We start from the raw sequence: 60,948 nt of genomic DNA, 5'->3' as shown, positions 1-60,948 counted from the left end.
CATTATGGCTTTACACAGACTTACATAGAGAAACTGTGAACCATAAATGCTTCAAACAATCCGTGCAGAATCCTATGTTTTTCTCTGCTTTTTCACCATGTCGGCAGGGGAGATAAAGCAGAATTGAAGGCATGGACTACATCTAAAACTTAGGTTGACCCAGCTACAATGCTCAAGGCTGTGAGAAATTTTATGCCCTGTGTGATGTAGTTAGGCTGACCTAACCCACAATGCAGATGCAGCTAGGCTAACAAAGTCTTCCATCAACCTAGCTACCACCCCTCAAGAGGGTGGGTATACTAGAGTGACAGAAACTCTTCTATAGCTGTAGTAAGCATCTACACCAGGGTTCTCAAACCTTTTCTTTCTAAGGCCCCCGCAACATGCTATAAAAATGTCATGGTCCATCTGTGCTACAACAACTATTTTTCAAAACCAGGGCTAGCATTAAGGAGTAGCAAGCAGGGCAATTGCCTGGGCTCATGCCACAGGGGGCCTCACAAAGCTAAGTTGCTCAGGCTTCAGCTTCAGCACCGTGTGGCAGGGCATCGGGCCCTGCGCTTCAACCCCATGCAGTGGGGCTTTGGCTTTCTGCCCTGGGCCCCAGCAAGTCTAATGCCAGCCCTGCTTGGCAGTCCCCCTGAAACTTGCTTTTGGCCCCCTGGAGGGCCCCAGACCCCTGGTTGAGAACCACTGGTATACATTACAGCGCTGAACTTGTGCCACTGTAGTGCTTGTAGTGTAGACATACCTGAGGCTGAGAAATTGCTAGATTATTATTATTATTATTATTTTTTTTTTGTTCCAGCCATTATGTGGGATAACGGCATAGTCATTCCCCCTACGCCCAATATAGCTCACAATTCCCTTCCACTCCTACAGCACTTCTAGGGGACTGTCTTGGTGAATAACTTCAGTGTATCTCACTACCCTTTGCCTCCTTGAATAAGGACATTCTATGCTTCCTAGTCACCTGCCTCAGTGTAATGTCACTGAGGACAGCCTAAAGGGGAGGTAGAAGGGATTACTATTCAGCTTGCCCCCAGCTGTCCCCTGCTAACTCCTCCAACACTCTCTATAAGTACCTCCAAGGCACAGCAAAACTGTAAAGCCAAACTGGGAATATAATTCCCTGCGTCCCCAGCCTCCAAAGCACAATGGCAACCCTAAACAGCATGAACTGCACAGACAAAAGTCCCAATCTAGCCCTCCTCATGTACAGACCATCTGTGATGTTCCCCCAAGACTGGGATGAATCTCATGGAGAAATCCGAAATACACAAGTGCATCATAACCTCTCTGGAATATGAACAATAACTTTTTCCCCTCCCTCCCAGTCCCCCAGCCATGGTACCTGCAGCAGCCAGACCCTCAAGGACAGGGCCTCTATCAAAAGCTAAGCAGTTGGTTAACCTGAGGGGGAAGAAACAGAAAACTCAGGATAACATGTTTGCAGACCTCATTGTAGCCTCCTCCTCATACAACTCCAAAGACAATGGAGAGGTGTAGGTTGTATCTGAGGTTGGAGAGGGGAAAAGAAATGGAGCTCTCCAGAGGCAGCACTACAATTGCAAAACACATTGTGGAGAGAGACCAGGATATGCAGAGGCAACTCCTGGAGGCAATATAGAAGCAGAACGTTCTGCTGCCGAGCATGCTGCTACTGGGCCCACAGATAATCCTGTGCCCTAAACCAAGACGGAGCCATGTTCTGCAGCCCCTGACAGTACAGGGTACTGGGAACACCAGCATCTGCTCCCTGCTGTACCCCTGCAGCTGTGCTCCCAGAGGCCATTCTCTTCCCAGGCTGAAGCTGAGGGCAGCGAGAACAATTGCACCTGGAAGCCCAGTTCTTTTGAGCCATCCAATGACCCTGATAAGTTTGAGTCCCACCACTCAACACCAGAAGGCCCAAGAACAAGAAGAGGCAGAGGCAAGGCATATGCTGGTCTGTGACTTGGAGTCCCCACATTGTTGTGCTCTGTCATCCATTGCACTGTCGCTTTAAAGCTGTTTTGTTATCGACCTAATCAAATGTTTATTTCTGGTAGTTACATTGTTTAATAATACAAACACTTAAATGAATTTATAAAAAGCTGTCCATGCATTCTGAACAGAATATCCATACATTTTGCATAGGGCACAGGCTTTTACAAAGTTATCAAGACACTCACAGAAGCTAAAATAAGGAGAGCCATGACATGCTACTTCTACCATCTATCGAAGACCACACTACTCAAAATCCCACCAGCATCCCCTCCCTGAGAGAACAGCTGGATGTACAGGAGCACATTTTCAGGTATAAGACTCAGTCAGAGCCAGAGCAGCCCTGAAAGTATTGCTGTGCCTGTTTCCATTTTCTAGTAGACACCTGCTGGCTCCTCAAACTACTGAACAAGTCTCTGCATCTCAGCTTCCCACCCATGTCCATCTCCCCTTCTCTCATAAATATTGTGCAAAATACACTGAGATAGCTGCATGTGACAGAATATACCCCTATGTTCACACCCTACATACTACTGTAATTTTGTTCAAGGCATGTCTTGTGAGGTATCATTTAAAAACTCATAATTTGCTGACCTATAATATGGCAAAATGCAAGTAGCGGTGTTATATGTGAAGTTATAAACATAAGCTGAAATCATGACTAAAAGCATGGTTTCCAGAGAAGTCCAGGGAGTGGCCAAACCAGTTCCTCAGAGACAAAGGTAATCTGACACCTCAGCCAAGTGTAAACCAGAGGGATGGACCATTACCTGCTAAGTGGCCATTCTTTGGCAGATAAGGGGCCGGGGCAAAAAAACCCTACATCTTAGCAAAGAAACAGCATGGAGTGCCCTTCCACCCAACCTGCCTGTCACTTTTCTCCCAGGTGGAAATGCTTGTCAAAGGGGGGACAGGACTATAAAAAGGGGAAGACGCACCCCCCCCCTTTCAATTCACTATACCTGAAGGGACAAAGGAAGCAGCCAATGGACTGGGGGAGAGACCCTGACCTAAGAAGTTTGGTCAGTAAGACTGCTGAAAGCATGGGGTAAGAATTTTGCTTTGAATTTAACATAGTTTATTAAAAGCAACCGAGAGTCCTGTGGCACCTTTAAGACTAACAGATAGATGTATTGGAGCATAAGCTTTCGTGGGTGAACGCCCACTTCGTCGGATGCATCTGACGAAGTGGGCGTTCACCCACGAAAGCTTATGCTCCAATACATCTATCTGTTAGTCTTAAAGGTGCCACAGGACTCTCGGTTGCTTTTTACAGATCTAGACTAACACAGCTACCCCTCTGATAGTTTAAGTTAGGCACCAGAAGCGTTTTATTTTTAATTTTTCTTGTAACCATTTCTGACTTTTATGCCACATTACTTGTAGTCACTTAAAAACTTTGTAGTTAATAAACTTGTTTACTGTTTTATCTAATCCAGTGTGTTTAGTATCTGAATAACTCTTTTTGAAATAATCAGATGTCATATTATTCTTTTAAAAAAATAATAGACTTAATATAACTTGTATTGTCCAGGAGAGGGCTGGGTAGTACAGGACATATATTACTGGGGGGAAATCTAAGACTGGGAGTGTGTTGGGGTCACCCTGCAGTATAACCAAGGCTGATGAGGACCAGAGTGTAATCCGAGTGAAGCTTCCAGGCTGCAGTTGCACACAGACTCATGGCTAGCATGCTGGAAGGCTGTTTGTGAGCAGCTCAGGTGGAAGCCGCTTCAGCAAGGCATTGTAAGGCACCCAAGGCTGCAGGGCAGGGGTGACACAGCTGCTCTTTAGTCTGGATTGTGTGTGGTCAGAGGCTAGTTGATGCCCATTGGCCATGCTTCAACGAGGCCAATTCCAACAAGGCTAGGGAACCCTGGAACATCTTTTCATAGAGCCCACACTGCATGGCCCAAGATAAGAGGATATAAACATATTTCCCATCTGCCCTTTATAGGAGTGCCAGGACAGTGGGAGGCCATGGGGATGCACCCAGACCTGGGGTGACTCGGAGAACAGGGGATCATAGAATCATAGAATATCAGGGTTGGAAGGGACCTTAGGAAGTCATCTAGTCCAACCCCCTGCTCAAAGCAGGACCAATTCCTAACTAAATCATCCCAGCCAGGGCTTTGTCAAGCCAGGCCTTAAAAACCTCCACGGAAGGAGATTCCACCACCTCCCTACGTAATGCATTCCAGTGCTTCACCACCCTCCTAGTGAAATAGTGTTTCCTAATATCCAACCTAAACCTCCCCCACTGCAACTTGAGACCATTGCTCCTTGTTCTGTTATCTGCCACCACTGAGAACAGCCGAGCTCCATCCTCTTTGGAACCCCCCTTCAGGTAGTTGAAAGCAGCTATCAAATACCCCCTCATTCTTCTCTTCTGCAGACTAAACAATCCCAGTTCCCTCAGCCTCTCCTCATAAATCATGTGCTCCAGCCCCCTAATCTGGTCCTGCCATGCGGGCAGGGGACTGGACTCGATGACCTCTCGAGGTCCCTTCCAGTCCTAGAATCTATGAATCATTTTTGTTGCCCTCCGCTGGACTCTTTCCAATTTTTCCACATCCTTCTTGTAGTGTGGGGCCTAAAACTGGACACAGTACTCCAGATGAGGCCTCACCAATGTCGAATAAAGGGGAACGATCACATTCCTCAATCTGCTGGCAATGCCCCCACTTATACAGCCCAAAATGCCGCTAGCCTTCTTGGCAACAAGAGCACACTGTTGACTCATATCCAGCTTCTCATCCACTGTGACCCCTAGGTCCTTATCTGCAGAACTGCTACCTAGCCATTCAGTCCCTAGTCTGTAGCAGGGCATAGGATTCTTCCGTCCTAAGTGCAGGACTCTGCACTTGTCCTTGTTGAACCTCATCAGTTTTTTTTTGGCCCAATCCTCTAATTTGTCTAGGTCCCTCTGTATCCTATCCCTACCCTCCAGCGTATCTACCACATCTCCCAGTTTAGTGTCATCTGCAATCTTGCTGAGAGTGCAGTCCACACCATCCTCCAGATCATTAATAATGATATTAAACAAAACCGGCCCCACGGATGGAGGTGCTGGAACTAGCTTGAAACCGTTTCCATGATATGCAGGGTTTACAGTTTGGGTCAATGGCTCTCAGCACCCCCGCTATACAAATGGTTCCAGCGCCCTGGTTCCCTGTTAGGCAGGAGGAAGAACACGACCCAGAAGCAGCCCGACACCAGGAGACCTGACTGTCGGTCTGGGCTCAAAGTTATTGTCACCGCCCGCGCGGCACCCAGCATCCCCTGGCGCGGGGAGCCCTGCGGATCGGGTGGGGCTCGGCGCTGCCGGTCTGACCCAGCCTGGCCGCTCAGAGGCGCAGGGAGCGGTGTGCACAGGCAGGGCTTCGGGGCGAGCGGGAGGCGCTGCGCAGCCCCCAGCGCAGCCGGCCCGACGAGCTGAGCACGCTGCGCTGCTCTGACAGGGCGAGGCAGGGCGCCAGACACGCCCTTGAGCCGGAGCCGTCTGCCCGCGCGCGACACGGGCCCGTCGCCGCAGCTCGGCCCTACGTGAGAGGCGAGGGGAGGTGCCGGCTCTGGCGCGGCTGGGGCTCCGCCCCCGTTTCAGTCAGAGCGCCCCGCCGGCTCCTCCCTCCCGGTTGCTGAGTCGCTTCTGTGGCAGCAGCAGCATGGCGGCCGTGGAGACCCGGGTGTGTGAAACGGCTGGGTGCAGCCACGAGGCCAAGCTGCAGTGCCCAACCTGCATCAAGCTGGGCATCCAGGGCTCCTACTTCTGCTCCCAGGTAAGCCCCTGCCGCGGCCCTCTGCCCCGGGGTGCTCCCTGCCTAGGCTCACGCGGCTGCAGGCAGAGCTCTGCTTCCTGTCCGGACACCCCCGCCAGGCTCCCATTGCTGCTGCTGCTCTCCCAATTGGGGTGCGGGGAGCCTGCTCTGGGCGGGAACCCCGGCATCTCCCTGCATTGCTCTGGCGCTTGCCGTAGTTTCGGTTTGTCTGCGAAGTCTTGTGATTTTTGGTTGCTGTGAGCAGGCGCTTTCAGGTGGAGAGCGGGGGCAGGTGTGTTACTCGGAGAGTGAGGAGTAGATGGGCCTGTGATCCTTGCAGCGAGGCTTCCAACTTTGCCCCCTTTCACTCTTTCCCCCGAGATCCGCGTTTACAATGGACAGGCAGAAACACACACTTGGTTTTTATAGGCGTAGGCTGGATGGTGTGTCCCTTTTGCAGAGGCGAAGTGGGGGAAAGATTGTACTTGGACCCTAGAGGAAAGTTCACACCAGAAAATTAGACCCTGTAGGAAGGTCCTTGACTGGGGACCATGTTTCTGTCTGGATGCAAGCATGTGGAAATGCTGAAACAGTTCTCCTTTTGTATCTTTCGCTACTACAGTTTAGTACCCTACATCTCTTTTCAGCTCTGTCATTTATTTCCTTCTCCCCCAACCCTCTTTTGCTGGACTTAATTAACTGCAAGTTAATTTGCAGTTCAGCTTGCTCTGCCAGATTCACAGTGCATTTCAGAAAGAATGGGGGTGGGGGTCAGTGTTTGCTTTTATTTTCACAGAAATCACATTGTTATTGTGTAGGAAGTTAGATGCTGTGGACTAGATTTTGTGTGTGTAAATCATTGCCTCTGTTATCCCATATATGTTTGTAATATTCCAATCTTGTGTAGACAGAGTATTGTAGCATGAAAGAGTTTTTCTCAATGTCTCACATTTGTTGTGTCCTCTTTTAAAGTATGTGCTTAATACTTTAAAATGGAACCTGATAATCAAATTGCTTTTAAAATGTTCCTGTGCCTAGGGTAACACGGACTTATTGCTTTGAAAATATGGCTTTTCTGTTTTTCTGGGTACATTAATTAAACAAGCTCTTGGGAAAAAATGTTATAGGCTCTGCAGATTTAAGGTAAAATAACTATAATTCAGGCATGGTTAAATAAATAAATAGTAAAACAAACAGTTGAATCCTTGCCCATTGGCCTCAGTGAATAAATAGTAATATTTTGGTGCATAATTAACTGGTGCAATTAATTGTCAAAAGTATCATTGATAAGAGAAATAGGATTATGAAACATTTATTTATAAGGCACATGAATCCTCCTGCTTCAGGGTATAAGCCAACTATTAACTGCTTGGGGTTGGGAAGAAACTTCCCAAATGGGTAGGTTATTCCATATTTATCCACTACCCGGAATCGTATTTCTGATTCTCTTGTTCCTAGGAGTGTTTTGTGTATAGAGGATTTGTGGGATTGGCTCCATCATCACTACCCATTGTAACCTGCTGCCCTATGCAAAACAGGCAATACAGATTCATCTTCAGTATGTACTGTATATAGATATTACTTGGTGAATATAGCGTGTTGTAAGTTAATAGCCAAATCAATAAAAGTCTGTGCAGAAATTCTAGCAGTATCTGTAGGGTTTTTTTTCCTCTCTCAAGTCTGCAGAATGTAGAAAGGATTCTTATTTTCTACCCTTCTACCTGAATACCAAGTACTGTTGTAAGATACAAGGAAAGTTACTCAAAATTATAGTGCAGCAGCTTATTTTCTAAAGCTCAATCATGTGACACAGATAAGCAATGTGACCTAATGATAGAGCACTGGACTGGGACTTGGGAGACCTGGCTTCTGTTCTTGACTCTGTCCCTGAATGGCTGGATAACCCTTAGGCAAGTCGCTTCACTGCTCCGTGCCTCAGTTTCCCCATTGGTAAAATGTGGATAATAACACTCACCTCCTTTGAACAGTGCTTTGAGAGCTGTGGATGAAAAACAGTATAGAAAGCCTAGATATTATTAAAAGCCACGAAACCTTGCAAGGAGCCACAGCGGCACAGGTATTGCACTACAGTTGTAGTTCTGTAATGTAGATGCTGCCTACAGCAACAAAAGGGATTTTCCTATTGCTGTAGTTAATCCATCTCCCTGAGTGGATGTAGTTAGGTCAACAGAAGAGTTCTTCCATTGCACCAAGGGTTAGGTTGGCTTAAGTAAATCACTTGGGTGTGAAAAATTCACAGGCCTAAGGTTCCAGAGAAAATAATAAATTCCTTAGGAAGATCCTGTATCCATTCATATTCAATACATATTTCCACACTCAAAAATTGTTCCTAATTAGTAGTTTGTTTGCTCTTGGCATAGGCTGGAGAGGATATTCCGTGTGTCTTGATATAGAAATCCATGTACTGATTTATAGAACTACCCAATACGGAAAATGTCTAAAAATATAAGTAGTAATATATAATTCAATACAAACAGTTAAATTTATGCAATATTAAAGCTGAGTATTTAAATGCAGAGCAGTGAGGAAATTAAACATTTTATCTCTTTAGGGTTTTCTATAGCCCCCATAGTCATAGTATTTAAGTGTACTTTCCAGGTAAATTATATCTGGATGGCGAGGTCCCTAGTGGTCTATAGTCATCTTCATTTCTCCTTTCCCTGGTAAAGGTCACTTTTCTTGTAAATGAAGTTTTTCTCCTCTTTCTCAGAGAGAGGAGGTTTTAGAAATTTGCCCTAAACATGGTTACTCTGAATTTGTCTGACCCTCTCTTGAATTTTGTTTCATGGTCTTAGGCCCCTTTAGTCTATCTAAAATTAATCTTCCAGTTTCAATTGAATACGGTATTCCTCTTCCCTTCTTGTCCTAAGCTGTTGGGTAATATCCATCTGTTTTGTTACCCAGCTATTCTGTTCTACCCCAAAAATTGCTTCATTTTAATGGTGGGTAAAGTCAAGGTACATTATCATTACTTTTTCAAAAGGTTATTGTGAGGGTTAACTTACAGTTATAAAGCATTTTGAGATCTTCGAATGAAAGATGCTAGAAAAGTACAAAGCATTTTTACTCTTCATTGTGTCTAAAAGAATGATTATCTTTATTTGTGATTAATCCTTTCCAGAAGCAAATTGAAACAGGTGTCTCGGATCCCAGATCAGGAGGTCGATACATGGAGCTGAAGCAGGATCTGTTTTTTCGGGTAGTAGTAGTAGCAAAGGCCTCTTTAAGGCAGGGGTTCTCGCAACAAATTTTTTGGTGGTCACAGAGTACGGCCATCAACTTGCTGGTGGCCGCTACGGCAATTTTTCCTAAAATACTTAATACTTTAGGAAAAAGAAATAAATAGGCACATATGTGTCCAAATCATAATAATTTATTTATGTACGGTTGGGATTTTTTTTTTTGACTTAATAATAACGAACAGTTGTCTCTATTCTTTACTGGACCTAACCAGAATAGAAACACAAGGTTGCATGTTCTTGTCTTTATTGTTGTTTTCTTTTGCTTTCTTGGTTGCCTATTTTTTTTAGACTTGCTAGCTAGAAAGTCTGCTTCTGTGCAAAATGATATTTGTATGTTTGTTAATATCACTTTTCACAGCACCAGACTTGTTAGCTAGCTGGGGGGGGGGGGGGCAGTGAAAAGTGATATTTACAAACATACAAATATTACTTTTCACAGCAGACTTACTCAGCTGGGAGACAAATTAAGCCTTGGATGGGGATGTAGGTAGGGAGGCAGCGAGAGCCAGGGGTGATGGGGTTAATGGGTGAGGGGCAGGGGGTGGCAGCAGGGGCCAGGGATGATGGGGTGGTGAGCCTGAAGCCCAGCAGCCAGGGGACGGAGCCCCTGGCTGCGCAGCCACAGCCTGGAGCCTGAAGCCACACGGTTGAAGCCCATGGCCGGGGCCAGCTGCCGCGTGGCCTGAGCCTGCTGCCCGCCACCCCAGGGTTGAAGCCGGAAGCCTGAGCCCCACAACCTCCAGGAAGGTGGGGGACTCACACCGGCTGTCTGTTCCTGTGGTGTTTGTGGCTCCAGAGAGGGGCAGGGCCCAATCCCTCCTTGCGGCCCCAGGGGAGGAGCCGCTGCTTTGCTACCCGCCCCTGTCACCACCCAGGAAGCTGTGGCCGCAAGAAAAAACCCTGGTGGCTAGCCATGGTAGCCATATTTGAGAAACACAGCTTTAAGGTATGTGAATAATAGGTGCACAAAGAGTACTGTACACACATTCCATAGCCTTCTTATTCCTGTGGAGATCTTCCTTCTAAGTAATGGTCAGGCTCAGCACAACTTAGATTTAAAAACCATATGAAATTCAGTTGCTACATATTCAGCTAAGTTCCCTGTGATTTTCCTAATTCATTTATCACATTTTATTTCAAAACCAAAAGTTTTCAAACTTTTAAAAGCTCACACTCCTCATGAATTGTCTAGGGAGGTTGTTGAATTCTCATCATTGGAGGCTTTTAAGAACAGGTTAGACAAAATCTACCAGGGATGGTCTAGGTATACTTAATCCTGCTTCAGGGTGGGGTCGGACTAGATGACCTCTTGAGGTCTCTTTCAGCCCTACATTTCTATAATTCTGTGACCATATGAGGACTATGTATTTAAGAGTATGAAATTTTAAGGCTAAACTGTTTTATGTTTTTTTAAAAAAGTTCATTCTCACATTTGTGCCTTTAAAAAAGTTGGTTTCATAGTCAATAATTAAAAGCTGTCTTAAATGCCCTCAACCCTCTCCAGTTTTGCAGTGAGTCCCGTAGGCAATTTTTGAATATTGTGAGCAGCTTAAATATCCAGTTTTAAAATGGAATGTGCAGCTTAACTGTTGGACTATTGTACTGGTATAGTATAGTATAACATATAACTCCACAATAGGAAAAAATGGATAATACATTTCGGGGCCAGTTCCTTAACTTGTGCAACAGGGAGGTTGCACAAGTCACCTCAAGCAGAGTTGGGACTAGAACCTAAGGCCTGGTCCACACTAACCCCCACTTCGGACTAAGGTACGCAAATTCAGCTACGTTAATAACGTAGCTGAATTCGAAGTACCTTAGTCCGAACTTACCGCGGGTCCAGACGCTGCAGGCAGGCTCCCCTGTCGATGCCGCGTACTCCTCTCGCTGAGCTGGAGTACCGGCGTCGACGGCAAGCACTTCTGGGATCGATTTATCGCGTCTAGACAAGACGCGATAAATCGATCCCAGAAGATCGAGTGCTTACATCCGGACCAGGAAGTAAGTATAGACATACCCTAAGACTCTTATATGGCAGATCCAAGTCTTCGCTACTAGCCGCAATGCCTTTCAGATTGAATTGATGTGCTAAATATATGTGCTTAGATTATTTAGCGATAGCCACTACAAGACACTTGCACGTGCCTCTCCGAGGCTGGGTTAGATCCTAGGATTCCTGATCTTCAATATTTAAGTAGTTGCAGGGTGGATCTGATTTAAATCAAATTGATTTAAATCACTAGTCGATTTAATCATGGATTTCTACATAAAAGTGCATTCTTGTTGGTTGTTATAACCTTAATACATATTCTTCACAACTCCAAGATAGATGTAGGTTTCATTTTTAGAAGGTACACACTATACATTTTTAAAGTGATTTATTTTGAAAACTTTTCGGATTAGTTTTACAGCTATATCAGAAAATGAATGAATGACTGGTTATTTCATCTACCAAAAGAAATTGAAGCAGATATTTCTGAAGTCATTGGGAGGTGAACGATCTCCAATTCAACAGGTTAATCGTTAATATTTGGAGGATTTTCTTGCCATGCTATATTAGGAGGAGAACATCACCAGATAGTTAAATAAAACAATTTAAATGTCTAAAACAACATCATTATATATTCTGGACTTTTTTTTTCCAATAGCAAATATATAATATTTTAACAAAACAAGCATACGAATTTTTGAATTTAGTTAAACATTCAAGTTTTTTAAAATCAGGTTTGTTTTTTGTTAAAATTGTTTTTAACTAAAATAGTTAAATGAAATATTTTGTAAAAAAAAAAAATATTAAATCAACTATGTCAGCCAGGTCAACATGAGAAACTTAAAATATTGGCTTCTGCAGCTAACTCAGTTGTCTTCACCTTCATTTTCCTATTTGTTCATAATCTGGAAAGGGAAAACAAGCTTTCCTGCTTTTTCAGGTCCCAAACAATTTCTCAATTTGGAATTAATTAGTCCAAAGGAAGAAGATATTATTTCTACATAGGCAGAAGAAGCTACTGCTGTTAAAAGTGAGATTATCACTTCAACTGTCTCTGAATCCAAGTGCTTAAGTGACTTCCACCAATTCACTGATGTGATTTCCTTTAAAACATCATCAGCAAACATATATTTCTTGAATGGTTTACCTTTAGCTCTGAAGTTTTATTATAGTTGCATTCTGGAGGGATGATTGCTGGATGTCCATGTCATAGCCAACTCCTCTTCTTCAGCAGTTAAGGTTTGACCCTGGTACCGAGTATTGAGAATATTTGCAAGAAAATGAGCTGGAGATAGTACTTGTCCCATTCTCTTTTTTAATGCTTGTAATTTAACTCTGTCAATGCAGTGAGAGGCAAAAAGGCATCCTTTAAAAAGTAGAAGTTAAATCCTAGTGAGGAAAATAGAAAGGAGCATAAACTCTGGCAAGTGAAGTGTAAAAATATAATTAGGACGGCCAAAAAAGAATTTGAAGAACAGTTAGCCAAAGACTCAAAAAGTAATAGCAAAAACAATTTTAAGTATATCAGAAGCAGGATACCTGCTAAACAACCAGTGAGGCCACCGGACGATCGAGATGCTAAAGGAGCACTCAAGGACGATAAGGCCATTGCGGAGAAACTAAATGAATTCTTTGCATTGAGCTTCATGGCTGAGGATGTGAGGGAAATTCCCAAACCTGAGCCGTTCTTTTTAGGTAACAAATCTGAGGAACTGTTGCAGATTGAGGTGTCATTAGAGGAGGTTTTGGAACAAATTGATAAACTAAACAGTAATAAGTCACCAGGACCAGATGGTATTCACCCAAGAGTTCTGAAGGAACTCAAAATGTGAAATTGCAGAACTACTAATTGTAGTTTGTAACCTATCATTTAAATCAGCTTCTGTACCAAATGACTGAAGGATAGCTAATGTGACGCCAATTTTTAAAAAGGGCTCCAGAGGTGATCTCAGCAATTACAGGCCGGTAAGCCTGACTTCAATACCGGGCAAACTGTATAGTAAAGAACTATAGTAAAGAACAGAATTGTCAGATACATAGATGAACATAATTTGTTGGGGGAAGAGTCAACATGGTTTTTGTAAAGGGAAATCATGCCTCACCAATCTACTAGAATTCTTGGAGGGTGTCAACAAGCATGTGGACAATGGGGATCCAGTGGATATAGTGTATTTAGATTTTCAGAAAGCCTTTGACAAGGCCCCTCACCAAATGCTCTTAAGCGAAGTAAGATGTCATGGGATAAGAGGGAAGGTCCTCTCATGGATTGGTAACTGGTTAAAAGATAGGAAACAAAGTGTAGGAATAAATGGTTCATTTTCAGAATGGAGAGAGGTAAATAGTGGTGTCCCCCAGGGGTCTGTACTGGGCCCGGTCCTATTTAACATATTCATAAATGATCTGGAAAAAAGGGTAAACAGCGAGGTGGCAAAATTTGCATCTGATACAAATCTACACAAGATAGTCTCAAGCAGACCGTGAAGAGCTACAAAAAGATCTCACAAAACTGGGTGACTGGGCAACAAAATGGCAGATGAAATTAAATGTTGATAAATGTGACGCCAATTTTTGGAAAACATAATCCCAACTATACATATAAAATGATGCGGTCTAAATTAGCTGTTACTACACAAGAAAGAGATCTTGGATTCATTGTGGATAGTTCTCTGAAAACATCCACTCAGTGTGCAGCAGCAGTCAAAAAGTGAACAGAATGTTGGGAATCATTAAGAAAGGCATTGCTAATAAGACAGAATATATCATATCGCCTCTATATAAATCCATGGTAAACCCACATCTTGAATACTTGGTGCAGATGTGGTCGCCCCATCTCAAAAAAGATATATTGGAATTAGAAAAGGTTCAGAAAAGGGCAACAAAAATGATTAGGGGTATGGACCAGCTTCCATGTGAGGGGAGATTAATAAGATGGGGACTTTTCAGCATGGAAAAGAGATGAGTAATGAGGGGATATGATAGAGGTCTATAAAATCATGACTGGTGTAGGGAAATTTCCATTACTTTCGTCTGATGAAGTGGGCATTCACCCACGAAAGCTTACGCTCCAATACTTCTGTTAGTCTCAAAGGTGCCACAGGACCCTCTGTTGCTTTTTACAGATTCAGACTAACACGGCTACCCCTCTGATACTAAATAAGGAAGTGTTATTTACTCCTCATGACACAAGAACTAGGGGTCGCTAAATGAAATTAATAGGCAGCAAGTTTAAAACAAATAAAAGGAAGTATTTCTTCACACAATGCACAGTCAACCTGTGGAACTCCTTGCCAGAGGCTGTTGTGAAGGCCAAGACTATACAGGGGAGTCGCATCTTATGCGGGGGTTAGGTTCTGAAGTCAGCGCGTAAGGCGAAAATCGTGTATAATCAAACGCTCATTGAGTGGAATGGCGGGCGGAATTGCCCGCACTACAGGTACAGTATTTAAATTATTTTTCTCTTTTTTTTTGTTTGTTTTTTGCCGAGCGCGTATAGTTAAAATTGCCTAAGTTAAATGTGCCTATGATGTGACTCCACTGTAACAGGGTTCAGAAAAGAACTAGATAAGTTCATGGAGGATAGGTCCATCAATGGCTGTTAGCCAGTATGGGCAGGGATGGTGTCCCTAGCCTCTGTTTGCCAGAAGCTGGGAATGGGTGACAGGGAATGGATCACTTTATTACCTGTTCTTGTCATTCCAGCTGGGGCACCTGGCATTGGCCTCTATCGGAAGACTTGATACTGGGCTAGATGGACCTTTGGTGTGACCCAGTATGGCTGTTCTTATATTCTTATAATTAGTATATATAATTAGCTGACCTAAGCCCCAGTGTAGACAGCAGTAGGTGGATGGAAAAATTCTTTCATCAGCCTAATTACTGCCTTTTGGAGAGGTGGATTTACTACAGCGATGGAAGGGGTTCTTGCATCACTGTAGTAAGTGTCTACATTACAGCGCTAAAATGGCACAGCTGCAGCATTTCTAGTGTAGCCTTAATCCCCTCCTATGACTTGCATTCTTTTTGATTGAATTCAAGTCTCAGACTGCAAGAAATGATTTTGTAAATATTTAAAAGGAGGTGTGGGTGTTATTTAGAAAGATTGTGAGAAGAAGTATGGTCCAGTATTTAGGATGCTGGTGACCCAGTTTCAAATCTCTGCTCCACCACATCCTACCTGTGTGACCCTGGGCACATCACTTAGTATCTCCGTGCCTCAGTTCCTCGTGCATAAAGTTGAGATACTAGTGCTTCTCTACCTCACAGGTTTGTTGTGAGGATAAATCTACAAAAGATGGAGGTTCTCAGGTACCATGGTAATGGGGACCATTCAAGTATAATAGCTAGAAGTATTCTGAATGACTGCTGCAGCAAGAGCTAACCTGACATTTGCTGTGTGAAGAGCAGGTCAGTGAATATGTTGTAGAATTGTCTGTTTTACAGCTTTTCTTACATACTCTGTTTACTGATTATATGTAACATAACATTTAACCATCATTTGTAGTACACATGGGCCAGAAAATGCTGTTGGCAGCAAAGCAATGCGCCAGTGCGTACCTATATCAACATTTCAATCAGCAGATGTTGAGCTGGCTCCCTAAGGTAGAAGCCAATTGGATCGATTGACAGAAACTGTCTCTGAAAGGGAAATAATCCCACAGATTTAATATTGATTGTATTTGGTTACTCTTTTGGATTCAAGTTCAGTTGATCACATTGCTCCTAGTGAGCATCAGGTTGAGCTCATGTCTAGGTACAGAATGACTGTAATAGTTCGTAGTGTTTTGAAGCCAAAATAAATGTGTGAATTTGAAAGGGACAACATCGAATGAAAATTACAGTTCTGTTTTTCTGCTGCTGTTTCAAGTTACATCTGAGATAATAGCCAAGAGTTGAGGACCGTTCTCCACTTAGTTTTTCAGTTTATTTTGTATGTAGTAATTTGCACTGTTTCCTCTACAAGTCAGTTTTCCCCTTTATGCGGCGCTCTCATACAGCAATAGAGGAGAGAAATACATTTGGAAAAAAAAAGGTTCATATGACTGTAAACCACAAAAATTGTCAGGACGAGTCATGGAAAATGGTTCTTCAAATGGCTTTTAACTTTTTAAAATTGATTAGATAACTTTTCCCATTGAAGCCAATAATTGTTTTCAAACATAGCTACACTTTTAAAAAAAATTTGTGAGTCCATGTGTCGTGTCTCATCTCCTCCCCCAGGCCCGCACACTTCACCACCCCGGGAAGAGAGAGGCTAATTGGGTCTCTTTTGTGTGTGTGTGTGTTCGTTTTTAATGTTAAATTGCACCCTGTAGTTTTCAGACCTGTTGTAGCAGTCAGGTGTTGAGTATATGCACACACTGGTTTTAATAAATTGCTGGCTATGGCTAGCAGTTTAAAATTATGATGATTCATCAGTAGCACTAGGCTTTCTTTATAAAGGAAAAAAGTGCTTATTTTTTCTCGGAAATTTCAGCTGTTGGTGTAAATCAGTGGAATTACCCTCTTCCAAACAGTTGATGTGAAATTGCCCTCTTCCAAACAGTTAATGTGATTAAATACAACCAAAAAATGTTCATGTGAATAAGACTTTCATCTACAAGAACAGAAAGTTTAGAGCTAAGAATAGTATCGGGGTAGCCGTGTTAGTCTGTATCTACAAAAACAACAAGGAGTCTGGTGGCACCTTAAAGACTAACAGATTTATTTGGGCATAAGCTTTTGTGGGTAAAAACCTCACTTCTTCGGATGCATAGAGTGAAAGTTACAGATGCAGGCATTATATACTGACACATGGAGAGCAGGGAGTTACTTTGCAAGTGGAGAACCAGTGTTGACAGGGCCAATTCAATCAGGGTGGATGTAGTCCACTCCCAATAATAGATGAGGAGGTGTCAATTCTAGTAGAGGAAAAGCTGCTTCTATAATGAGCCAGCCACACTCAGTCCCTATTCAAGCCCAGATTAATGGTGTTAAATTTGCAAATGAATTTTAGTTCTGCTGTTTCTCTTTGAAGTCTGTTTCTGAAGTTTTTTTTTGTTCAATGATAGTGACTTTTAAATCTGTAATAGAATGACCAGGGAGATTGAAGTGTTCACTTACTGGCTTATGTATGTTACCATTCCTGATGTCTGATTTGTGTCCATTTATTCTTTTGCGGAGGGACTGTCCGGTTTGGCCAATGTACATGGCAGAGGAGCATTGCTGGCACATGATGGCATATATAACATTAGTGGATGTGCAGGTGAATGAGCCCTTGATGGTGTGGCTGATGTGGTTGGGTCCTCTGATGGTGTCGCCAGAGTAGATATGGGGACAGAGCTAAGAATAGAACACCATTTGTAATTAGGCTTTCAGATATATGGAGGAAGACTCTCAATACTTGCTGTTTAGAGATGTGTGATGCTTAGCACAGTGGGGAGAGTCAGTGACTTTCACCGAAGGCTGGCCTGGAAGAGTCAGGCACCCTGGCCATACTCTTTAGGTAACTCATCAAAGTGTGACTGAATGAACATCTTGAAAGGCATTGTGTGACACTGTGTGTATGCATGCATGTATGTATATATTATGCATGTTGTGTGTGTGGCTATGTCTACACTTAAGGTGGCATGTAGAGTACGTACGCTGCACGTCCCCTAGCATGGGTATGAATAGCAGTGTACATAGCGAGACATTGCTTAGGTGAGTAAAAACATGCCAGAACCTTAGGGTATATACTTTACATGGCTCTCTGCGCACCCAAGCAGTGTCTCCCATGCCTACGCTGCTACTTTCAGCAGTGTAGTGTCCCACTGCCTCCCTGCTGCTGGGGCCTATCCCTGCCACGCTGAAAGGCTCCACTGGCAGGAAAAGGCTCTGGTAGGGGGAGGCAGCGGGGAAAGGCTCCAGCAGCTCCTCACCGCTGAAGACTTTTTTTCCACCGCAGGGAACTGCAGGAACTTTACCCACTTTTTCTCCACCATTCACTGTACCACCCCCCACCCATTCAGTGCTGATTTATTCCTTTGCTTTTAGTCCTCTATTCACTCATCTTTCCATCTACATTTTCTCTCTCTTCTCCCCATACGCATCCTCCCATTTACACACATTCTTGCCATGCTTTACATTCAGGCTCACTATCGCCATTCATTTTTCTCCCTTTCCTATTTCTAGTCTCTCTGTCTAGTGCAGGGGTAGGCAACCTATGGCATGCGTGCCGAAGGCGGCACGCAAGCTGATTTTTCAGTGGCACTCACACTACCCGGGTCCTGGCCACTGGTCCGGGGGGCTCTGCATTTTAATTTAATTTTAAATGAAGCTTCTTAAACATTTTAAAAACCTTCTTTACTTTACATACAACAATAGTTTAGTTATATATTATAGACTTCTAGAGAACTTCTAAAAACGTTAAAATGTATTACTGGCACGCGAAACCTTATTTTAGAATGAGTAAATGAAGACTCGGCACACCACTTCTAAAAGGTTGCCAACCCCTGGTCTAGTGCATGCACGCACACACATACTCATATATTTTTCATTTGTGCGCACATCATGCCAGTTGAACCCCGTTGCTGCCCCTACAGAGGTACCCCAACAGAGGCAAGCAGAATGCATGCTGCAAGAGGAATTATTCTGCCCCAATAGCCCAGGGAGGGGACCATCGTGGTCCCAGGCCTAGTTCTCAAACATTTTCATATTGCGAATCACTTCCTATGCTGGAGAACCTCTCCTGCACATCTCCTTTTCTACTTGAAACACTAGGAAATGCGGTAAGCACCCATCATGCATTGACAGGGAGGTGGACTGGATGATTGAATGAGCCTTTTCACCTCTGACTGCTGTGATTCTATGAACTGCGAGATACGACATCATCCTTGTTGTAACTATAGTGCTTGGTTACACAGAAAAGTAATAGTGGGACAATATCCAGGAGATGAGAGGAAATCAAGTTGCTGTAATGGAATGGTTGCAGCTGTTTGGCTCGGTTCCCTCCCTTTTGCATTATAAACCTGTTGAATACAGTATTTTCCAGTCTTAACACTGGCAGTTAAAGCAGTTTTCTTGAGTGTTGCTAATGTAGGTAATAGAATCCTTGTTTAATATAATTTGTCATCCGTTTTGTGGAGGTCACGTTCTGTCCCAGACAACGGTGATTTTTATATTATTTTCACTTTCAGGAATGTTTTAAGGGAAGCTGGGCCACTCACAAGTTACTACACAAGAAAGCAAGTAAGTAAGCTTCTTATCCAGTCTTTATTCAGTTTTGAATTTGTATATGAAGATCAACTATTCATGCTATTGCCAGTGTTTGTTTATTTCAATCTAGTTTCGAAATGCAAAATAAAGGCTATATTCTGTCTTAAGTTATACAGTGTACTCTGCATCTACACTAATGTGCATCCATGCGTAAGCATCCTTGTGGATTTTTCTGAGATACCTGGCAGCGTGCACTGCACATCGGAGATTCAGCTTAGGCTCTAAGCTATTACTATAGATCTAGGTAAAACTAAAGGGTTTTGGCATATAAATCTCTTTATTTCTATTCATGCCACACCCATGTATGACTGAAATATTGCTGAGAGCTAAACTGTGAACAGAGAAAGGAGAACAAGTTATGGCAGTGAGACATTGCCAGACTTTTTGCATTTTGTGTTTTTAATGCCTGAGGCACAAGGGAAAAAAAGTTTGAATGGTTATTCTAAAATTGAAACGTCCCAGACAGCCAATCAGAGTACAGCTGTGCTGGACATTTAGTGCTTATGTATGTAGACAAGCTCTGTAACATCTTTTTACATCAGCACTACCAGTGGTGGAAGCTGTTGTGAAACCAGATTGCAATTTTTAGTAGGTGGCACAGTAGTAGAAACACATGCACTTGGCCTACACCACAGGTTCCGCTATTGGTAGCACTGGTGCAGGAAAAGGCTGGCAAAGTTTCCCTAGTGTAAACTCATTTATATGTTCCACAACTGTAGAGTTGTTTGTGTGTATGCAGTTCCTTGAACTTTGATTGTGGGTGTCTAATTTACATGCCTGTGTGGTTATCTCTCAATAACAATACTTCATATATTCAAATCACTCTACTTTGGCTGTTATAATCCATTTGCGCTGACTGGATGCATTACTCATAAAAGTCCGACATTTAGAAGAATGTGGGGAAGAAAAATACCCAACAACAAAGAAATAGATGAAAGGGGAATCAGCATTAAAAATAAGTCAGAGGGAGAAGCCAAACTCTTGACTTCTTTCCTCCCAACCCCCACCTTACCTACCTTAAGCTTGGTCAGACTCTTGTTCCCAGAATAAAATGTCATGTGTTAGTCTGTATCCACAAAAACAACAAGGAGTCCGGTGGCACTCATTGGGATTGCCATGGCAGTCTGTTCTCATACTCCTGAGATCTCAAAATGGGAAAGCAGAAACAAGTAATCACGTCGCTAGCTAAAGATGATGCAGCAAGGCTACTCCCTTACCTCTGAGTAAATTCTCTTCTCTCTCTATGGTACTCTAGTACTCCAGTCATCTCCTCCAACACTCTTGGAAGACTGATACAAAACTATCTTGCATTAGCTTGAGGTTACGCATGAAGGAGGAAACTTACTGCACTACTTTGAAGGGCATGGAGGGATGGATGGCCTCTCGCCAGTCCCTTCCCTTTCTGTAAGAAGGAAACTTTTAAATCAGCTACAAAACTAAACAAGAATCTCATAACCCAGCGTTTCTGAAACTGAGGTCTGCAGACCGCTGGGGGTCCGCGAGGGTACTCCAGGGGGTCTGCGAGTCATGTCCAGGGCTGTTGGCCCTGCTGATCAACTCCTCCCCCTCCATCCCAGGCCCTCCTGCATGCTGCAGAACAGCTGTTCAGCGGCGTGCAGGAGGGCCTGGGAGGAAGGGGGAGGAGTGGGGACCAGGCGTGCTTTGGGGAGGGGGCGGAAAGAGGTGGGGAAGAGGAGGGGTGGGAGTGGGGCAGGGCTGTAGCCATGAGTGGGCCTAGGTGGGCCATGGCCAACCCACTTAGCATCCAGCCCCCCCCCCCCCCCCCATCCCTGGCTGTGCTCTGGCCCATGTGCTTGTCCCGCTCTGCCCGCCCGGTGCTCCTTCCAGGGCCAGGTGGAGTGGGGCAAGGCCCCGCGCCCCAACCCTGCTCTCTGACTGGAGTGCCGGTGGGGTGGTTGGAGTGGGGCAAGCCCCCGCGCTCCCACCCCGCTCCTTGGCAGGAGCGCCAGGCAGGTAGACCAGGTTGGGGCACGAGAGTGCCCATTTTTCCGGGGCCCCGGGTTGGCCTAGAAGCTAATCCGCCACTAGGAGGAGGGTGAATGAGTGGGTGGCCGGTGGCAATAGAGGAGATAATAAAAAATGGTAGGCCCGCTCCCTGGGGGAACCAGGCCCAACATGGGGTGGTATGACCTGGAAGGGAGCCGGGAGCCATACGCGCTGGAGAGCAGCGTTTCCTCCCAGAGCTGGGTGCGTGCCCGGGGCCCTGGGGAGCCTCTGGCCAGAAGGTCCATCCATGGCCCCCCACAAGCCTGGCTGCAGGGGTGCGGGAAGGCCGCCTTCCCAGCCCCCCCGTAATTGCCCACCCAAATATCCCATGCTGGCTATGCCACTGTGGTGGGGCCTTGGGGGAAGCGGTGGAGTGGGGTGAGGTCTGGGGCCGAGTGGTGGGTTTGGGGATCCGTGGAAAATTTTAAATAAAAATGGGGGTCCTCGGCTTGCTAAAGTTTGAGAACCGCTGCCTTAATTGAAGGGGCAGAGATGTATTTTCTCCCAAGAGTTAATAAAAACAAACACAGAACAGAGTATTGGGGAATCTGAATGAAAATCACTTCCCCTCAATAATTAGGTTTCACTTGCTTGGTGTCTCCAATATCATTGTCCTATAAATCCTTGCATTTTCCTTAGAGTAAAAACAGACAAGACCTACATTTCTAATGGAAAAAAACAAACAAACAAACAGGGAAAATAAACTTGAAAACAAACAAATACACTTTCAGACTTTCTTTGTGAATATTTTAAAGAAGCAAAAAAAAAAAAAAGGGTGCAAATCTAGATTTGTTTTTCTTTTCAGGTCACCTTTCATACTCTCCCTATTTTTGGAATAGGTGGTTAATTTGTCCCAATATCCTGAAATTTAGTTTTATTTTTTATTTTGCAGAAGATGAAAAAGCTAAACGTGAAGTTTCATCTTGGACTGTGGAAGGTGACATTAACACAGATCCCTGGGCTGGTTATCGATATACTGGTAAACTCAGGCCACATTATCCCCTAGTAAGTGGCTACGTTATTTATTAAAAGTGGCAGAAATAATATCTGATTTTTTTTCAGATGCTTTCAGCAATGAAGTCCGAGAAGGGAAAGTCCTTGGCAATTGAGTCATTCAGAGAAAATGGTTTTGTGTTTTTGTGTGTGTGTGATATATTTTTTAAGACTACTTAGTATGATCTTTCCATTCATGGATGTCTGGTATGGGACATTTTATGGTGAAAAACAGGAAGGAGTAAATCATAAGGAATGCATGAGTTAAAATAATATTAGAGGCTGGAAATTAGTCCCACTGCAGGAGAGTAAGGGGAGGAAGGAGAGTAATAAAAAAATTCTCAAATAAACGAAACTTAAGTTTGTTGGAAATTTGTGACACTATATTGGGGTAGATTTTCAAACTTAGGGATCTAAATCCCATTGAAAGTTATGGATTTATGATGTATCCGAGCTGTTTGCTCCTGTAGCAGTATTGCTGCCAACAACACACTGTTGTTCTCATGGCTACAAAGCATTAAAAAATTAAGCTCCTGATCTTGCAAAAACTTGTATACGTGTTTGACTTTATGCAGTGAGTAGTCTCATCTAAGTCGATGGGACTACTCATGGTGTGTGAAGTTACGCTTGAGTGTAATGGTGGGTCTACATGAGAAAGATACACTGGCTTAATTTTAATCAGTTTAAAAACTGGTTTAGTGAAACAAAACGTTGCGTAGGCACTCATATTTTTGGTTTGAGTGGCTTATTTTGGTTTAGCTTAAATTGGTAATGAATCAATTTACACTTAATCTATATAGGCCATTCTTAAACTGAAATAAGATGGTCTACGCAGGATTTTGTGCTGGTTTTACTAAATCCTTTAAAAACACACCTTTAGTTAAACCGGTGAAAATTTGTGGGTAGGCAAGGCCTAAGTCTTTGCAGGATTGGAGCCTAAACTATGGAAAGGACAGAAGAAACAAATACTCTAAAATACATTACAGTTTATATCCAGGTGTGGTGGCCTAGCAGCATTTTATTTGTGCAGCTGTCTATCTAATTTACTTGTAGTGTAGCCTGCATCACCAAAGTATCCTCCTGATGTTTTTCTCAATGTACTGCAGATAGGTAGATCAGCCCAGTTGGGCCTGATCCCATCCCAGATCCTGTGCATTTATTGGGATGGGGAAATGGGGAATATTGATTCTACCACTAGCCATCCCAACACTGCATTACCATAGTCAGATCCTTGCCTTCTTGGCCACTTGCTGCTGGAAGATTGAATGGAGTGAAACCCCACTAAAGAGTGATAAAAAATGGGATGTTATTTAAACAAAATAGTAAAATCTCACTAATTTGTACTGATAACTGGAGGATCCATCTGCAGTTAGTGAATTTTGCAAGTTGGAGTAAGTGAACAAACACTGTGAAACAGCAGGGATAACACATCCCAAAATCGACATGTGAAGTGTGATTTTTATGAAGGCTACTAAAGGTTGTGTAGTATTAAAAGCAATGAGGATGTAGTAATAGACTTCGGAAGAGTGCTTTACCGCTAAATCTTTGCTGAAAAATGAGTGGAGAGAGAGATTTGTGTGTGTGTAAACTATAGGACCTGGGGATTAGCAATGAGTATGATATGCCAGGTTCAGTTGTATTAAGTTTTATGTATGGGTCTTTGCTTGTTTTTATAACTATACGTGCTTTTACAATCTAACTAGCTTTGACTGTGATTCATTTAGATGCCAACGAGGCCTGTGCCAAGTTATATTCAGAGACCAGATTATGCTGATCACCCACTAGGTAATTTGAAATGCATCACAATTTAAAATTTTTACTTTTGTTGATTTAGGCTGCACGTATTCTTAAAACTTCTTATAACGAAGTAACGGGAGAGAGGAATTTGTCTTGAACAGTCCTTTCATGACAAAATCCTTTGAGCAATAAGGTTGCATGTGTTTCATAGATACTCCAGAACTTGTAGTGAGTTGTCATCCACAGGTGCATTTGGAACTCTGTTCTCTCAAAATACAGCACTAGGTCTGTGCCTTATTGAATAACAAAGTACATGTAACCAGGGTTATTTCAAAAGTTGACTCACATGACTAATTCCATAAAACTATTCCCAGTGACATAAGGATCCCTGTTGCAAATGTACTGGAAAATGGTCTATAGATATTTTTGCTTGATTTGTTTTTTTCAACAGCAATCATTGGAGAAGACACTTGGCATTTTAGTGCCAGGCTCTTACTTAGGGAGAGAAAGAGTCTTCAAAACCTATTTGGTTCTTCAATTATTTTGATTCTTCTTCTTTTTTACATTGGGAAATGTTAATAAGTTAATGTTAGACAATAAAGAAAAACGTTACTCAGAATTCATTTTTAAACCTTAGACAAACTTAAATTATTTGTTATTAAACTAAATATCAAAATAATACAAAGTATTGATTTTGATAGTCATTATTTATTTTTAACTGAAATTATAAAATGGTGATGTTGCACAAAGCCACAATGGGAATAAGTTGAACACTTTTCCATCGGACGGGTACAGCAATTTTTACAGCAATGTTACAATGTTAGCTACTATCACAAGTCTTTGTAATGTTCTCTGCCTCCTGTAGAAAATTATTCATTCAACTACTTTGTAACCAGTTCTTCAGTCACATGCAAACATATAGCCTTAGCTCCACCCTTTGCAATATTACTATATTTTACCAATAGACAGAAAGGTCTGTTTCCTTAAAACATCTGATGTTGGAGTTAAAATTGTGTGTTTGAGCAAGACTTTGAGTAATTGGCTGTGGGCATTATGGGTGATTGTATGCTGGAAATGGATGAGAGTTTGGTGTGGAGGTGAGGACCTGGGAAGTTTGTGTGGGAAGGCATGTGAATTGAGGTTGGTCAGATGTTAATGTTGCCTTGACTGGTGAGTTTATTGTCAGTGTGTTTGTTGAAAAGAGGTACATTTGTATTACCTTAAGTACTTTGAGAGGTGTGTGTGTGTGTGTGTGTGTGTGTGTGTGTGTGTGTGTGTGTGTGTGTGAAAATTGACCCTAAATATAATCCAATTTTTTTTTTTTTTTTTAAGGCATGTCTGAATCAGAACAGGCACTTAAAGGAACTTCTCAAATAAAAATCCTCTCATCTGAAGATATAGAAGGGATGCGATTAGTGTGTAGGGTGAGTTTGTTTTACAGAATGTGAATGCTCTCCATAAATCTAGAGAACTCATGATTTTACTAGTTTGACAATTCACCTTAAGGGTATGAACTTTGAAAGTGCAGTTATACTCTGAAAAGTGACTGACTAAAATTGGCATGCGTCTGCCTCTGTTTCTCTCCCAGCAACTCCAGATCAAATTTGCTTATTTGCAAGTGAAAAGATAATTTTTCTACCTGTCACCACTGCAAAATCAACCTGAGATCTGAAAGTCAATCTGGCTACTTTCTGGCTGATATATCCAGTAACAAAGATAATGTTTAAAATTAAATATACACAAGTTAAGAGGGAAGGTACTGCACATCTGTGGTCCGGCATGAGTTATGAGGGATTACAGGTATCAGTTACAAGGATCACGAGATACATACATATCGCATAACCAGCATAGACGCAGATTGGGGTGCGGTAGTTTTTAGAGCGTCAGTGGATAAGTGGGCTCGGGTACACTACCCATGGAATGTATAAAGAGTCCAAGTCAGTATCAGCATCGCGAATAAGTACATGGGTGGGGTGCGTTCCTTGGTTCGTCAGGGAAAGAAGTGGGTTATTTCCCTGGGAACAAAATATGGGAACTTAGCCAGTAATTCTGTTGATAATGTATAAGTGAGAACAGAATTCCATCCCCCCCCCACCCCCCAATAGTTGTTGATGGTGGTGCTAACGGGACTAGCAGCCTCCAAAATAAGTAGATCTGTTGAATAAGAACTTTCTAGTTGTAATTAGTTTCTTGATAATAACTTCCAGGTTTAATTAAGTGGTTTATTTCACGTGGCAGGATTCTATGTCCAATTAATTATAAACAGTGAGTGGGCTTTTCAAAGGTGTCTGAGTGATTTAGAAGTAAAAGTCCTAATTTTCCCTTTCATCCTAGCACAACTTCCCTAGCACCCTAGTTGTATCCACAGGAGATTGACTGCTCCCCCCTTGGGGGTTACTCAGTGTTCTAGTGACTCAGGCTGTGTATATTTTTGAATAAGTAGTTTCTGATCTCTCACTTACAGCTTGCTAGAGAAGTGTTGGATGTTGCTGCCATGATGGTGAAACCAGGCATAACTACTGAAGAAATAGATCATGCCGTCCATCTAGTAAGGCTACTTTAACATACTTTTGGATTTGTTACGTGCTCTTTTATCCCTTCTGTTTGGTAGGACTGTGTGGTGTGTGTTACTGCCAAAATGTCTATCTGATTTTCTGTATTTCCAAACTACCTTCAATTTCCAGCTTAAAAAAACCTCACACCTTCTCAGTTTAAAGCTACTAGGTAATAGACATTACAACATTTACATAGCAAGAAAGTTACATTTAAAACCCTGAACCCCACCCCAAAAGTAGAGGCTCCAAAGATCCCCTGCCAGGAATCACACTGGGGAGTTTAAGAGAACGAGGATGGAGCTGGCTGTTATGCAGAATCCATGAATATAGCTCATGTTGACCCACTAGCCTCCCCTGCTCTGGAACCAGCTGCCAGGTACAATTCAGGCAAATTAAGGCCCAAATCCAGCAAAATACTTGGAGTCTAGTAAGTGCTTTGCTGGATGAGGGCTTAAGTTGTTCTAATTTATTTTGATTTTGTGGTTTTCATAAAGTCCACTTAGGAATTTGTTTATATTGGGGACAGGGTTACTGTGGAGTGTACAACGAGTGCAGCAGTTCCCGCAGATCTTGTAATGTCAGGTGCAATTAGCTGAGGCGGAGGAGCCTTATGTTAGCTACTTTGCTATCTGCATTTAGGGCAGCTGGGCCAAGAGCAAGAGGGAACAACCTGATTTGAGCTGAGGAGTGGAGGATGCTGAGCACTCCTGAAGATTCATGTTTAATATGGTTTAACAGGAATGAAACTAACTTACTCTTAAGATTTTCAGTAGGAGCAGCCAGCATGTAAATTGTCAGTGGCAAAAAAAATTAGTGGCTGGCAAGCCTTGCATAGAACCGACTGATAGCAGTGAATAATGTTAATAACTGTTTTAGGAGCAATTTTATTTTTCCAGAGTTACTTTGTGCTTGTCTAAACTACAAAATTAAGTTGACTTTATCTAATTCGACCTCAAGCCTCCAAATCATAGAATATCAGGGTTGGAAGGGACCTCAGGAGGTCACCTAATCCAAGCTCCTGCTCAAAGCAGGACCAATCCCCAGACAGATTTTTGCCCCAGATCCCTAATTGGCCCCCTCAAGGATTGAACTCCCAACCCTGGGTTTAGTAGGCCAATGCTCAAACCACTGAGCTATCCCTCCCCCCTTAATTAAGTCGGCTGTGCGGGGCCACACCATGCTCATTGTTCTGATGGAGTGCGTTCTCACTAGCAGTGCATCATGAGAAGCTATCCCAAAGTGCAACTTGTCACAGTGTGTTTTGGAAAGTTTGTGCAATTCCTCATGGGACCAAAATATTGTTGCGGGGAGAATGGGAACATTGCATTGGCATCCCATGATGCACTGTGCTCCCTCCCTCATATCAATGGCAAACAACCCAGTGGTTTTGGCACCTTAAAACCACCAAGCGTACGCTGTAACCCCAGAAGCATGGAGGCTGCTCAGTTGTGCACTCTTGCTGTGAGCATCTCAAACACCTCGTGCCTTCTGCAGTATTTCCAGAGCCGAAGTAGGGTCCACTACGTGGAACATAGTGGTGTTCTGCAAGCAGCCCTGCTGCAAGCCATTGAAAAAAACAATTCACAGTTGCTGCTGGCAGTCACAGAGCAGCTGCACTCTGAGCACCGTTTCTGGTCCCGTGAAACTAGCACTGACTGGTGGGACTGCATCGTTTTGCAGGTATCAGATGACAAGCAGTGGCTGTAGAACTTTTGAATGCAGAAGGCCACCTTCCAGGAACTTTGTGCAGAGCTTTCCCCTGCCCTGCAGTTCAGCAACACAAAAATGAGAGCTGCTCTGACAGTGGAGAAGCGAGCGGCAATCGCTGTTTGGAAGCTTGCAACGCCAGACAGTTACCAGTCAGTGGGGAATCAATTTGGAGTAGGTAAACCAACCGTGGGAGCTGCTGTGCTCCAAGTGTGCAGGGCCATTAAGCAACTTCTGCTACGAAGAGTAGTGAGTCTGGGAAATGCGCAGGACATAGTGGATGGTTTTGCCGCGATGGGGTTCCCTAATTGTGGTGGGGCGATAGATATCCCCATCTTGGCACCAGACCACCTTGCCAAAGAGTACATAAATCGAAAGGGATACTTTTCAATGGTGTTGCAAGTGCTGGTGGATCACAGGTTGCAATTCATCAACATCAACATAGAATGGTCGGGAAAGGTTCATGACGCGCTTATCTTTAGGAACTCCGGTCTGTTCAAAAAGCTGCAATCCGGGACTTTCTTTCCAAACCACAACATGAACATTGACAATGTTGAAATGTCTATAGTTATCCTGGGGGACCACACCTACCCCTTGCTCCCATGGCTCATGACACCATACACCAGCCGTCTGGACAGCAGTAAGGAGTGGTTCAACTATAGGCTCAGGAAGTGCTGAATGGTGGTTGAATGTGCCTTTGGTCGTTTGAAGGGGCGCTGGAGAAGTCTATTAACAAGGTTGGACCTTAGTGAGGAGAACATCCCCCATGGTTATAGCTGCCTGCTGTATGCTCCATGATATCTGTGGAGGAAAAAAGGGGGAAACTTTTCCGCAGGGGTGGGCAGTTGAGACAGATCTCCTGGGAGCCATTTTTGAGCAGCCAGACACCAGGGCAATAAGAAGAGCACAGCAAGGAGCGCTGCATATCCACGAGGCTTTGAAAAGCCGTTTCAATAATGAGTCTCAGTAATGTGAGCTGCTTGTCTGCATTGTGCTTTCTCAAACCTTCACCTGGCTTGTATCACTGTCCCTGTAAAGCCAACCCCCCCTCCCCCGCCCAAGCCCACTGCTTCTACTCAATAAAGAACAATTATTTCTTGAATCCATTTACTTTATTTAACAAGCATAAGTAAAGAGGGAGAACAGAGGAAAAAAAGGTAACCTTGGGGAAAAGGGGTTGTAAAGTTGGAATGGGAGAAACATTTTCAACTGTGTAACATAACACCACATTCCAGACTATCAAAGGTCTGTGAATGGGTGCCTTCTGTTCCTTGTACCCTCCCCCTGAGTTAAGTGAAAGGGATAATGGACTTTCTCCCATGCCTCATGGAACGCATTGGGGAGGGTGATTCTGTGCCAGGCGATGCTGGCTGCCTGTCCACCAGGGTCTGCAGACGGACTCTACCCTCCTGCTTCTGTTCCTGCAGTTCAACCAGACGCCTCAACATGTCTGCTTGGTCCCTCATCATCTGAAGCATCTCATCCTGTGCTGCACGCTCTCAGTCACTGGAAGTTTTCCTGCTCTCCATGTCCATGTCTAACTTCTCAGACAGTGAAATCCTCCACGCTCTCAGCTCTGCATCAGCTGTCCCAGAGGCGTTCATTATCTCGGTGAACATGTCCTCCGCATTCTTTCTCCTCCTCCTAATCAGTGAAAGTCTGCTTTCAGGTGTTGATGACATGCCGAAAGACATATTTCCAGCTGTCAGTCATGGGGAAAAATAAAGGAGCCATTGTACATGAATAAAATGTTTTCATAGCAAGGCCATTTCCATTAAAAAAAACAACAACTTATTACACTAGGTGCAAGCCATAACATAATCAGAATCCATAACCATTCACTGCCATTTTGCTGCTCCAGACATGGTGAGTAGTGCGCCCCCCCCCCCCCCCCCCCAAGCTCACGGGTGACCGCACTTTTAATGAAGTTTATGGCAGGCTCATGTCAGGAGCAGACATAGCTAGTCGAACAATGGCCCTTTCCCAAAGCACCATGGGAAGCTGTTTACAAAGGGGCGGGGGGGGAGGGAGAGGGGGAAACTTTTTCACTCCCAAATTGCAGAATCTCTCATGTGGGGCGCAATGATGTCAGCAGAATTAATTCAGGAGTTGCGTGGGAAAGTGTCCTACCATGGTGGAAGAAATAAGACTGCCCTGGCCAGAAACCTTCTGCAAAGGATTGCAGAGTACCTCCATGAAAGTTTCCTAGAGATATCCATGGAGGATTCCCAGGCTATCCCAGTCCACATAAACAGTCTTTTCCAGGGGTGACCCTCTGCGTAGCTAGAGCGCCCTCTTGTAAGCAGAGAACCATAGCACCTCACTTTTTCTTCACAGTAAACATGCAATACCACTGAATGTGTGTGCCCGCTAAAGTTTAACTGGACTTTGATTGTAACTGTATACTCACCAGAGGTGCCTTCCCCGGCATCACGGTCAGCCACCGTGATGTCCTGCGACCCACAGGGCTCCAGGGTTAAAAATATTTCCTGGCTCTTGGGGAGAATGGATCCACTGCTCACCTATCTCCCATCCTCCTCCTCTTCCTCATCCACCATATCATCCTCCTTGTCCCTAGACTCACACACTGGTGAGGTGTCCACGTTGCTTGTGGGGGTGCTAGTAGGGTCACCCCCGAGAATCGCATGCAGTTCGTTGTAGAACTGGCATGTGTGGGGTTCAGCACCAGAACGACTGTTCGCCTCCCTTGCCTTTTGGTACGCTTGGCGAAGTTTTTATTTTCACACAGCACTGCTGTGTGTCCCTCGTGTAGCCCTTCTCCCCCCATTCCTCAAGCAATCATTGCATAGATGTCAGTGTTTCTTCTGCTGGATCGGACTGCACGACTCTTCTCCCCACACAGCGATGAGATCCACCACCTCCTGTGCAGACCAGGCTGGAGCGCGTTTGGGGCGTGTAGTCTCCATGATCAGCTGTGCTCACGCTGGCATGCTTCCAATGCTGATCAAACAGGAAATGGGAAATCAAAAATTCCTGGGGCTTTAGCAGGGGAGGAGCTGTTTCCTGTGTACCTGGCTGCAGTGCAGCAGAGTTGAGGATCTCCAGAGGGCTCACAGATGAGCATTGCGGGACACCACCTGGGGGCCAATTAAGTTGAATAACACAACGCTGCATCTGCACTACCTCGCAGTCGACCCATGAAAATCGAACTTAGTGCTATGCCTCTCCCAGAGGTGGATTACAGAAGTTGAGGTGTCTTAGGTCGGCGTAAAGGACTTGGTAGTGTAGACGCATACATTAACAGGTCGACTTAATGTGGCTTCCTTGGACCTAACTTCTTAGTTAGGCCTTTGTGTGTCTGTCTGTATAGAACTTTTAAACTGTTACAGAAAGACAAAAGAAGTTATATAATTAAAAAAAAAAAAGTTTTAAAGGCATGGTGCCAACTTAAATTGTGTTCAGCCTTTACTTTTTGTAAAAATGAAATTTTATAAAGTTGTAGACTAGCCAAAATGTTTCCATTATTTAAAAAAGCACCCACTCCAAAATAGTTAGCTTTTAAACAAATAAATATTCCCACAAGATATTTAACAACCCAAACATTGCAGCATTGATAACTGGAAGTGAAAATGGCTATAAACAAAAGAAAATAAATGAAGCTTGTTTCATACTGTCAATATTGAGAGGAAATGCAAAAAATAAAAATAAACAAACTAAACTAAACAGAGAGAGCCATGTCAGGAGTCTAAACAAATGGGGGGGCGGGAAGCATTTGAGGAAATATTTTCAAGCATCGCTGCTAATACAGAGAGAATTTAAAATATCAGTCATACTGCAAATCTGTTCTACTCCTTTACGAATGTCTTTGCTAATCTAAAGTGTAATATGTATATATTTTCTAAATCTGTTTTAGGCCTGCATTGCAAGGAACTGCTATCCTTCCCCGCTGAATTATTATAATTTCCCTAAGTCATGCTGTACGTCAGTGAATGAAGTGATCTGCCATGGAATTCCTGACAGGCGGCCATTGCAAGAGGGTGATATTGTTAATGGTAGGTGATGTAAAAGTCAAACCTTTCAACAGCTCTGCTTGCATCTAGTCTTTACAGCTGAAACACTCAGTGGGGCAAAGTTTTGATTTAGGATGGCGCATCGTGGTTGGAAGTTATTTCTTCAAGCATGTTTTATTTTTCTTTACTCATTAGTTAGCTTTTTTGTTACATTTAGCAACTTCATATCCAAATTCATGGATTGAGTAAAATTTAAACTAATTAGAGTTGGGAAGACCAATTTTAACAGCTTTTTAATTATCATAGTATATTATTATTATTATTATTATTATTATTTATTATTTATTTATTGTGATAGTGCCCAGGAGCCCCAGTCATGGATCAGAAACCTATTGTGCTAGGCACTGTACAAACACAGAACAAAATGATGGTACATTGACTGTTTTAATGGTAGAAATTATTATCCTTGATTAGTTTGGGATAAATTGTTAGTAGGATGATTTTTGATCATAGTTATTATCATGTTATGTCTACTGTATAGCATCCTAGTGGCTCAGGGTTTTTATAGAGAGACAAAATGGCAAGTCCTTTCCCAGAGGAGCTTGCAGTCTAAGGCCTGGTCTACACTAACCCCCAAATTCGAACTAAGGTACGCAACTTCAGCTACGTGAATAACGTAGCTGAAGTCGACATACCTTAGTTCGAACTTACCGCGGTTCAGATGCGGTCCACACGCGGCAGGCAGGCTCCCCGTCGACTCCGCGGTACTCCTCTCGCTGAGCTGGAGTACCGCAGTCGACGGCGAGCGCTTCCGGGATCGATTTATCGCGTCCAGACCAGACGCGATAAATCGAACCCGGAACTTCGATTGCCAGCTGTCGAACTACCGCGATAGTGTAGACCTGGCCTTAGTGCAGTATTATTTTTGATTGTGGTGTTCTGGGCCCTCGAATCTTTTGACTGGATGGAGTACTTTAGAAGTAATTTTTTAACTTTTACTTTTTGCATTTTCTCTTAGCTTTGACAATGAAAATAAATGAAGCCAGTTTCACTTTTGTTCGTAGTCCTTTTCACCTCCGGTTCTCACATGGGACTACTTGTGTGTTTATGGTTAAGTGCATGCCCAAATGTTTTCTTTACGGGGGCCTGGGTTTCTATTTAATTTTGTTTGTAAAGCAATTTGGGATCCTTTTGGGTTGAAGAGCATAACATAAATGTACAATGATATTTGGTGGATACTGTCACGATGACAGGGCTAGCTGTATCTCTGTCTCCTTTCTCTGGTTTCTGAGTACAGCCCCCTAGTATCAGGCCTCATGCCTGCCCCTTTCTTGAGGTGGAATTCTTCCACTCAGGTCCCAGGCTTCAGCCTTGTGTGGATCAACTGTGCTTCGCCAGAAGGCCCGACTGGGTTTGGCACCTGCAAGTCTTCCCTTTGGGAGCTGTGATCAGTAGTAAATACAGTGATCCAAAACCGCTTTCTTAAATCAAAGTATTGTTCAATCTTAATAGTAGGAATAAAACATAACATAAAAGAAATGGTGTTTTAAAACACTAAAAGGACTACATACATGTCTATCTTTCCTAAAGCTTACCGTCCCTGTGGAAGTTTGGGAAGGCCTGACTTCTCCAGACCTCCAAGGGCGTGTGTGTGTCAGTCTGTTCCCAGGGAACAGCTCCTTGACAACTGTCTTCTCCCTTTGGACAGAGAGGGATTTTTTTTTAACTGTTTAAAGTCCTTTTGATCTGTTGGCTCCCAGCACGGGGAAAACCGGTCTATAACTTGTCTGACACCTAGAAGTAACATCTTTGCAGCTAAAAGCTCAGGCGTTGGTTTAATGACTCCCAAAAAGTTTGAGAGGTTGATTATGTGGATCTACTGTGATACTGTCCAGTTATGGGGAGGGATAGCTCAGTGGTTTGAGCATTGGCCTGCTAAACCCAGGGTTGTGAGTTCAATCCTTGAGGGGTCCACTTAGGGATCTGGGGCAAAATCAGTACTTGGTCCTGCTAGAAAAGGCAGGGGGCTGGACTCAATGACCTTTCAAGGTCCCTTCCAGTTCTAGGAGATGGGATATCTCTTATTTATTTATTTATTTATAGTTTCCCACAACCCTGCTATTAAACTAAACCAACATATGCACCTAGTAAACATTCCAGTCATCAATATAGTTGTCATATAGCCATAGTGAGATCCCATACAGTATTCATACATTATTGCAGTTCGTCCTCATGTTCTTCACAGATACCTGCCATAATCACTGTTGCAAAATAATTCTCATACATAACTCTTTTCACACGATCATAACTTTCTGAAACATTCCCCATTTGGGGCTGAAAACTTCCATGGTCTGTCTCTGTCAAAATTTAAATGTTAGTAAACTTTTTTTTAGTATAAACTTTTTCCATTCAAATAAACTTTCCACTCACACTGTCTTGGACAGGACTACAGCAAAAATAACTGAACTTTGTGACTTGGCATGGATTTAGGGTATGTCTTCATTGCAAGTAAAGTTGTGATTGTAGCACAGGTAGGCAGACCTATGACTAGCTTGAATCTAAGTAGCACGTGTAACAATAGTAGTAAAGATGTGACAGGACAGGCTTGAACTTAGGGTAGCCTCCTGGGTATGATCAGGTTGCTAGCCTGTGTTAAAGCCTGTGCTGCCACATCTTCACTACTGTTGTTATCCATGCTTGCTAGATTCAAGCTAGTCATGGGTATTTTTACTTATGCTTTGCAGTGAAGACATGCTTTTAGTGCTCATTAAGGACTATTGCCTGTTTTCATTTGGAAACAAATGGGGTTTGATTTAACAAAGAGGTGACAGTTAAAAAATTATGTACTGAGCTTGCACAGTTGAAATTACTTACAATGGGCTAAAAGGTAGGGATATTGCACAGCTACTTAAATTTTGGAGTCTGGCAGTGATACAAGAGATTCTAAGGCAGAGGTGGGCAAACTACAGGGCCTGCGGGACCATCCTGCCCGGCCCTTGAGCTGGCCGGGGAGGCTAGCCCCCAGCCCCTCCCCCGCTGTCCCTCCTCCCCTGCAGCCACAGCTCACAATGCTGCCAGCGCTCTGGGCAGTGGGGCTACGAGCTCCTGCCGGGCACCGCGGTGGTATGGTGGCCAGACATGCTGCTCTGAGCAGCATGTAAGGGGGCGGGGAGCAGGGAAGTGGTGGGGTTGGATAAGGGGCAGGGGGTCCCCGGGGGCAGTCAGGGGACAGGGAGCAGGGGGCGGTTGGATGGGGCGGAGGTTCTGGGGGGGCGGTTAGGGGCAGGAGGTCCCGGGAGGGGGCGGTCAGGGGACAAGGAACAGGGGGGGTTGGATGGGTCAGGTGTTCTGAGGGGGGCAGTCGGGGCGGGGAGTGGCAGGGGGTGGATAGGGCGCGGGGGCCAGGCTGGTTGGGGAGCCTTCCCTATCCAGCCCTCCATACAGTTTTGGAACCCCAATGTGGCCCTCAGGCCAAAAGGTATTCCCACCCCTGTTCTAAAGTGCATATGTTGAATACCGCCCTCCTCCATTTAAATTAAACAAAAAAATTGTTTCAGCAACATTTAAGGTGGTTAAATCAAGCACTCAGAAATAAGCTTGCTATGGCAGTATTGCACTTCTATTTTCCTTCTGCTTTTATTAATATGAACAATTTAACTACATAACACTTTTATTAATTCATACCATAAAATCTACAATATGGACAGTGTGGCCAAGTCAGTGTTACTGCAGTTTTGGAATGTTCTTATTTCTGAGCACTTGGGCATGTAACTCTAGCATTGCAACAGTACTTTGTATTTAATTACTATTGTGCAAAACAAGGGCCAAGAAGTGAGAAGTTTTCTCTTTGATGTTCTTTGCAGTGGATATCACTATATATCGCAATGGTTATCATGGGGATCTGAATGAGACATTTTACATTGGGGAAGTTGATGAGGGTGCAAGGAAACTAGTTCAGACAACTTATGAGTGCCTAATGCAAGCAATCGATGCAGGTAAGTACCATTGCTGAAGCCTAAGGTGTAATGCTATATTGGTTTTTAATATTAGAACTCTCATGTTTGAACTAATACTTAGGAATTACTACTGTTACAGAACCGTACTTAATGCATGTTGCTAGTAGAATATGCTTATACTGTACAATGCAGAGTCACTCTTAAAATGCTGTATTTTAGTTTCTATTGATGGTTGTTGCAACATTTATTTGCAATGAGTATTGCCATGGAAAAGCTGTAATAATCTCTATTTGATTAACTGATCCATATATGACACTGTTGTTTGTTGCATGCAAATATGTATTTGATTCTCTGGAAGATAAATAAGAGTACGTGACCTGAGTTGCTCACAGTCTAGAAAAAAGATAGAGCGCACAGGATGCTTTGGGAAACCCAGGAAGGGGTAACTTTTTTAAAATTCCAAAAAAAAAAAAAAAAAAAATTATTTATCAACTCATTTAACAAAAAGCACCATTTGAAAAGTGAAGAAAATTGGTTTTATAACTTGATAGTGCTATGAATTTACTAATTGGGAGCCTGCACCTGTAAGCTGTCTCGGTGATGGGCCTCCAGATGGGTTTAGCAGGGCTTCCACACACAGGGAGTTAGCAGGATAGAGTTCTAGTTAAATTTGTTCTCTGAGAAATATATACTGAATCTCTCTCTTTTAAAAATGCTCAAAATAATTATTCCAAACCATTTTGTTTGCTTAACTTTCTGCCTCATGTGGACTGCTAAAGAGACAGAGTCAAATTTAAATTCGTACTCCTGAATGAATGTTTTTACCTGTTACTGTTACAACTAACATCTAAAATGAGATTAGAGAGAGACACATTTCTTCTCTGTTTTTTCATTGTGTTTATTTTGTGTACCTGACAGCACTATGTGTACAATTGGTTTCTCTTGTTGTTTGTGTGGGTCTTTTACCTAGCAACAATACAGAGAGATTTATTTATTTTTAAATAGGAAAATGTGATTGCTAAGCCCACAAAAATTGTCAGGGGAACTCAGGGGCAGGTGTAGTGTCTCAAACGAGTTTGAACTCTTTCTTTGAAATCTAGTTGATTTCAACTATGTTCCTTTAAGACGGGAGCTTGTATTTAAGAAAAATTCATTTTTTGGTGAAGGAGGCGTTTCCCTCTTTATCTCTCATTTGTCTTCCTCTGTGTGAGACTGAGACAATAGAAGACAAGGCCGCCTTTGGTCTCCTCTCCCAACTTGTCAGACTCAGCTCATTTGCACACTGAGCTTCTGTTGAATTATATTTAATGGTCTATGGTGCAAGAGGCTGTGCACAAAGGCAGATGGACATACCGGCTATCGGTATTGTATAGCTACTGGTAGCTGAAAGCCTGTGTTGTCACACTGGTATAATTCATAAAGTCATGTGTAAAAAAGCCAAAAATGGCTGAGAACTTAAAAATTGGACACTAACAGACCATGAAGCCCAGTGACGATTGAACCTGGTCATATTCTAAACAAAAAGAGCCCTACACCATGCTTGTAGCTATTTCTATCACTTCACACTGACTCACCAGACATTCTAGGCTTCAGAGTGATGCCTAGACAGAGTGGCAATCCTGGAATCTTACTCTATAGAGAGATGCAGGTGGCAACCTTTGCCTGTACTAATTAGATGGTAAAATGTATTGAAGGAGGGCTCTTTTTAAAATGGTGCATGTCTTATCTTGCAGTAAAACCTGGTGTTCGATATAGAGAGCTGGGAAATATTATTCAGAAACACGCCCAAGCAAATGGATTTTCAGTTGTTCGGAGCTACTGTGGGCATGGGATCCATAAGCTTTTCCATACTGCTCCCAATGTGCCACATTATGCCAGTGAGTATTGTTCAGTTATCTGCTAGTGCATGGCTAGTGATGAATAAACATGATTAACTTTTGTTCCTCCCATACTAAAGTTGTGCACATGGCTTGACAGCCTGTCACTTTGGATTTTTGTATTTACAGAGTGATTTCTTAAATGTTGGATTTAGAGTATGTTATGAACAAGCTGAGCCAATGTGCATCTACTTTGGGGGTGGGGAATGGACCCTAGCTGTGGTGGATGTGTGACAGCTTACCACATGACCATTCACAATTTTGTTGATTCAATTACTCAGTTTTCTTAGTGCTGGCTATTTGGAATGGATGGGGTTGAGCTGAAACTTTGAATTCCGTTCCCAGTGGTGAATAGCAATTGCTGTAACCAGTACCCCACTTACTCCTTGGTGACCTAGAGCCATGATCATCAAGTTTGGGCTGCTGTGGTAGCTGTATCTGTTTTGGATCCCTTTATCTCCACTTGAATTACTGTGTGATGTGGCGTGCTCTGGGATTTGGAACAGCACAGATTTCACTGCATGCCAGTGTGTACCAAAGTTCAGTGAGGAGAAGGGATGTCTGAGGCTGGCACAGCTGGACTCAGTTTGGAAGATGACAGTGCACCAGCCAGAGGTTTGCAGTCACAGCAGGGGTAAAATGGGGAGTGAAAGCAGGGAAGAGGGAGAACTTGAAAGACCAGTGGGGAATTGAGGGAGGGAAGCAAAACCAACCACTTAAACCAACCAATTCTCCAATGACAAGCAGCTCCAATCCATTCTAGCTGCTCAGCTCCCCTGACATGACGCCTTCTCTCCCATAGCTGCCAAAATCCTTCAGCTTCCTACTCTTGACAAGCTCTGTATCACACACAGATGGTTGTGTTGTTGTCATGGATGATAACATAGAAGTCACTGGCTCTTGCTCAGGCCCTTCTTAACATGTCAGCTTTAATGGGAGTGAAAAAAGAGATCATCTAATGGTATGGTGGAAAAGTAGTACTTCCCTTTTGTTTTAGTTTTGTCCTGTAAAACTCTGTGAATACCCAGTCTCTGTTGAAAAGGAGGCATCTTATACCGACCCCCCCCCCCCCCCCAAAATTATTTCTGGATATTAACGACAATGGACATTTTTTTGATGGGGACAATAAGCAAGCTTCATTTTGAGGAGGGAAAGGCATTATTTTCCTTAGGCTTGGATGAGTGACAGAAGCAAAAAGGAAAGATCCAAAGCAGAACTGTTAATGAGAAAAGAGTGGAGTGGCCATTCCTTTCTGGCTAAACTCAAATAGATTTTTTTTTAAGGGGGGGGAAAACCCCCCCCCCCAAAAAAACCACCAATTTAGTCCACAAACTCTGCTGAACAAGATTAGAGGAAAAATCTACAAGAGGATGAAACTGGTACAGAGACAAAAGGGTGAAGGCTTAGCGTAATTGCTTGTAGCATGCAACAGCAGCACATGATCAGGATACAGGGAAGCCTTTTTAAGTGTAAGAAAGATATACTGTACTGTATTCAGTAAATCAGTCTGAAGACATAATGGTTGAGATTTTTCAAAGCTATGTAGGTGACAGACATAACACTTCCACTAAAATTGATACATTCTCTATTCAAACTTTATTAATATACCTAAATCCCTATACTGCTTTGAAAACCTCCGCTAACACCTTAGCTAAATAAAATGTAATGCAAAAATAATAAGTAACAGAATGACTCTTTACTTGCCAAAGTAAACACAAAAGAACTGTTTGTTGCCATGTCTCCTCTGGACAGCAAGATTATCTGAATCTCATCCCCTCTTGACTTTTGTATATCACATTGCTCAGAGGAGTATCAATGATGGAAACAAATTGACATTTTAAAATCTTCTTTGAATTTTTATTTTAAACAATTATACTATATGCTTTTTATTCAGACTGCCACTTGTGCTTTTTCACCATTAAAAAAAAAAAAATTCTGTAGGAGTGTCTACATTAAGTTTGCTCATCGCTTTCATGGAGCGAAAACTGAGGTTTAGAAAAGACAGGAATTAATTGCAAGCACTTTTCCTGAAATAGAAGTATAACAAAAAAATTATACTAGGTTGAGAAGAAAAGGAGGGGAAGAAGATAGAAGTATAACCTGGAAGAAAGTGGGTTGCTCTGCAGTGCTGTTCTGACTTTTCCCCTCACCTGTCCTAGTTCAGGCATACACTGCATTAAAGGGATAGAGCCTTCCATACAGCTTCTGTCCTTCACTCTTGGAAGATGTGTTCAACCATAATTCGCATTCTGATTTCATTTCAGAAAATAAGGCTGTTGGTGTGATGAAGTCTGGTCATGTGTTTACAATTGAACCAATGATCTGTGAAGGTAAGTGGCCAGGAGTTCGAAAGGGGGCTAAGTAAATAGAGCGAGGATGTGGGTTTTGCTAGGGTTTCATTTGTTATGGAACTTGCTCTAAACTAGGGGTGTCAAACATATGGCCAATGGGCCATATCCAGCTCTGAGGGCCCTTTCTTTCATCCTGCAGCTACCTTTGTAATTTACAAAGGGTTCCTACCCGCAACTGCCTGGCTGTGGCGGTTCTGAGGGGCTGGGAGGGAGCTAGCTTAGAGCTGCTGAGGGAGCCTGTTCTGGACTGGACACAGGACTCTACTCCTTTCCCCTCCGCTATCCTAGCAGTGAAGCTTCGTGCAGCCTGTGGGGATGCCATAACCCCCTACAGGCCAGGGTTCTGAAGAGGCACCTTTCTAGCCCTGTCCCTCTCTTCCCCCCCCCCCCCCCCAATTCTCCCCACCAAGGCTCGTTTCTCTACAAAATCCTACAAAATTCTCTACAAAATCCTGGGCTCCTTCTCCCTTTTTTCCTTCCTTACTCCTTCCCTGGCCCCTGCTGACACTGAGCCCAGCAGCATCCATACCTTCGTTCCCTGTGTTCTACTGTTGCTGAGTCCTGCAGGAGCAGGTTCTGGGAAGTAGGTGTATTTCCAGTCCCCCTGCTCCAGGGAACAGGATGGGGGCAGTCCTGGATGGGAGGAGGAGTGATTCCTCATTGGGAGGAAGAGTGAGGGAAATGAGAGAGAGAGAGAATCTCCCAAAGGTAGGGCAGGTGTGTGCGTTTTCACTGGTGAGGAAAAGTGAGGCTGAGTAGGGAGAATTCATAAGAAGGTGGAGGGTGTGACCTGTATGGGGGGGGGGGGGGGAAGCAGAGGTGAATTAATGGGCAGAGGGAAGGAAGTTTCCTAATGCATTTGATTTTTTTTTTTTTTAAATACCATTTAATTGTCTTTAAATGTGATATTGAACTTGGCTAGCTAGAGAAGAGACACTGTGATCTGACTTGGACTCCAAAATTTTGCCTCTTGCCAGTCAACTTTATACCCCCAGCTTAGGGACTCTCACTGCCACGGTAAGTCTGCTGCCATCACAGGATGAGGTTGACAACCTTAATAAGCTCTAAAAGAGTGTAATGACGGAAGTGAAGAAAATTGACTTTGAAGATCCATCTGCATTTGTTGTCTTTCATATGTTTTGCTGTGTATTATTAACAGCAGGCATGGTATGGCAGTGATAGAAGCCAACTAGATTATTATGCCCAAAACTGGAAGTTTTAAAAGGCTTCTGACGAATTGATTCAATGTGTAATACACATTCATATTTATAACAGTCACCGCGTATATACTATTTAGAAGGGACACATTTAAGAACTAATATTGTCCATACTTTGTTTTAATCTTTAAATAATTATCTTATTAGGTGGGTGGCAAGACGAAACCTGGCCTGATGGCTGGACTGCAGTGACAAGAGATGGAAAGCGGTCTGCGCAGTTTGAGCACACTCTTCTGATCACAGATACTGGCTGTGAAATCTTAACTCGGCGGTTGGACAGTGTTCGTCCTCACTTCATGTCCCAGTATTAGTTTAGACTGAGCTGACAGATCTGAATATCTTTTGTCTCTGTACTATGCATTTTATTAAGAGTACAGAACAGAGGGGGATTTTATCATTTGTTTTGTTCTCATTGACTGTAGATAAGAGAGGAATACAGCATTTGGTATATATCTTGAAGAACCTGACCCAACATCTGAAAAAAGGAGAGAAGTATTTAAAATATTTTCTGCTTCCCTCCTACCCACAACACTTGTACTGTATTTTTTTTATTTTTGTTTTTCTTCAGTTGCCCGTTTAGCACCTTTCTTTCAATCAGACCTGCAGTTGTTTCTGTCACATGCATGGTATTAGCTAGAAAGTGCAGGTTACTTTCCCACTGGGAAATCGATGTGTTGGGCATCAAGTCTTTTCTCACTTCTTCAGTGTGCCCGGCTTTTGTCTGTGTATGAATGACACCTGGGATTTTAAGTGTTTCTCGTTCCAAAGACCTGCTTAGCTACTTCTGCAAACAATGGGCTTTGTTTATAACCAGAGAGGGGGAATAGGTACTTAAAAAGAGGCACATGTTGCCAAGACTCATCTACATTCAAATTTAGTTCTGTCCCAACTCTTTGTCAGTTGCCTCTGCTGTAAGTGAGACCATAGACATCTCTCTTGCTGGAAATGGTTAGTGCCGATTTCCTGCTGTAAAATTACTAAAATTGCTTCCTGCGAAGAGCTGCCTTTTCTGAAGAGCAGTGGTTGGCAGAGTTCGGTGCTCCAAAAGTTCACTGTGAAACTGCTATTTCATACTTGACAGGGAAAGGAATGAGCCAACTAACCAAGAAAAAAAATGATTTACAAGCTCCTGTGTGTTTTTACTGAGGGGCCTCTCCCCTAGAGATATTAGGGGATGGGGATTGCAAAGTGAAAGACATTACAGCAAGATGAATTTCAAAACTATTTCAAAAGAATGCTCACGTTTGAGTGAAGAGGAAATGTCTTAGATACTACTGCTGCTGTATTAGTTGTTTTCTTGAATTTTAAGAAAGTTTTTAAGTGAATTTCGTGCTCTTGAAAGGTGTCAGGCTGACAGGCCTGGAAACTGAAGTGCTCTGCCCTCAGACCAGATACAGCGTGGGCAGCAGTAGTGCAATTTTCCCCAAGCTTCTTGACTAGTCTGTCACCCTTCTGATGTGAAAGCTACCATCTCCAGGACTATGGGAATTGATTAGCCTCTGCCCCCCACCCTTCTCAATCTGTAGTGTCTCTGCTGAGATTTTTTTCTTTTCTGAATCAGTAATGAAAATTATTTCACCCACAATTACAGACCTAATGTCTGTCTTCCTTACAACACTGTAGTGCCAGAAAAAATTAAACCAATGAAGACAAATCAAATAATAAAATCATGGGCATAAAGTGCACATTTTACTAGGTGTCTGACTTCTTGTCACGTAGAGAGCCTGGTCTTTGAAGGTACTGAGTGTCCTGACCTCTCGTTGGCTCCAATTAAACTCAAGGGCAGTTAATGCTTCACAAAACTGGACCCATCGTGGTCACAACAAAACACGAAACTTGCCAGAAAATGTCTTCTCTTCCCACAGTGCCTCAAACCTTTATTGCTGTAAGAGTATCATTGTGATAACATTTTCATTACCTTTATTATTTTTAATGATACAGTAAAAAATGACCTGAAATGGTTCACGTGTGTGCGTGCGCGTGTAGATTTTAACTAAACAGACTGCAATACTTGAGTGGAATTACCTGTGTTCAGTGCCATGTATGTAATGTATTAAGGAGATTAAAAGTCGGGATGACCATCATGGAGATTTGCCCACCATGCCAGTCACCTGAGTGGGTACAATTGTCTTGCCTTTTTTGTGTCTGCATGCATGACAGGAAGTCTTGATTTTGGCATATAAATTAAGAGTTGTAGCTTCTTTTAATGGAACCTGTATTTTCATAATATAAAATGGACATAGCATCTCTGAGGCCTGGATTTATGCAAATTTGTTTGAACCTGTCCAAATCCCTACCATAGATGCACTTAAACCAGTGTAGATAAATTCCACTAATTTAACGATGTGCTAAACTGCTACAAGCATTGTTTAATACACATCTATGTTAAGTATTTGCACCAGGATAACTAAACAGACCAATGCAACTTTAATATAGACAATCCCTCATATTGTGCATTCTGCAGGTAAGCTACAATTACAACAGCATTTCAGTTATCTCTGAATTAATGTTTATTATATAGTAAGGTCTAAATTTAAATTAACTTTGTTTAGACAGTCTCCTAGTTTATTTACCAGATAGCAAATCAGTCTGAAGCCCAGATCAGTTTGGTTTTTCTCCCCCACTACTTCCCCCCCAGTTTCTAGACATGTCAAATTGCAGTTTTGTTTACAAATGCATACTATATTTCTTTGTCTTCCAAATTTTGGAAATAGGTTAGATCTTATAAAAGATTTCAGGGAAATTGCTAAATGCTACACGGAAATTTAAGCAGTTTTTGCTGACTCATGGATATTTTCCAGGAGACAGATTGTTATAATTAATGCTGAAGAACAGTGCATTGTATGAAACCAAACAGACACCAGAATGACTAGAAGGGGAAGTGGGGAGGAAAGAGAAGCAGGGTGAACTCTCCATCCTTTAAATAACTGCCATCAAAATGACATGGCCTACAGGCTTGTATTGCTCCTAAATGGAGTTAAATTTGTCCCATAAAGTTCTTAAAATTGGTAAATCTTCCACATGCTACATTTCATGAGTAGAGTTAGTCCCTCATCAGCACTATTAGGAGAAAACCTTTTGATGATCTATCCCTTCCTTATCTGTGTAATTCTTCAGCAGATGCTACCTCAAAAAAATTACTCTATTCAATTGAATGGCCAACTGGTCAACATATTAGGTGAGAACTTAACTATATAGCTTTTAGGCCTTTATTTATTTTGTGGGGGTAGAGGTCCCTATCAGTAATTGTCCAGGTATTACTTACTCATACCATGATGTTTATGTGGTAGTAAAGGCAGGGCATCCTAGAAGTTATGGATGCTGCCACTTAACAAGGACTGATAGCTGACTGACTTTGAAGTTGCAGGTTAAGAAACCCTGCTTGGGATGGCTCCAGTGGGCCTCTTCATTCCCTACTTTAATTTTTCCTTAGAACTGTATAGATGCAAGACCAGAGAAAGCTTTAAGTCTAACAGAACTACAGCCTAGTTATAAGTGAATCAGGTAGTTCCTTCTAAAACTTTTGTCAGTGTGAAACCATGTTTAAACACTAGACTAAATTGAATATGAATCTATAGCCAGGTGTATGGAATGATAGTGTAGGATTTCCATTGTACTATCTGCTACAAGGCCTTCACCATACTTTATTTACTGCTGATCTGCTGACAGTTGGTTAACTGTAACACTACAGCACAGGAACAGAAGGCATATGCCCAGCACAGTAGACGGTAATTAGCCAAATGGGAAATGAAGCAGGAGTGGAACAACCAGAAAGATTCTTGTGAAGTTACCATGGGATGTTCATGTTACTTAGTCCAGCCCTTAGAGTTGGTCAGATTTACTACAGATTGCCCTATACACTCATGCTAGGGCAGCAGTTTATTGGCCAGGAGGAAGGAAGTGAATCCCCAAAATCACTTTCTACACAGTGCTCAGTTTTCCTTCAACATTATTGTTGCAAGGAGGGCACTTTCATTACCTCACTTTCAGTAAGAGCAGATAAATCACAGCCCACACAGCTGTGGCTTTGGGCCTCAGACTGTAACAATGTCACAGAAACCTTTGACTAGTTTTAATGTTTTTTCAAAATAAAGGGTAAGTCTTAGACAAGTTTTGTTTTTGAAGTAGGGCTAGTTACAGCAGCGGCAACAGGTTGGCTGGGTGTTGGGCCTTGATTTAAATCACCCTCTCCCATGCCTCTGGGTTCCACAGCAGTTAAGTTAGGAGAGGAGTTTACTCAGAGGTTGTCTCCTTAGACTGTACTATGAAGGATACGGTCAGCTTCAGCCTGTAGTGCAGTAGTTCACTGGCAGCCCAGTCATCTGCAGAAACTAAGCTTCCCATGATAAGAGTCTAATGGCGATGGTTGAAAAAAAACCTAGCTCTGAACGAATAAAATGGTATAAAATACTCCATCCATGGGGTTGTCTGCAATGTGAGAACTTAACTGCAACATTTAACTTTTACTGCTGATGAGCACTGCAGGAAGATCCCCCCTCATGAGGATTAGGAAGTTGTTGCAGATACAGCTGGGTCTTCTCCCCACCCCATTTTGCATGGGGAGGGAGTTTCTCTGTACACATCTGCAACCCACAGATCTTTAGGTCTTACGTAGTCCATCTAATAACTTTTTAGAAGTAGGGAAAACACATTAATGACTGTAGAGGAATGAAAGTTTCTAGGTGGTGGTTACAAAAAAAACTACCAAGCAGCGTTAAAGATTTAGGCACTGTCAGAATTCAGGAATGACGAGTATAGAATAAAACATTAATTTCATGACCACAACCAGCATTAGTTTCATAACTGGATTTAGTATTTATCATTAGTCTGAGATCAGGTTACCTATGATTTAATAGAGACTATGATCCTAAAGCAGATGGTTTTCCCATCACAACTGAATTTTCTCTCCAGCTGATCCTACACGTCTTCAAACAGCTCCATTAACTAGTAGACACAGCATAGTCCTAAGACTGGCAGGTTCCATCTTCCGGACCCTTAAAATTTCAGGACACTTCGAATGCTTCAACAAAGGAAAAAAACAAGACAAAAATAGGTATCAATAATAAGACTTTCACCTCTGTTTTTGAAATGTTGTTTAATCCTACATCTCATCTAAGAACAAGCCTCCCATCCTCCTCTCTCTCAAATTAATATTTCCTTTTTTTAATCTGAGTTATCTGGTAAGTTGAGAAACCGGTCAGTCATGTTGGTTAATGTCTTCAATTCCCTACATTATACTCTTTAAACGCTCACTTCAAAGATGTAAATATGTTCTTCCACACTAAATTTAGATTTGAGAATATTTATAAAAAAAAACCTATACAAGTTCTAAAGTCAATTTTCAGTATTTGTGACCGTTTGTCAACTGAGTCAAATGGATGGCTTTAAATGCATTTTCTTCTTCCACAGCCTGAATTTAAAACAGCTTTCTCTATTTAAATTTCAGAGGGTGCTTACATGGGAGCACAGAAGTGCACTAAATAGTTATAAATTGATACGTTTTAAGTCTCATTTCCTACAAGTTAATTGGATATGCGTGGGCAATGCAGTGTCTGCAGTTGTCAGTGTTAGAGAATATAAAATTTAATTACTAGTAAAAAAAAAAAAAAAGTTTGTCTGATTCCTATCATGTCCACCAATTGATTTTCCCCTTCTCCATTTATCCATGCTCTTAAGAGGTAGGTGACCTGGACCATTTATTAATCCTGCTTTTATTTCTAGGGGGAAAGATAGCTATTTCATACAGATTGTTTAGAAACTCAATTAGGAGTTGGATTTAAAGCTCTCACTTACTATCCTGATGAATTCCCAGTAGTCTGGCCTTTGACTTATAGGCATGGAACTCATCAGCTTGGAGAACAAAACTTAATGCTATTTCTAAGACTGAAACTGGATGTTGCCTTTTCCTTTGAGTTAAACCTTCTTAGGCTCTAAGTCACAGCTGTGGATTCTGCCATTGTGTCTATGGACAGGCTCTCTTCTCCTTCACGTGCAAAGAGAAATGTTATATAAAATCCATGAGTGGATCCAGCCTTTGCTTTACAGGGAGAGAACCAGACCATCCCTTTCACAAAGGTTGCCAGGGATATACTATGACTGGAACAGATCCTGGACTGTGTATTATGCTTTTGTGATATGTCGTTTGGTATTCACCAGGTGGCAGAATTGCTCCTGCGCTGATTCACAATCTATAAATAATGTTCATGTTTTTTCCTTCAGGCTTGCACCAAGCTCAATGAGAGCCTCAGTTCGCCTTTCCTGAGGAAAAGTGTCTTGAATTTACTTATTGCTATAGCTGAAGCTTGCTTTGCAAACGGCAGCACAATTTTGCCATTTACCTGAGCCGAGAAGAAACTCCGGGTAAGATAACATGGGCAGAGTTAAGTCACAGCCAGTGACTGAAGGTTCTTTAGTTCTGCCTCCAGTCACATGTTAGGGGGAAAAAATCCATTGGTGAACAAGATAAGGACAGAACAACTCCAGCATGTTAATAAATGTAAACTGGACATTAACAGCTCACTACCAGATGATAGCTAGGTTAGATTCAATATTAACAATCAGCCAATTATTTAAAATACATTGAGGAACATGAAATTTAAATCTATTTAATGAAGTACAGTAGACTGAGTTATGAACACAGGCATGGAGGTGGTTTGTATCTGAACAAAATTTTGCTTTTTCAGAAGTTTACAACTGAACATTGACTTAATACAGCTTTGAAATTTTATTATTCAGAAGAAAAATGCTGCTTTCCCTTTATTTTTGTAGTAGTTTACGTTTACCAGTGCTGTACTGTATTTGCGATTTTTTTTTTTTGTCTTTGGTCAGCTGCTGTCTGATTGTGTACTTCCAGTTCCAAATGAGGAATGTGGTTGATTGGTCAGTTTGTAACTCTGAAGTTCTAGTGTAATCTAAAATGCTAACTGTTCTGAATTAAGTTTGAGATTTTAATATCCAAGTACTTTCTTTTGTTATTTCCTTCTCGGTCTTTACTTTTATTCTGGTGCTTGAAGTTAGCTTTTTTTATTTTTGTCCTTTATGGCTTTAGTTCTTTCTTTTTCCAGTTTATGGTTTGTTTCCTCCTCTGCTCAAACACCAACCATTGTAATTTTCCTTGCCTTTCACCTGTCCCCACCCAAAATAGAGGTTGATGTTGCAGCACTAACCTAGGAACAGGGAGTGAGCAATGAGTTTCTCTAGTTGTGTATGAACACACTTACTGCATGGCACTTCACACAGCATATCTGAAACACGAAGGGGATGCATGGGTAGGGGGAGGAGGGTCAGAACAACAGGTAGCTAGAGACGAGGAACATAGCAGTGCCCTACAAACTATTGAGCTATTCAATGTTACGGACATAAGACATTTAAACCTACCTCTTCCCTGCATGCATCAGTTCAAAAGCCTCATTAATTTTGTCAAAAGGCAGAGTGTGAGTCACAAATTCATCAACTTTGATCTTTTTTGACATGTATTCAGCCACCAGCTTTGGTACACTCTCTACACTCTTCCAACCTGAAAAAAAAACAAAAACTTTTTTTACCCAGGAAATTCAAAACCATACTAGGGCAGAGGTAGGAAATAAAATGTATCAACCCTGCCCCCCAATAGTATTAGTCATTAAAGCTCAGTTTTCTTTGTATGAGAGAGATCCTGGGATCATGTCATAATATCCATACCCATCTGGCTGTAGAATAGCACTGGAGTAAAGAATGCACAAGTCCAGCTAAAATGACCAGTCAAAATGGAGGTCCTCATTTGTGAAGTGCATTACTTTTCACTGCAGGGATCTGTGTTCAATGTCTAGCGGAGATCACCTCAGAAAACTGGCTCTGAGCCCTCTTCCTGTTTTACATTTGTGTATTTTAGAACGAGACCACAGCACAGCTTTGTCTTGAGTGGAAGAGAGTTGCATAAAAATGGCACTTTGCGAAGACTCCAGCAGCTTTTCATTCCTGAATTATGTCTAAACAGTTTCTTCTTAAAGGATCCCCCGTTTTACTGTGTAACCCCCCCCCCCCCCCCCCAAGCTATGCATCCTCACAACAGAGCTCAATGATTCCATTTGCTCAGTGACTAAACAGTGCAGTTACTTACACAAACATGTTTACATTATTCCCCATTTCCCAGGTGAGCCGTTCTTGTTAATGCTCAAGTCTTCAAGTGATTATTTGCACCTCAACCATGATACAGCTATAGAACTGCACAGGAGAAATTCTCCCATTATGGCTGCTACTTGCATTTTAAATTCATAATGTGCAACAGAAGGCTGATCATTTACAGCTTGTCTGTGGGGGACAATTATTTATAAAAGGTTATATTTGAAAAAACAGTATCACATTCACTAAGAATGACTTGATAGGAACCAGTTTCTCGCACAAATACAGAGGAAGACCGTACTTTTCCCCTCTTTTTTTTAGTAGATAAGAGAGATTATCAGTCTGCCAGAAAGTTACCTCCAAAGGCAGTCCCTTTCCACGTGCGACCTGTTACTAGTTGGAAGGGACGGGTAGAGATCTCCTGACCAGCAGCAGCTACTCCAACTATCACACTGACTCCCCAGCCTTTGTGACAGGATTCCAAGGCAGCCCTCTTTAGACAGAAAAAAATAAAGCTAATCACTGGTAAGAAGCATCTATTATATATTGATGCTATGTAGCCTGACAGATTTCACCATTTTTTTTAACATTGAGAGTAAGTGTCAGTGATGCTGTATCTAGTTAAGAAAAAAATTCTGACAAGTGTATATATAATTTAACTGGTAAAATGGCCAATATTCCCACACCTTGCCCCACACTTTTTTTGTTTGTTTTTAAAACACGGTGCAGTCCCATCTCCCACCTGGAGTCAAATGGAGTCTGTCTATTTCAATGGATGCTGGATTGTACTTCGAAAGAACAACCTGGTCTATGCTGTTACTGAAAGAATTATTTTCCACCTAGCGTTACTTCCTAGCAATATTGTAATTAAGGCATTTAGTTTGTCATGTGGGATGAAAGGTGAAAATATGAAATCACAGGGAGTATATTTGCTGATATTTTGTTTTTCAGCACTGTCAGCGCTTGCATGACTAATTTTTTTCCAATAATTATATTTTAGAACAAAGGCGCTGTTTTCCACCTAAGCAGTAACTTGTCTTTCATTTTATAATTAGGATTGGTTGAAATAGACCCTTTTAGTCTACTGTATAAGTAGTACCAGGCTACTCTCGATAGAAAAGAAAGATGATAGAATGCTCCCTTGTAAACAGAAAGGGGCTTGTCTTTCTTTTAAGGTAATTAACTATCCCAAGTCATAGTTAAACTTCCCTTTCAGTACTACCGTGTGTATGCTTACCATGACACCAACATTCCCAATGCACTCAAAAGAGTAGTCCACTCCACCATCAGTAAGCTCAACCAGCACCTCCTGTATGGGCTTCTTGAAGTCCTGAGGGTTGATGCACTCAGTGGCTCCAAACTCTTTAGCCTTGGCAAATTTATCTTCGTTGAGATCAACGCCGATGATCCGGGAAGCTCCAGCCACTTTACAGCCCATAATAACTGCCAGCCCAACTCCTCCCAATCCAAAGACAGCACAGGTAGAACCAGGTTCCACCTAACAAAGCAAGAGAAATCTGTTCAGGAGGGAGGAAAGAAAAAACACATCCTTCCATGTGTGTGAAAAATCCAGATTATTTAAATATTAAGAAAAATAAAGAATAAAAATCCAAAGTTGCGAGTCATTATCGCGCAGAGGTAGGGAAGTAAGCCAGAGATTTTTCTGGTCTATGAATTGTTTTTGAAGGGCTATAATGGGCTAAGTTTACTCCTTGCCCAAAAGGTGGGCAATGGCTCAGGGTCTCCACTAGAACCGTGGGACGGTTTTCTCCCCCCTTCCCCCAAACAAAGAGGGAGAACTTGACACGTAATGGGATGGTGGCATGAGAACAGGTGGAAGCAGAGATCATTGCCAACCTTGTCAATATGTACAAGTCTGTCCTTACTATAAGGTAACCCCAACTGACCCATAATATCCATCCACAAACAAATCCCTGAACAGTTCAAGGTAGGTCCTCTCCACATCCACTTGCCTCCATCAAGACATACTTCCTCTACCCCACTCTGCACAAAAAGAGCTGGGAGAAGGAGGAACAGGGGTTTTGATCTGACTTTGTCTGCTGAGGCTAAACAGGTGGGAAGCCCAGGTCAATCTTCCTGTTTCCTACTAGGTCTGGCTCCCTGTCAAATTTGGCAGTGGAAGAGGAAGGAAGGAAGGAAGTGGTGAGCACATGTCCCTTCTCCCACTCAGTGACTGTTCCTCTGGTCTTACTTTCTCCAAGCCCAGCCTTAACAGATTTTCATAGCAGTACTTTATTTCCAGTTTAATGTCATTAGCCACAGTTACGGGGAAGAGTGAGTGAGCAGCTAGGCTCCATACCTTGGCAGTGTTGATGGCAGCGCCATAGCCTGTTGAAATTCCACAGCCCAATAGGCAAACTTTATCCAGAGGAGCAGCAGCATCAATTTTAGCCACAGAGATGTCAGCCACAATGGTGTATTCAGAGAAGGTGCTAGTCCCCATGAAGTGGTAAATTTGCTTCCCTTTGCAGGTGAACCTGCTGGTACCATCGGGCATCAGTCCTTTTCCTTGGGTAACTCTGAAAAAACACAATACAACAAATGATATTTAATGCAGTGTCACAGAAAGTGATAGGAGAGAGTCTAGGAAGTGACTTAATTTCCATCAAGTGGTACAGTTTCTGAGCAGTGCATGGAGATTTAGGTACACGATTACCCGTAGAGTCAAAATTTTGAAGACATTTAAGTAAAGCTTGAGTTCATGAAAGTTAGAGACTACAGGCCTGTTGCAATCTTTCTACTGGCTTTAACGGGCTTTGGATCACGCTCCAAAGCCTCAAATGCATTCTTAAGAACTTTGATGAATTAAGTCCCACTGATTTCAGTGGGACGTAAGCACTTTAAGTGCTTTGATGAAGCAGGACCTAACAGCACTCTGACACAGACATTCAGGAAACTACACAATGCCTATAAACCATAACTGCTCTTTCCAACATACCCCACTCCTGCCCCACTGTATCCTCTGTTCTTTTAGTCCCAGGGTATGCCTATGCTGCAATGGTGGGGTATGATTTGCAATTTGTGCAGTCATACCTGAACTAGCTTTACTCTAGCTACTTTGGGTATCCGAGCAGTGACGCTGAGGCAGCACAGGCTTCAGCATGGGGTAGCCACCCAAGTAACTACTCAGGGTTCTGAGCAGGCTTGTTTACCTGCCCAGAGGCACGTACTGCCGTGGCTTCAGTGCTACCGGTTCCCTAGTTAGCCTTAATCAAGCTAGCCTGGCTACGTTTACATGAACTAAAAAAAAATCACATCCTGTGATTGCAGTATAGACATATCCCAAGTCTCTTCTGAGCAGCCTCTGCCAATCCCATCATAGTGGATAGTGGTTTTGTGGTATGCATGAATGGAAACTATGAGGTCATGCTAGTGTTTACTTGCGATTTAATCTGGGTCTGCTAAAATGGTAGCTACCATAACTGCTGGAGCTCTGCTGCTGGCTGAGTGGCTTTCATCAGTGGTTCTCAACCAGGGGTACATGTGGCCCTGGGGGTATGCAGAGGTTTTGCAGGGGGTACATCAACTCATCTAGATATTTACCTAGTTTTACAACAAAAAGGCTACACAAAAAGCACTAGCGAAGTCTGTACATACTAAAATTTCATACGACTTGTTTATACTGCTCTATAGATGATATACTGAAATGTAAGTACAATATTTATATTCCAATTGATTTATTTTATAATTATATGGTAAAAATGAGAGTGAGCAATTTTTCAGTATAATAGGGTTGTGCTGTGACACTTTTGTATTTTTATGTCTGATTTTGTAAGCAAGTAGTTTTTAAGTGAAGTGAAACTTGGAGGTACACAAGATAAATCCGACTCCTGAAAGGGGTACAGTGGTCTGGGAAGCTTGAGAGCCACTGGTTTACATGACTGAGATCTAAACATGCAACAACTTAGCAAAGGCTAACTGAAGTGCATCACATTTTAGGACAAAGACATTTTAAAGGGTAGAAAACAGACTGTGATTCTTGTTTATAAAGGGAGAACTACTGTTCCTTGGGTTGAACATATTGACCACAGCGAGTCATTCTTTCTTCATTCAAAGGGCAATAATTTTCTATGATAAGCTACCACTTGAATCAAACAGAATTTTGAATACATCCTCCATTACTAGATACCTTGACAAATGATAGTATTCATAGCACAGTATCACAGCCACACACAAAGAAGTGAATTTAAGTAAGACCAGAAAAGGAGACCAAAAAACCGACTACTAAGCCTTGAAAAAAGGGAGAAAAAATGGGTATTGCATAACAAACGTAAAACATACACCTTTCCAACTAAGTGACCTTGCTCTGTATTTAATCAGATGGTACATGAAGTCAAAACAATCTGATACAAATTCAGTTAACTTTGTTACATAAGTGAGCTACACTGAACAATTATTGTTCCGTGTGTATCAAGAAAAAAGTGCATCAACCTTATCTTTTGGCAGAGATTGGTTTTAGGGTTCAAACAGAACTTGCATTCTCCACATTGTGGGACGTACAGTGGGATGACTGTGTCACCTAGGGAACATAATGAGAGAAACATTTCACATGACTAGCTGTTTAAATGCTGAAAGGATAATATGAAAGAAACATACACACATTTGGTATGTGGTCAAATGTTAACATGGTCAATACCATGACATTTTAATGGGGGCAATCATTCATGCAGTCTTATTTGTGCATTTGAAGTCTCCAATGCACTTACAAATATAGAATGACAAAGTACAGGTTTTGTAAAGTGCTGTGTATAAAAAAAACCCTGATTCATCTCATGTCTGAATAAACAATTTCCATCTAAAGTTAAACAAGAACAAATAGGAACAAAGATGTAAAACCTATATGGAAAAAACAGAATATCTAGACAGCTGTTATCTCTAATTGTTCAATTGGTTAAAAACAACTGACACTTTTAGAACACAAATAGTTTATCCATACAGTATTACATCATAATCCTGTAAACTACTCTCTTCTGAATAGTAAACCAAGAGCAAATTAGTTAGGCTAGTATTGGACCACCCGCATAAAGGAAAATTTTAGGCAGGTATACTCCAACAAAAACATCACGGCAGCTCGCTAATTCTGCTTTTCAGTGGACAAGTTGGAGCAATTTATTCTCGTGAAGCAAGATTTCCAAAGAAATTAGAAAAAGCGCTTGTGAAGAGTCAAATGTTTTCCTACCTGGTTTTAATTTAGTTACTCCTTCCCCAACACTCTCCACAATTCCTGCTCCTTCGTGACCCAAAATCACTGGGAAACACCCCTCAGGATCAGCACCACTCAGCGTATAGGCATCTGTGTGACAGACAGCAGTGGCAACAACCTAAAGGAATATAATAATCTGAAATATTCTGGAGGTAACGAAGGAGAATCTAAAGAGATAACCGGTATTGAAATATTTTTCCTGGTCAGTAATCCAAGACTAGTGCCAGGATGAATTCACTGATTCTGAAGACTTTTGTAGTAGTTTAACCAAAGTGTTTTTAGCTCCAGCAACTCACAAGATATATTGGACCTGAAAAAATAATCACATTGCTTTGATCTCTGCTTGATTCTCATCCCTTCAGTACTGATGTAAAATTGGCAGCTGCTGGCTCAAGATCTACTAAAGCCAGTGCTCTATGTGATTTGAAAACAACGTGGTACCCCAGATTTCAAATGGGATCAATCTTCAACAGTGAAAAAAAAAAAATCACCCTGTAGAGAGGGTCCATATAACATTATAAGCACCGCATAAATCCAATGTAAGTTCTTAATAGAAGTGTTAAGTAGCACACAGGACCTCATGTGGACTCTTTGCACGGAGGCACATTGCACCCTATATATTAGTTTGGGAGATACTGCCTATTAAAAGTCTTGTTAGAATCAGAAGTGAAGATCTGGAGTGTGCAAGATGCTAATCACAGTGATGAGTTTGAGGTCTGATAAATTATGAACTGAAATAGCTAGCACTGAATGTCACATACAGTTTGAAAAATTAAAATAAATAAATGAATGAGGTCAGGTTTCCATTGGGAAAAAGCACATGTTTCTCACTCAGATGGATTGAAATTGCTACTGATCCCTCAGAACAGCAGTGATTTTTAGGCTTTGGCCCAAGACCAAAATAAGTGTTAGGCCTCAGACCAGCAGCCATTTCATTTTATGCCATCCCAAAAACCAGACACCATCATTTTCTTTAGAGTCTAGGTTTCAAACAAACAGATAACACAAACACTGTAAATTCAACATTTTTTCCTACAAGGGCAAACAAATTATTCAGCTTTATTATTTGGTCTCCCAAAGTACAACGCGTAAAGCAGGCCATAAACATTTGCTTAAGTTACCTTAATACGGACTTCATGTGCTTTTGGTGGTGCAACCTCTACCTCTTCTATAGAGAGTGGTTTACCTGCCTCCCAGGCAACAGCGGCCTTGCATTTAATAACCTAAATGAGAAAGAAGAGCAGAGTTATTGCACTGTTCATTTATAATAATTCTTGTGCACTGGCGGGAAAAACAAAAGAAAGGCTACTAATTTTTGGAAATAATCCCAGATATGAAGTTATAGGTCAGATCCTTCCCTCAACTCCCAATGACTTTAGAACAAAGGGACAGTCGCCCTACATTTGCTTTCAGGAACTTAAACAAGAACCACCAAGACTTAAAAGTGTTATTTTAGTACTTTGAAGACAGTATGTTGTGGTAATGGGGGGGGGGGGGGGGAAGAGTCATATGAAAAATGTTAGATAATGCTAGTGACATTTTAAAATAAACAATCAGCATTTATGTGAGGCACATGGTGTTTTTCTGTAGCTAGTGCCAGCAGTACACATAATCAAGATTTCAAAACTTGGAAAATTCAGTTAAGCCATTTGTCTCACATAAGAGTTTGGATCAACACAGAGGTCAATCTGTTGCCCCCCACCCAGCCTGCTCCCATTGTGGCTTTCTGCAGCAGACTAATGTGGCCTGCACAGAGAACTTTTATGCAATGCATAGGGGATGCACAGATACTTACTTCTGTGTGACCACTCTGCCAGCAGAACTGCCCACAACCAAGACTCTGTGTAGGCTTCAGCATCATGGATGAATTTCACCCTAAGACTACACTGCATTTATTTATCTGAGGAAGCTCACTTTTTCAATCAAGTAGGGTAGAAACATTTTAAAGATAAACAGAACTTAGATTCTTGAAAAAGCAACATTTTTTTGAATCAATGGCTCCAATTCTGCCTCCAGTTACATGGATGCACTTCCAGCTAAGGAAGTCAGCAGGAGTTACATCCATGCAACCAAGAGCAGAATTGGGTCCTGTGAGAATGAGGATCTGGACTGCTCTTAGATTTCCCTTTTTAAAAGTCTGATGAGCTTCAGTTCAATTGTCTGAGGAGCTATGGAAAAATCTTATGCTGGTAGTATATCTGTTAACCTAAATTATTCTCCTTTTTAACCACACAAGGCAGCATCTTTTTCAGTGAAATGCTACATGCAATAGCTTGCCACAGAGGCCTGTTCTAATGAACTTTGAAGCTGAATTTAAGGCTTTGTCTGCACAGGGAAATTGACTGGCATAGCTATAACTATTGCTTTGTGAACAGAGTAATTATTCCAAAACTGAGTGCCAACATGGGGGAGCTATTCCAAAATAGTTACCTTATACTGGAATAGCCATAACAATCAACTTCCCCCAAGCATAAAAGGCCTTTGTTACTTCTTTCCCAGCCCTTTTCACAAACTTCAGGCTAGTTTATTCTGCATTATTGTCTGTATGCATATAATAAATGTGATATATTAACTTTGGGAAAGCAGCTGCATAGAAACCAACAAGTTACACTGCTTTGCACTTGGGGAATTGTGACTAAACTCCTGAAAGTTTGCCAGGAAATCTAGTTAATTTCTAGGGATCAAAGTACAAGAGGAACTGTCAACCAGTAAATAACTTGGGAGTTTTCAATTAAGCCCTTTTCCACAATATGAAAACTGATTCATTCTCTCAAATGTGAGGATTTAAGAGTAAATGTTTTCAAAATGTGAATGGGTATGGATTATTTAAAGAAAGAGATGGCTTAAAAAATAAAAGTTATAGAATAGATGTAGACCTTAATAGTTGGCTGTGAACATTCACTGAACAAACATTACACATCTTAAATTTACAATAAAAAAAAAAGGTAGAAGTTCCTAGTTTTCCCTGCATAAATACCTCTAAAAATAAAAAGCAAAAAAAGGATATGACAAGATATTGCAGAAGGCTCATTCCAAGTACCTCTCAGTCTACAACATGCTGTTCAGTCTAAAAGTGTAGCCTTTATAGAGGAGACTTGAAATAATAGGTAGTTAATGTTTATCCAGGCCCCCGGAATATTAAAAACTGAAATTAGGGAATCAAAGTTTTGTTAAGAAATTATTAGGCTGAAATTTAATTTTCTGTTGCTTCATTGAGAGGCTCTGAAGACAACATTTGAAAAAGGTTATTTGCTGTATTTTTCTTGTTCTTTATTACAGATATTAGCATCAAAACAGTATCTTTATTAATTCAATCAAGCTAGCCCTCCAAACACACAATCATTTTCTGTTTATGCCATTACAGCTGAGCCCACTAGAACAGTTGTAGAAGTTGCATCTTATTTTGGAACAGTTGGTAGGACAAGCTTTCACTGTCTGGGCAATCATTTAATTATTTGACCTACTCAGACAGACTGGTGATGTAGGATGCAGTTGAGGGGAAGAAAGCAGTGTGTAGAGTTAGACTCTCAAGAGATTTTGAAAGTTACGTGAAATGGCCAACTCATTGTCACTGGGTGAACAGTATCTGCTGATCTTATAGCTGTAGAGCAGCAGTTCTCAAACTGTGGGCCAGGACCCCAAAGTGGGTCGCGATCCCGTTTTAATGGGGTCGCCAGGGCTGGCTTAGACTTGCTGAGGCCCCACCACCTGGGGCGGAAGCCCTTGGGCTTCAGCTTTGGCACCCTCATCCAGGGAGCAGGGTTTGTGCAGGCTCAGGCTTCAGTCCCCATTCCTGGGATCCTGTAATAACTTTTGTTGTCAGAAGAGGGTCTCAGTGCAATGACGTTTGAGAACCCCTGAGGGATAGATTGATATACCAATCTTTTTCACAGCAACCACAAAGGGTCAAACAGGCAGACGATAGTAACAAGTTTTCCAACTAATTATGTACCCAGCCTTCCAGATTGATGTATAAATATTTACCCCTTTGGGGCAAACACATTTATAATGATTATAGTTCTTCTTAGGAGTCAAGAATGCATGGATATTTCTCCCTGATCTTATCTGTGCCAGGCTACTTGTCATCTTAGGCCCGCACTCCTGCGGACACATACATGAATAACGTTATGCATATGTGCAATTCTATTGAACTCACTGGGACTCCAGGTCATAAGCTCTTTGGGACAGGACCATGGCATTGTATACAGCACTTAACACCCGTGTTCCCAACTGGGGTCTTTGCCCGCTACCACAACAGAAGTGATAGATAATAAATTCCATGCTGTACTCTAAGCGATGCTGTGTGCTTGCATTGCAAAGCTTAAGAAAAAGCAACAGTACAAGTTAACCTCCTGCAATGGACTCTATGGAAGAACACCGTCGATGTCCAGCTTCCTGTACTGTGATTTAAGGAGGTGGGAGGGATAGCTCAGTGGTTTGAGCATTGGCCTGCTAAGCCCAGGGTTGTGAGTTCAATCCTTGAGGGGGCCACTTAGGGATCTGGGGCAAAATCAGTCCTTGGTCCTGCTAGTGAAGGCATGGGGCTGGACTCAGTGACCTTTCAAGGTCCCTTCCAGTTCTAGGAGATGGAAAATACCTGCTTGCTCTAAAACTCCGGGCAACTCCAGCAGGTCGCCTGCTGGCAGTGCGGATCAGAAGAGCACTGCGGTCGCTTGGGAGCACCCCGGCAGCCCAGCTAGCGAGCTAGGGCACGGCCCTCCTGCACGGCAGCCTCCAGCCTCCCGCCTCCCTCCGCGCTGCCCGCCCAGCAGCCCCCTTCCCCGCCTGCTCGAGCCCCCCCTCTGCCCGGGAGCGCGGCCGCGGGAAGCGCTCGCGTTCCTCCCCTCCCGGGGAACGTTCCATGCGCCTTACCCCGCTCGCCATGGGCCTCCGCAACCGGTCCTCCCCCTCAGTCCTGCCAAGCGTGCTCCTCAAAGGGGCCGCCCGAGCCGGTGCATGCGCGCTCGCTGCCGCTGGAGCCGCCTCTTCAGGGCCGGGCGACAGGCTGCCACTCCCCCTTAGGGCGATGACTGAAGCGTCGCTCCGCCGGCGAGGCGCTGGGCTGCTCGTTTGCTTGCAGCGGTCACCCCAGAGAGGTGGAGCCCGGTAAGAAGCGTCAGGGGAGTCTGCAATGCAAATACATGGGCCCCACAAAGTCTCGCTGTGTTTGAAACGTCAGCAGGACGGTCCGGACGCTAAACAGTTTCCTGGGGAAGGAGGGAAAACGTGACCCCTCACTAGTGTCCCACCCCCACCCCTGTTTGTTTGTCCCTGGGCAGTGTGGCTGTTGTTATTGTGCAGTTATGCATCAGATATAGCAAAACTCACACCTACATCTACAAGCAACGAACGGGGAAACGCGCCCAGGGTGTTCTCAGGGCGCTCTGTGTACAAGCTAGAGGTGTTCATAAGACATGGTGACTGTTCTTGAGGAAGAACTTCCAGCCTTTTCCGTAGGGGGAAACGGTCTGCGGAACATTGGAAAACTTGGAAATAAAATTACCTGCTGCACTAGTAAAAATATTGGTGCGGCGTCAGATACAGTACTACAAGCTGGCCCCGCCCCTACAGGGTGCTCCATGTAGAGCCCTCCTGCTCCTACCGGGACCTGTGTTGTGGGAGAGAGTGGCTAGTAGGATACCTGTCTTGAAATGCATAGCTAATAATAATAACACAGAGCACTGTTCCAGCAGTGGGAGTGGACAGAAACATCTGCCAGTCTTGTCTTTACGCCCCCCCCATCTCATTCTTGATACCCCATATCAAGTCATGCTGACTTTTTAAAAAAAAGTTACATTGAGAGACATATGTATTTCTCTTTCCTGTTTATTGCCAAGGTTATTTGCATGAAAATAAGTTGCTGTTACTTGGGAGTTCCGCCAGGGTTGCCACCCATTGTGAATTTTACATCATTATGTTGCAACATTATTTTGTTCTTCAGAGTTGGTGCAGTAAGGGAGAGCCGGGGGTTCTACATATCATCATGGTGTTTCCATGTGTCATCATTTGTGTGGTTACATGATT

General features: G+C 42.6%; 2 protein-coding genes across 3 annotated transcripts; one reads left to right on the top strand and one right to left on the bottom strand.

Annotated features, from left to right (window-relative positions):
- The first annotated feature begins 5,629 nt into the window (after positions 1 to 5,629).
- On the top strand, positions 5,630 to 42,155 carry METAP1 (methionyl aminopeptidase 1). Its single transcript, XM_065404940.1, has 11 exons — positions 5,630 to 5,765; positions 19,151 to 19,202; positions 22,129 to 22,241; positions 23,954 to 24,014; positions 25,299 to 25,390; positions 26,431 to 26,514; positions 32,103 to 32,241; positions 36,063 to 36,194; positions 37,889 to 38,032; positions 40,297 to 40,362; positions 41,748 to 42,155. The coding sequence occupies exons 1-11, from the start codon at positions 5,652 to 5,654 to the stop codon at positions 41,909 to 41,911; spliced, it is 1,161 nt and encodes a 386-aa protein (XP_065261012.1). The 5' UTR covers positions 5,630 to 5,651; the 3' UTR covers positions 41,912 to 42,155.
- A 4,205-nt stretch (positions 42,156 to 46,360) lies between these two features.
- Positions 46,361 to 59,876, bottom strand: LOC135879754 (alcohol dehydrogenase class-3). Of its 2 annotated transcripts, none has more exons than XM_065405816.1 (9): positions 59,797 to 59,876; positions 56,046 to 56,147; positions 54,901 to 55,042; positions 54,153 to 54,240; positions 52,021 to 52,240; positions 50,938 to 51,198; positions 50,058 to 50,193; positions 48,978 to 49,116; positions 46,361 to 46,620 (listed from the first exon to the last, which is right to left on the bottom strand). In XM_065405816.1, exons 1-9 carry the CDS (start codon positions 59,806 to 59,808, stop codon positions 46,596 to 46,598), a joined length of 1,125 nt encoding a protein of 374 aa, XP_065261888.1. In that variant the 5' UTR covers positions 59,809 to 59,876; the 3' UTR covers positions 46,361 to 46,595. The 2 variants fall into 2 exon arrangements, with proteins under 2 accessions (XP_065261888.1, XP_065261887.1); XM_065405815.1 differs by lacking the exon at positions 46,361 to 46,620 and adding an exon at positions 48,468 to 48,766.
- Positions 59,877 to 60,948: the final 1,072 nt, after the last annotated feature.

Source organism: Emys orbicularis, chromosome 5 (genome assembly GCF_028017835.1).
Source record: "Emys orbicularis isolate rEmyOrb1 chromosome 5, rEmyOrb1.hap1, whole genome shotgun sequence".
NCBI classification, from domain to species: Eukaryota; Metazoa; Chordata; order Testudines; family Emydidae; genus Emys; species Emys orbicularis.
The sequence above is the reverse complement of the archived record's forward strand: the minus strand, read 5'-3'. Positions and strand labels throughout refer to the sequence as shown.

Bases quoted from the DNA above. Each gene is read 5' to 3' on its own strand.
- METAP1 (XM_065404940.1), top strand. From the start codon at position 5,652: ATGGCGGCCGTGGAGACCCGGGTGTGTGAAACGGCTGGGTGCAGCCAC. The intron at 5,766-19,150 runs GTAAGCCCCTGC...TTTCACTTTCAG, and splicing joins GCTCCTACTTCTGCTCCCAG to GAATGTTTTAAGGGAAGCTG. The intron at 38,033-40,296 runs GTGAGTATTGTT...ATTTCATTTCAG, and splicing joins CAATGTGCCACATTATGCCA to AAAATAAGGCTGTTGGTGTG.
- LOC135879754 (XM_065405815.1), bottom strand. The intron at 52,241-54,152 runs GTTGATGCACTT...GTGTTTTTTCAG, and splicing joins AATCTCTGCCAAAAGATAAG to AGTTACCCAAGGAAAAGGAC. The intron at 50,194-50,937 runs GTAAGCATACAC...TTCTGTCTAAAG, and splicing joins TTGGGAATGTTGGTGTCATG to AGGGCTGCCTTGGAATCCTG.